The sequence below is a fragment of the Osmerus eperlanus genome, chromosome 7, assembly GCF_963692335.1.
Source record: "Osmerus eperlanus chromosome 7, fOsmEpe2.1, whole genome shotgun sequence".
Classification (NCBI taxonomy): domain Eukaryota; kingdom Metazoa; phylum Chordata; class Actinopteri; order Osmeriformes; family Osmeridae; genus Osmerus; species Osmerus eperlanus.
Window position 1 is genome coordinate 6,805,856 of NC_085024.1, and position 72,089 is coordinate 6,877,944.

The 72,089-nt window shown below is 41.4% G+C and overlaps 2 protein-coding genes across 2 annotated transcripts; both read right to left on the reverse strand.

Annotated features, from left to right (window-relative positions):
* Positions 1-11,414: 11,414 nt before the first annotated feature.
* On the reverse strand, positions 11,415-27,544 carry LOC134022963 (serum amyloid P-component-like). The gene is made up of 5 exons (XM_062464721.1): positions 27,346-27,544; positions 27,075-27,132; positions 13,335-13,437; positions 12,904-13,198; positions 11,415-12,217 (listed from the first exon to the last, which is right to left on the reverse strand). The coding sequence occupies exons 2-5, from the start codon at positions 27,130-27,132 to the stop codon at positions 11,996-11,998; spliced, it is 678 nt and encodes a 225-aa protein (XP_062320705.1). The 5' UTR covers positions 27,346-27,544; the 3' UTR covers positions 11,415-11,995.
* Positions 27,545-28,144: 600 nt separating this feature from the next.
* On the reverse strand, positions 28,145-32,627 carry LOC134022955 (metalloreductase STEAP4-like). The gene is made up of 10 exons (XM_062464713.1): positions 32,067-32,627; positions 31,709-31,816; positions 31,503-31,573; positions 31,320-31,407; positions 30,703-30,981; positions 30,526-30,620; positions 30,312-30,422; positions 30,053-30,095; positions 29,620-29,784; positions 28,145-28,899 (listed from the first exon to the last, which is right to left on the reverse strand). Exons 1-10 carry the CDS (start codon positions 32,265-32,267, stop codon positions 28,633-28,635), a joined length of 1,428 nt encoding a protein of 475 aa, XP_062320697.1. The 5' UTR covers positions 32,268-32,627; the 3' UTR covers positions 28,145-28,632.
* Between the last annotated feature and the right edge of the window lie 39,462 nt (positions 32,628-72,089).

Genomic DNA, 72,089 nt, shown 5'->3' on the forward strand with positions numbered 1-72,089 from the left:
ACTGTTCCAGCCACTCACCTCGGGCAGGAGGCTGCGGTCTACCCGGACAAGAACCTCTCGCCCAAGGAACAGTTTCTTCCAACTCTCACTGACTCATGTCTAAATGGAATTAGGCATAACTTGAATCCAGGAAAAGAATACCACATCAGGCCAAATGAAGTACGGGAGAATTGGACTGCACCTCCCTCTTCCCAGGTAGGCTATTGTTTCCCGCATATACACACTATTCCTCCTGTCTGCATGCTCACATGTTTTGTTGCCCTCCCACCCTCTGCTTCTCTCAGGCACGCCAGGGGGATCTGCTCGTGCTTCTGCTCAGTCGTGACCCTCAAGGACTCTTCCACCACACCTCCAGCCCGGTAACTATCTCATCCTTACCCACTTCATTCAGTCTTGATAATATTCTAGAGAATGACACTCTTGTCTTCACAGGACGCTAGGCTCCTAGGCTCCCCAACTTCAGGCTCGGCTTTGCCACCAGCCTCTTCATCCACCGGGTTTGGCGTGCTACCAGCCCTATAATTCTAATAAACATCTTCAATGTTCAATTGTTGTTGTGTTATTGCACTCGTAAAAGCGTTACGTTAATGCATTTCTAGTTACTATTGCACATTACAGCCATATTTCAATGTTATAGTATTTTGAATAAGACTGACATTTGTTTGTTAAATCTACCTTCGTTTATTGCATGCGCCAAACCCACCAAATCAAATTATTTTGTGTAACCTAAATTTACTTGAGAATAAACCGGATTCTGATATTGTTTCGGCACTTAAACTTGTATGGTTCACTAACAAATATCCCAGTTCCAACGCAACTGGTGTAAAAAGAGAACCAAAATAATGTTATTTTCCATCGGAAGTAATTTTCAGCATTAGTCTAATGTAGTTTTCATGGTCTGCCTACGTGTGTCTCCACTGAGTTACGCTACGATGCACTTAGCGATCTACGACTGCTCTGGAGCTCTCGTTAATCTACGAGGATTTTCAAATGCCTCTTTAGCTACGATGGTTTTGGGAAACGGCCCGTACAACTAAGATCCATCGTACGATGGACTCTACGATCAATTTAGGCTTACGACGCTTTCGGGAAACGCAGTCCAGATCTCTTACATCCCCATATTGCTGACCATTTACACCTGTCCCAGAACAATGCACCATACATGCAACCCCCACATTCCAAAACATTTACACTTGTCCCTGAACAACCATCCTCCAAAGCATTCCACAAACAGTATCTGCTTTGTTCATCAAGCAGATATTTGGTCAAACAAGTGATATGGAAAAATTCTAGTGGCACTGTGTAGATTTGAATAGTCAAGAGATGGCGGTTACAATAAATTTATTTTGCTTGTACAAATCAAGATTTAACAAAGTACTTTGTGATCAGTCATAACGAAGAAGGTGCTAGCCACAGGTCGTTCGCCAGAGTGATGAAGAACAATCACAAACGCTACCTTATATACACGTTAGATCAAATGGCATTCTATAAGGTCAATCCATCAATGTAATCAAGTCTATGATTGGCTTACTCAATTCAGTGATAGTTTGAAACAATACATCTCTGTACCATTTGTCCCACAATCCTTTGTGCGGGCCACTTTAAACAAGTTTTTGATTAACCCCACTCAATGCAACAGGAAGGGTCAGAGCAGCAGATCACAATAACAATACAGTTGAATACACATTGTCTCTAGACCAGCTGTCTCTTCCTCCCCATGTGACAAGAACCCTCTCAGATCACCCAGACTTCCCGTCTCTTAGACTTCACGTCTCCTAGTTATAAAACTGCAAATGGCATCTCTACCAAATGGAGTTGACTCTTAATCAACTTTAGACTTCCGTTAAAACACATTCCTCATATATGAAACACACACATTATAACTGTATTCCAAAATTTCCATGACAATTCCAAAATATTATTATTTTTATTTTTTTTACAATAGCATAAACCCAAACAATTAATCAAGAAAAATAAAATTCAACATTAACATAAGAAATGCTAGTCCCAAGACAAAACCCATTGTACCCCGTACACCACAAAGTCCAGGTTGTCGGAACTGATGCCATCTTCAGTTGGATGTAGGCAAACTTCTGTCAGGCGGTGTAGTCTAGTCGAATCGATTGCAAACGACGATCAAATTGCTCAGGGCAACTTTCAACGACACTGCACTTTGCGCACAGCTCGGAAATTTCCTTGGTACTACGCAGAACGCGTATCCTCTGCTTCCGTCTCCGGACAAGGTGCACGCTTGCAATGGTTAGCGTGTATCCACGTTGCTCTCCTCTCCGATCTTAACCGCCGGATTAGTCGTCAGGAGAATCTGGTATGGCCCCGTCCACCTTGGGTTTTACCAGGCGTTTCAGGTCCTTCACCACGATCCAGTCCTCTGGTATCAAATCATGCAGCGGTCCAGTCATAGGAACAGCCTCCTTCACCTGCCTGTGAATCTCACACAAAATAGACTCCAAAAAGGTTGCACAGTGATAAACAAGCACATTCTCACAGAGTTAAAGGTAACTGACTTCTTGTCGTCTGACTTCGTCTTCAAAGTTCTGTTCTCTTATTCAACTGAAGTGATTAACACAATGTTGAATCCTATCAACACCAAAATAACTTCCATAAACAAGTGTGACCCATTATCATTACATAACCTCAAAGAAAATCCCATCGAAAATAATCTAAATTAACAAAAGCTTGATCACTGAGCCCCTGAGAAGTCTAAAACTTCTTCCCATCAACAATCATTAAACAGTATCACTTCTCCAGAAATTGAAATCTACAAAATCCATCTATCAATACCCAAATGGTTTCTCTAACCTTAACTGTGAAGCTTATCGTGTTTAAATTCCTTTTCTCATAATACTTGTCCCACATATGAAATATTAACAAAAAAATGACTATGCATCCATTACAAATCCTCTTGTATGCTAAAATGATGCATTCTTGATATCACACAAACTGTAGAGGCATGATCTTTCCATGTGTTAACTTAGCAAAATCTCAAGATAAATGTTTTATGCAGACCATACAACCTCCATTTTTTTATTCTCATATCCTTCCTTTTTCCAAAACGCATTTTCTTGTGGATTTGTCCAAGTTCGAATCTCCATTCCACCATTCCTTTCTCCATCTGTCCGCTGTATTCTGTAATTCTTATCAAATATACTCAAACAAAACAAAATTCTCACTCTGGGTTAAATACAGTCCAATATTTTCAACTCAGCAATATCATATCAAACCCTCACAATCCTATCACAAATCCAAACTACTGAAACTAAATTCATAAAACCATAAAACCCCCATAGTCACTCTCTGTTTGGATCAGTCAGTCATCAGTCAGTCATAAATTCCTAAACGTCACCTCTTCCTCTCTAAGAAGCCTGCACTTCCCTTAAAGAATCTGTAACAAATGTTGTATCAAGTTCACACAACAATTTTCCTCAAAAGAGTCCTGTAAGCCCAAATGTATCAAGTTAGGCTCATCCGGACATAGCAACATCATCTCATCACTTCCTGTAAACATATCAACATCAAAAACATATTCTAGTTAGTTCATCAATGCATTCAGGCAATCCAGAAACTGCTCCAGCTAGTATCAGCACTAGCATTTTCCCTGTGGAATAATCATAATTGTTAGAGTGAATTCCACATTTGCATACAGCAAGTTGTTCTATAAGTGAAAATAAGAAACTTCCTGTTTCAATACCTTTCCCAAAATCATATGTAACACCAATGATGTATTTAACTATCAGTAAATATTTTAACTCTTTTCCCTTTTATGAATTAACAAGCTTACACTGAAGCAACCAACTTTTGAACCAATTTGTATAAAATAAAACTATTTTAGAAAACAGCCAAATTACGAATAACCTCAACTTTTAGTCTCTTATTATCTTTTCTTCAAAAAACCTTTAGGAACAGTTCAAATGAATACCTTTATATTTCAGATTCCCTTTTAATTTTTTGTATTTAAATTCACCAAATCAAATCTCTCTTTTTCCAAGACATTGTAGAAAACTAGCATCACTACCCTAAACCAGAATTTAATCTGTATGATTCCAAAATAAAACATAGACCATAAAATATTCTTAATGTAACCATTAGCCAAACTTATACCCCATCTATATTTCTATATAGGTTAGATAGGTAGAACTTCATAACTTGCTTTGGCTGCAGTCCAGAACAAGCTACTTAGCACAAACCATCACACCACAATTTATCAGACTTAATGAGTCTTCCCAAATTATTTCAAAACCAAATTATCATAACCCTCTTTATGAACCAATACCATAATGATACAACCTCATCACAGCCTAACTGTTTATCCCAAAACATTGTAATGTAACCATGCCCTTAAGACAAAAGAAAATATAAACTCTCCCTTTTTCTTTTAAACCTTTAAATTCACAATTTAACATAAACCCGTAAAACAAAACCTTATTCTTTAACTCCTTAAAAGTTTCATCAAAGCATGTAATGTATACACCTTTGAATATTCCTATATTTACCAGCTATCTCAATTACTCTTTGTTAGTACTCAGTGAATCAACTCAAATAAACAACCGCGCATTTCAAAACTCGAATCAAACAAACAGCGCCCGCTGGAACAAAGCAAAAAACTCTCAACCTTTTTTCTCTTTTTTTTTTTCTTCTTTTAAACAACACAGATGGTTGGCGTTTACCATCTATTCACTTAATTTTGCTAAAGTATAACTTTTCCAATTCAATTAGAACTAATTTATGATCCAGGGTCTAATTTCTGCATTTTTATGGATACCATCACACACCACAGATGTTCCGCTCGTAAATACAAGTCCTGGTCTGAAAGGCTCCTACCTCCCAGTTTGGCTAGGATTTAGAACAAATGTTAAATCATACATTCGTAAACCACCAAACTTCGAATTCATCTAAATGGACACATCTTTCACCATTAATACTCACATAATTATGCAGAATTACACCCTCTGGGATCACCTTTGTAAAACTCAACGTAACGGGACTTTTTTTTTGTAGCCACCACCTTTCCTCGGAATTTCTGAAACTCATTTAAAATGTCCTCAAACAAACAAAACCTTGTTAGCAAATGTCTCAAAATACTCATCACGTAACATATTTCAAAAGTAACCAAATTAATATGTAAAATTCGCTCCAAATGTATCTATTTCTCTAAATTTGCGTCTTTGTAAATTTCTCAACTTCCATCTGCGCATGCGTCATGCGGTTACTCATCCTGGATCTCAAATATCAAGCTGCAATTCCTTTACTAGCCTGTACCCGCCTGTCGGTCTGTTAGTTTGTCAGCCAATGTCGTTACCATAGTTGCAAATTCAACTTCCTGGACTCTCCTTTGTCTCAGGACAGAACAAAATGCACTTCCTCCACGTTTTCACCATTAGCCATTAACCAACAGTCACAGCCTAGATTTTCTTTACAAGTCTATCAACCATTAACAACAAAAATAATTTCAACATAAAAATTAGGCTCCGAAATCTACATATGCACCTAATATCACTCGTCAGAGAACGACAGTTTACCCATGTATTAGCATTCTGGTTGGACAAAGCTTCAACTTCAAGTCCATTTAAATAGGTAAATATGAATACCACCAAACCCAACACATTTCAACACATCATCTCAGCAGCAATAAACACACATATGTAGCACCTTTGCCCTTAACAACAAACGCAATTCGGTCACTCGAACTAGTTCCCCTTGTATACACTTCAGTCCCTCGGACTGGCTCAATCTTTCTAATCACTTCTTCATAACCCTTTACATATTTCTTTAAACAACAGTAACATCTGTGAACTCCCACAAAATTAAAAATAAAACCATCGAACATTTCCAGACATAAACAAAAATATTCCTTAAACAACATAACATTTCCGTTTGAACACATAACTTTCTATAAAAGTTTCAATAACCCCGGGATTGTAATTCTTAAAATGAATACCGCTTTTATTGCCAAAACTGGCCTTTTACCAATTATCCTACCCAAACACTAAATTTCCAGCGCGTTATTCAATAACGAATCAAGCTCATAATATAGAAAATCGGTCTGTACATAATTTCCAAATCAAGAGTATGGCAACTCACAATATTTTCTTAAGTTCGACAAAGAAACAGAAACACACATCTGTTTTCCCAACCAATATACTTCACAATTCAACGTCAAATTATCTATAAAATGAGTGATTTTTTTGTTGTTGATTTTTTGCACTCATGTGTGGGCACTGCAAGCAGAATGAGCTTCACTGAAAGAATCAACTTCCGCTAGGCTCAAGCGCATGCGCCTCTTTTCAAGTGGAGAATTCAGTCAAAGAATTAACATTAGCATTTTCAAAACAGAATGTCTCCGTCTTCAAAAACAAATGCCTTCTGGCGGTAATCAGACCGATGTAAAGTCTAACATCAAATATATAACGGTTAACACAGAGTTGTAAAACAATATAACAAGTCAATCGTCTCTCCTCTACCAACAGTGTCATAACCGATACACATTGTACGCCACCATTTCGGAACTCAACTTCCGGTCACGAACCCCTCTGATTTGAGAGTTCGCTCACAATTTCCAAAAAAACTTTCAACAGTGATGACACATCTCCGGACATTCACGTACATTTTGCTCAAATTCCCACAATTAAAGCACGCATTTTGGATTGACTTTACCTAGCAATTCGTGTTGGCCTACATGTTTTTTTTCAACAGCATGTCAACACGCTCTGCATCAGCTTTGACCATAGCCCACAACACCACTTATTCCAAACACAACAGGGACTCAAACCCTTTGTTCCAGAGAGGACTTTAACCTTTCCTTCTTCGAAACACAATGGCAATTGCAAGTCAAGGCACAAGCTTCAATCTTTGCGGGAATCCAAAGCAAATTTATAAAGATGGCAGATGTCAGAAGATATCTGACCTATCTCCTCTCCAATCAGGCTAAAATCTATTCTTTTCTCCACCTAAAAAAAAACCGTGTATCTATTTCTCTCCACGAACCCATTTCGCAGTACAATAAGGTCCTTAAAACAAAACGACTCCACACTCGAAAATCCACATTTATCAATCCATATTTGCATTTGCAATAAACTATCGTTACCATACTTTTGCTTCATGCAATCGATGTTTGGACAGGTCAATTCTGCCTCCAGACCATTCATTTTCAGAATTACAATCCATAAACGATAACCAACAACGGAAAATAAAGACACAATTACCCCTTTTCTTTTCTAAAAACAATTAAATTCCGACTTCACAACTTTCAATGAAAATAACTGCACAATCATAAATTACAAATATTCAAACCAAAAAATAATTAAAGTTTTGAAAAATAATTAAAATTTTGATTTTTGTAATTTGTATATAGGTTGAATAATAGACACCATTAGTTACTCATACTTCTTTTAACCTCAAAAAACATAACTTGCAATTAAAACAAAAAATGAACACGCGTGTTGCAAACTTAAAACCTCTACTTTGAAATTTCACAGGCCCAATACCTCCTAAGCTTTTTTTTTTCTTAAACACTCAGCTGATTACCAATTACCAATTTTAATCTTTACCAATTTAATCTTTACCAATCCTCTAAAGTATACTTTTTACCATTTTACTCTTGGGACTCAGAAATCAATACATTTCCTGACCCAATTTCCCAGGGCCTTAAAGACACACAGCACGATATCACGTGTGAATTATTACCCTTTATGCGCTCGTCAGCACATTTCCTGCATGCTTTTTTGTACGACTCTAACGTAACGCGACCAACGTTCCAACGTTCCCCCAATTTGTACGACTCTAACGTAACGGGACCAACGTTCCAACGTTCTCCCAATTTGTACGACTTGCACGCACAGGACAAAGCTCTTCTCCAGTCTCCGCCCTATTACTAACTAAACCGAATTATTGACCATAGTCTAAACAACACACATTTAGACAACTCAAATTACACAGAAGCCACAAAAGAATATTTACCGGTTCTTTCAGGATCCCGCGTCAGTCAAAGCGCAACCAGTCAAGCACCCCCTCGAATCGGCCCCGCTTTCTCTGAAAATTTTGGATAGAGGTAAAGGCGGCTATGCCGGATTGATCAGATCACCTTTTCTAAGGGAGTCCTTGTCCGTGATACGCCGAGCAGACGAGGATACCCGTACTGGCCACCAAGTGATATGGAAAAATTCTAGTGGCACTGTGTAGATTTGAATAGTCAAGAGATGGCGGTTACAATAAATTTATTTTGCTTGTACAAATCAAGATTTAACAAAGTACTTTGTGATCAGTCATAACGAAGGAGGTGCTAGCCACAGGTCGTTCGCCAGAGTGATGAAGAACAATCACAAACGCTACCTTATATACACGTTAGATCAAATGGCATTCTATAAGGTCAATCCATCAATGTAATCAAGTCTATGATTGGCTTACTCAATTCAGTGATAGTTTGAAACAATACATCTCTGTACCATTTGTCCCACAATCCTTTGTGCGGGCCACTTCAAACAAGTTTTTGATTAACCCCACTCAATGCAACAGGAAGGGTCAGAGCAGCAGATCACAATAACAATACAGTTGAATACACATTGTCTCTAGACCAGCTGTCTCTTCCTCCCCATGTGACAAGAACCCTCTCAGATCACCCAGACTTCCCGTCTCTTAGACTTCACGTCTCCTAGTTATAAAACTGCAAATGGCATCTCTACCAAATGGAGTTGACTCTTAATCAACTTTAGACTTCCGTTAAAACACATTCCTCATATATGAAACACACACATTATAACTGTATTCCAAAATTTCCATGACACAAGCAGTCCAACAAGTCCAGATTTTAAAAAACAGTTGACTATATTTCACTGCTAACATAGAAATAACATTGATTTAGAAATCTTCAAATCTGGTCTAAACTGAAAATTATAACAAATAACCCATTTGTAAAGTGTTTATCATCAAATACATTATATTTCTGTAAGTATTTATCCTGTATCTGAACATTCAAGAAGTGTTATGTCTCCATGTAGAGTGCAAGGTGCAATTGCTATTTTAGCTACCATTTTGACCCAACGTTGTAAAATTACAACAAAGACAAAACAAGCTGAAAATCAAATGTGATGCATGAATTCCACAATAACTTAGTATTTACATTAACTACATATTCTAACAATCACCCAAAAAATTATTTCATGGAATTTACATACTTCAATGTTGATATATCCAGTCAAATTAAACAAGGAGATTCGCTTCCAGGAAAGTTGGCTGGTGGATTGATTCATGGCCTTATAGCCAGATCTATATACACATTTAGTATCCAAGGGCATTGCAAGGCAATACAATAAGACCCAATGTCTATGAAAATGTGGTCTTTCAACAAAATAAATTGGGGAAAATGTGTTTTTTTGGAGAGCTAAAGGTGACGTTGTAATTTTACAACAAGGGGTCTTACAGGGATAAACACGAAATACAACTTATAGCCTATCTAAAGTGTGGTGAAGTAGGACAATGTTTTTTGTCGTCGGGTGCCATGGTGAATCCTAGTATCGGAGCTCCATAGATGTTGGCTTTTGGTAGTATTCATGCACGCGCTAAACTCTGAGTTGCCGTACTCCGAGTTGAATTAACTAATTCATATCAGCTGTTCTGGAACCAAGTTTTCTGAAAGCCTGAGTTTTCTGACAGCCCGCCACTGGGGCCAGTTGCATAAAAATAGACCTAGTCTCAGACTAAATGTAAGTTTATGCTAGAATTTCCATAGACACTATAATTTACCTGTTGCATAAAGCTTCACTATCAGTGACTAACATAAGACTGACTTAGATAGCCTGTTGCGCTTTGCATTGTGGGTAAAATAAGACAGCGAAAAAAGAAAAATGGCGGACAAAACAGCGACACTTAACAGCGAGAGATTGATACATTTAAACCAGATGAAAACCTATATCTGTTGGAGGAATACAATATTGAAACAGTTATCTCATTAGCAAATAGTGTATGTGATTTTAAGCTTCTTAATTGAACCCCAACGCTACTTCCATTTATCAACAACTCCAATGCAGATGGCTGGCGCTAGCGTCAATAAAGTGAGTCAAGTTTGATCTAAACCACAGTGAAAGCAAATACGTAATTGACATTCACTATCCCCAGTGACCAGTTAACTATAATTCAGACAGGATGGGAAATGTCTGCCAACTGTAGCTTTGTACTTTAAATGCTAAGTTATTCATTCATTAAGCAGAATTATGGTACCTGGAAAAATCAGATCATGAGACTGTTCACTCAGGTCACATGTTCCACTATTTTGAAGGTCAGTTCCACTGAGAAAAGGTCGGGAGAAGTGTGTGTGCATGTGGGTATTTGTGTCTGTGTGTGCATGTGCATGTGTGTGTGCATGCGTTTGAGTGTATGTGCATGCTTGCGTGCATGTGTGTTTGTGTGTGTGTTTGTGACATATACCTGTGTGAGTTATTTGTGAAACACACTTCTGTCTCCTCCCCTGCAGTCCAAGTTGGGGCACCTTACCTTGCTGCTCTGCACAGCCCACACCTACCTGTATGGATGGGACAAGTTCTTGCGTTCCTCCACCTACAAGTGGTGGACCCCTCCAGGCTACATGCTGTGACTGGTGCTGCCCACCGTAGTGCTGTTGCTCAAGCTGCTGCTCATCAGCCCCTGTGTGGATCGCAGCCTCAGTCGCATACAGCAGGGCTGGGAGAGGGGGCAGTCTGGGGGGGCGCCCAGGGAGGTTGCTGGAGGGCCGGGGAAGAGCATTCATCTCTAAGACACCAGCCTCCATTCCCAGTAACAGCACTGAACAGGGACATTTCCAGTGAGATTTTGTGGGTTTCAACTGGACAAGGGAGGAATGCATCATCTTTGGTGCGCTATCCTTTACCCCCCCTTCACACACACACACACATCCACACACTCACATACAACACACAACCGTATCCACTGTGTGTAAACAAGAAACATTGATCTTATCAGTTTCTGATTATTTCTTCTTATATATGGAAATACATTAAATCACGTGTCATAGCTCGATGGAATTATAAACATATTTTATACTATGAGTTTAATTATAAATAAAAGTTGTCATGGCATACCAAAGACATCTGTGTTTTTAAACTATCAAGGTGAAATGCACACAGTCAGAAATATGCCTCATTACATGGCAAAGACCCCCAGTAAGCGTACATCAACTAACTTTTGGGATCATTGGGCTCTCTCACAGACGCACACACACTAACATGCTGGTGCTAGCAGAGTTAACTATGCAGTGTCTCTTGTCTCAAGCTGAATATCAGAGACACCGTATTATCCAGCTTCTGACAAAATTTAGCACTCAGAGATTGTCTAAATATTGAGTGCATTATAAATATTATTTATTATTATTTATTATTAACATTATCTACACAGATGATCTACAGTCTCTCACTTACTCTTGCACCAAGAGTTGGTCTCATTTTTGTTACAGCAGATGATGATTTGGGCCCATTTCATGCTGCATGGTGCAGTGGGGAGTGACTGGATACCAATATAGGCACTGAGGCATCACTGAGTAGCTATGGGATAGTTTTAAGTTGCAAAATACTGTGAAACAAGCAGCCTCACAATCATGTTTCTCGTCATGTTTAATTTCACACACAAAAGGAGTTCTGACACCCATAACCAGATTATATTAGTCCTGCCTAACAGAATCCACTGGCAGCAGAGACGCACAACTGAAACAATTGGTGTTTACGCATGTAAAAATATGACAAGGTATTTGAGACTGTCGTATGACTCAGTACCAGAACAGTCGTAGTATACTGTGTTTGAAACACTGGTCCCAAGTGTTGAATGAATAACAGATTTCTAGTCTTAGTTCCAGAATTATGAAACAATTGATTTGACCACACTTCTGACTCGTGTTACTAGGTGTGTGTTGTACACAGGACAGGGTATGTAGCTAGGATGATTGTATGTTGTACACAGGACAATCCGTATTACTATGTTGATGTTTCAGGGTTCATTAATTGGAACAGCTCTGGTGTTTGTCCTCCACCAGAACTTTCCCAGACACCTGGTACTCTAGGGCTCTCCAGTTGATCACGTTCCCAGGGGTGAAGCTCATTTCGCTGGAGAATTGTTGAATCTCACAGTGCGAGAGGACATAGTCCCACATGTGAACGTTGGAAATCATGCCCACGAAAGACTGGTCGGCTGCAAAACCACTGCCATGGGAATCCTGCTCCTAAAGGAGAGGTGGTACTGGTCAGGGTAAGGGTTGGTTGACAGTAATTTAGCCATTTTATTGATGCTTTATTTAGAATATATAGATTATTTATAAATAATCTACAGATTGACAAACAATGGCACAGGACGTGGAATTACTGTCCAACTCATAAGAATGATTTTCCTGGAGAAAATCAACTGCAGACAGCAGTTGCAGACTACAGGCCGAAATATACTGCAGTTTTGTACGTGTACGTATATACAGACGCGAATGCTATACATGCTGCATTGATTGCGTACTCCACTGCGTTCTTTATGTCAACATAGAAAGCTGTGTCCACTAGGAGGCAGGTCAGCAGCAAAACATTTTGTGACTAAATACGTTGACAAATACTTCAGATTTTGTACAACAGCAATAACCATGGCGACATAGGAGGAGGTATGTCTTTATGTCTAACTGCGAAACAGCTCACATATTTGCTCTTAAAAATGTTGTGTACTACTACTTCTTCGCTGTTTCCTAATTTTATCTCGCAGCACGTCAGAGAATCTTTGGCATACTGCCCCACGATTTTTGTTGGCATTGCACCTTGCATATGCGTGCATTTAATGGCCAGAGAGACGTGCACAATGTACGCGCCAAACAAACGCAGCCCTTCAGCGTATGCCTACACGTACTACACGTGAAGTATATTTGAACCTTACCTGTCCCAAGACCACTATGGGCGTCCCTTTGAGTGGAGCTGACTCTGTGAACTTGCGGGAGCTCGGCTTGCCGTTCAACCACAGCTGAACCAGCCCGCTGTCAGAGGCCCAGGTGGAGCAGAATGGTTGCCAGATGTTGGAGAAGAAGTCAAGCCCGTCAAACCGGGCCTCTTTGTTCTGGACATAGTGAAGGATCCGGCCATCAGCTGCGCTCTTGAAGACCAGGAAGGCATTGTCGCTGGAGCGCGTGGCCATGGAGAAGAGGGCATGGTTCCTGGAGAGGTCTGTGAAGAACCTGTAGGTGTAGGAGATGGAGGGAGAGGGAGGTATTCATACCCTACACTATTCATACTACTGCAACAATATCTGGATGTTAAGTGTCTATTTGATGTTTCTTAAAGAATCCCACCTATTACTGTAAAAAAGCCCACCTGAAACACACGGTCATGGAGGTGAAAGTCTCTTTGGACGTTGTCAGTCTCACGTGTGCTGTGTTGGTCTCCAGAGGAAAAGTGAACACTTTACCTGATAGGTCTAGACAAGCCAGACGTCAATCCCAGTGAATCGTTAGAAAACATCATGTCTCACAGTTTTTATTGTTCGTTTCAAGCTCACACATTAAACCTGGTAGATGTGTCTGTTTTCAGTATACTTAATTCAAAATTTGCAGAGTAACATATCTGACTGTTCATCACAAAATAAGGTTGTTGGAAATCTCTCCAGATTCTGACAAGCAATGAGACAGACAAATGAAGCTATCTTGCTTGATATAGTGCTAGCGATAGCTATCTTTTAAGTTGGTGGTTAACCATGTTTCTATCATTAACATTCTTGTGAATATTCTACAGCTAATTGCCATTACAAATACATTCGTGAAAGATTGTTGGGGTATTAGATAGCAAACTTGCATTTCTTTCACTTTATCACGACACAGAACGCACCGCTACACTGAGGTGATTCAACAAGCTTCTGTATTGCACACTGCCTGGTCACTCGCGCGCGGTGTTTCTTGAGTTTTATTGGGCACTGGTCACTCGCGCTGAGTTTATTGAGTGAATTTTGACTATGGCAGTCAGTGTAATAGTGTGTGATATTCCCTGCCATAAAGTCAACATTTCTGTGTATCGCCAACCTGTTATTGAATGAATATGGTAATTATATTGTGATATTTACGATTACAGGTAAGAACGATATATAATGTATCGACCCCCCCGACCTGTGGTTTTTACCTCTTTTGGGGGGGTCCGAGTCTTAATCGGGGGGGTCAGACCCCCCCCAAGCCCCCCCATAATTCGCACACTGGTCGTAACAACAGAGCGGTAAATAGACACTGGAGAAGTATCAGATTCTGAAACAGAATACGAAGAGAGTAGTAAATAGGTAGTAACAGAGTAGTAAATAGGTAGTAACCAGTGTGCGAAATACGGGGGGTTCCGGGGGGCTCGACCTGTTGGAAAAATTGAAGATGGAACACATTTATCCTGTATAAGAATGATTCTGTGTTCAGTATTCCTTGGGTGCAAAGAGAGGCCTAACCCCAAATCTGAACTCTGGGTAAACATACAAGACTCTTATCTTGGGGCTGAGGACTAAGAAGAGGGGGGTTTTGGTTGTTTTAAGGAGATACTGTGTGACAAAGACTATAGGTGGAGACGCAAGGTCTGGTGACCATTTGCTCGACACCTATGTGAAGGAGCTTTTACAACCCCAGGACCGGAGATCCTGTTGTTGTGTTTCAATCAGGGTTGATGTCGTAAACACGCACACACGTAAACACGCACGCACACACGTGCGCCAGGTCTATGCAAGGAGCCAATGAAGAAGAGCCATGGCACATTTGCATGCCTTTGTCTTAACCAATGACTGTAAAGAGCGGGCCTGCTTAAATAGGTAGCTAGCGCAACATGCTAGCAGACAAACTTTGTAGCACAATGGCGTGTGATGTTTTTGTCTCCTTGTGGGCCGGCCGCAAGCAATAAAGCTTTCTTAAACTTGTTCATCGACTGACTGCAATGCTTGACAGATTAATATTCTTGACACGACCTCCTGATTAACCCATGAGCCTCAAAAGCAAAATTTGAAGGGGGTCTCAATTTTTTTTTTATTAAATAAATAAATATTGTCACTAATGGTCACTAAAATGTTCTTAAGCTCACCATGTCCAGTATTCAGAAATCAAAACATTTATTCACAATTTTTTGGCCAAGCGGAGCCAGCCAGTCCTGTGCGCCAAACAGAAACGTTGAAAAGTGCATGGCTAGCAAGCGAAAGCTAACCAGAGTGTATTGTGAGAATGCTGTTAAGCATTCTCACTATTGTTTTCCTGTTTCTCTTTATTGTTGGAATGCTGCTTCAGCATTCCAAGTATTGTTCTTTGAATCTTTATTCAACTTATTTTTATTATTATTATTTATCTTCTATTTCTTCCTTGGCACCTTTCAGCGCCTTCAAATCTTCAGCTATTAAAACCGTTAAGCTAACAAAAGATTCAGCAGTTTCAGGCCATGGGTGCTATGACTTTTCAGCTTTGTACCTCTTATGCTTGAATTAATATAAATCAATATTCATAATATTTTTAACATGGGTTTCCAATGGAGTTTTCTTTCAAATCCTCTCAAACTTCTTTAAACTTCTTCAACTTCCAAATTCTTCTTCTTCCTCAATCTTTCAGCTAGAGCCACCATTTAAACTTTAAAATGTTGACAAAACCCTAAACTATTTTTAAATAATTCAGCTTTTTGATATCTATTCAACTTTTTTCAATATCACTGATTATGTTTCATGACTTTTTCAAGCCGTTTCTGAAATTTACATGGGTGTGTACGTGAAAGCCCAGAGTGCAGACTGAAACGCTTAGAGTGGTGGCCTGAGCTTCGGATGTCGTTGAAAAAATATTTCTAGTTTGCCAGCATTGCCACAATTTTCGCTCTTCATGCTTCATTTTTGGATCAATAGATAGCTAATTTTGTGCTGGTCGTAGACAGTTGTCTGTTGAATCCAACAGACGTACACATTTGTTCAGAGCCCCACGAAAGCGAGACAAAGTTCAACTCTCGCCCCATAGAGACCAATGCAAATCTGGTGACAAAATCGTCAGAGAAAGCAAAAAGAACAAGATTTTGAAACTGCAGGTAGAGTCGTATTTCTGACTGCACAGACATATAAAGAATATCTCTGGTTTCGGCAGAGTCTTGGGTCTCGTAAAATATCCTTATATTTTGGATTGGACGTACAGTTTTGCGTCTAGGTTATCTTGTTTGAGGTGTGTATTCTAGCTACATTTCTCTTATTCTCTGCCCTCAGCGCGTTAGCAATCATAGCTGCACCATCACCGTAACGACAGACACGCACCACTCAGTCTCTCACACAGGTGATTGGTACGTTTACTTGACCATGAGAAACACGATTACTAGCAATTGTCGGTTTATGCCAATAATACGATTACTCCGTTTACATGTGTAATTAGTTATGCGATTACTCAATAAACACGTCTACATGATTCTTTTTTATTAATCGTTGTATGCTCCACGGACAAAACTTGCACCATCATCCTTCTGCAACAAAGTGTCGCCGTGTCTTCCTGTATCGGCTCTACTGCTGTATGTTTCATTCCATCAACACATTGAATCCTACTAAGAAAGCCGAGTAAACGCACTCAATGGTAGGCTACATCTGCTACTGCTATTACTATCCCAACTATAATTTCAGCTGTTAAAACGATAATATTCTTGTTCCGACTAGCTAGCCTACTTCTTCTGTTTAACAGTTCAGCTTTCAGCTTCTCCCGCATTGTAGGCTATTTTAGCTCTTAGCTTTGTTAAGATGATGCAGATGATGCAGTTCAGCTTCCACACTGCCTCTTTTGTGTCACTCACACATTTTTGAAATTCATTTCAGCTTGCGGGTATTTTCTCATTTCTCACTTTTATACTTTTTAAAATATAAAGGTTTTTGTGCAAATTATTCTCCCTTTAAAAGTAATGGTAAATCCTTTCAAATCATTGTTGGATGCTGCTCCAGCCCCTTTCAAAAATACCTTTCGGTTGCTTTGAAGCTTCAGCTTATAACTTTCTACTAAATTTTCACTATTTTCAGCTTTTTTAGCATGGTCAGCTATCCCCATTCAGGTTTTCAGCATTCTCACTGCTGTTTCGCAGGAACAGCCTTTTCTAGTTAGTTATGCGATTACTCAATAAACACGTCTACATGATTCTTTTTTATTAATCGTTGTATGCTCCACGGACAAATCTTGCACCATCATCCTTCTGCAACAAAGTGTCGCCGTGTCTTCCTGTATCGGCCCTACTGCTGTATGTTTCATTCCATCAACACATTGAATCCAACTAAGAAAGCCGAGTAAACGCATAGGCTACATCTGCTACTGCTTATACTATCTCAACTATAATTTAATCTGTTAAAACGATAATATTCTTGTTACGACTAGCTAGCCTACTTCTTCTTCTGTTTAACAGTTCAGCTTTCAGCTTCTCCCACATTGTAGGCTATTTTAGCTCTTAGCTTTGTTAAGATGATGCAGTTCAGCTTCCACACTGCCTCTTTTGTGTGACTCACACATTTTTGAAATTCATTTCAGCTTGCGGGTATTTTCTCATTTCTCACTTTTATACTTTTTAAAATATTAAGGTTTTTGTGCAAATTATTCTCCCTTTAAAAGTAATGGTAAATCCTTTCAAATCATTGTTGGAATGCTGCTCCAGCCCCTTTCAAAAATACCTTTCGGTTGCTTTGAAGCTTCAGCTTATAACTTTCTACTAAATTTTCACTATTTCAGCTTTTTTAGCATAGTCAGCTATCCCCATTCAGGTTTTCAGCATTCTCACTGCTGTTTCGCAGGAACAGCCTTTTCTAGTTGTGAGAATGCTGTTAAGCATTCTCACTATTGCTTTTCAACTTCTCAGTTCTTCCGCCGTTTTTTGGCCTTTAACTCGTTCTGCATACTTTAACCGATTCCTACAACTTTTGTATCAAAACGTTCAGCTCCTTCAGGAGATGATGGCTATGACTTTTGGTATTTCTCACTTTTATACTTTTTAAGACATTAAGGTTTTTGTGCAAATTATTCTCCCATTAAAAGTAATGGTAAATCCTTTCAAATCATTAAAAAGCTTCCTCCTCTTTCAAACGTAACTACTTCAGCTTACTTTCAGCTAGAGACACCATTCAACCTTTAAAATGTTCACAAGACATTCAGCTATTCCCAAATAATTCAGCTTTTTCAAATGTTCAGCCAATTTTGAATTATGACAGTTTGAAATACATTAAAATGTTTGCTCCTTCTTGATTTTTATGAATGAGCAGTAAGCAGAGTGGCACACTCTGCTGGCTGCTCTTTCTCTGATATTCAACTAATTTGTCAAACAAATTCCTCTAACGTTCATATAGTTTAACTTACAGAAACAAGTTATACCTTAAAATGTAGGAAAAATGGTCCTCTTTCAGCCAATGTAACTACTAAAGAGCTCACATTTACAGATTTTCAGCTATGAGCCTTGAAGCGAGAGCAGCCTTTCAAATTCTCTCACTAACTTCAATGGAGAGGTGAGTAAAATCAGTCAGAGAAAGCAAGAAGGAACAAGATTTTGAAACTGCCGATAGAGTCGTATTTCTGACCGCACAGACATATAAAGGACATCTCTGGTTTCGGCAGAGTCTTGGGTCTCGGAAAATATCCTTATATTTTGGATTGGACGTATAGTTTTGCGTCTAGGTCAACTTGTTTGAGGTGTGGATGCTAGGTAAATGTTCGTTTTTCTCTCTGCCTAGCTCGTTAGCTATCACAGCTGCGCCATCACCGTGGCAACCAAACAAACAAGCACCAGGAAAGCAAAAGGAACACGTTTTTGAAACTGCAGGTAGAGTCGTATTTCTGACTGCACAGATATATAAAGAATATCTCTGGTTTCGGCAGAGTCTTGGGTCTCGGAAAATATCCTTATATTTTGGATTGGACGTACAGTTTTGCGTCTAGGTTATCTTGTTTGAGGTGTGGATTCTAGCTACATTTCTCTTATTCTCTGCCCTCAGCGCATTAGCAATCATAGCTGCACCATCACCGTAACGACAGACACGCACCACTTGACCATGAGAAACACGATTACTAGCAATTGTCGGTTTATGCCAATAATACGATTACTCCGTTTACATGTGTAATTAGTTATGCGATTACTCAATAAACACGTCTACATGATTCTTTTTTATTAATCGTTGTATGCTCCACGGACAAAACTTGCACCATCATCCTTCTGCAACAAAGTGTCGCCGTGTCTTCCTGTATCGGCCCTACTGCTGTATGTTTCATTCCATCAACACATTGAATCCAACTAAGAAAGCCGAGTAAACGCATAGGCTACATCTGCTACTGCTAATACTATCCCAACTATAATTTAATCTGTTAAAACGATAATATTCTTGTTACGACTAGCTAGCCTACTTCTTCTGTTTAACAGTTCAGCTTTCAGCTTCTCCCACATTGTAGGCTATTTTAGCTCTTAGCTTTGTTAAGATGATGCAGTTCAGCTTCCACACTGCCTCTTTTGTGTGACTCACACATTTTTTAAATTCATTTCAGCTTGCAGGTATTTTCTCATTTCTCACTTTTATACTTTTTAAAATATTAAGGTTTTTGTGCAAATTATTCTCCCTTTAAAAGTAATGGTAAATCCTTTCAAATCATTGTTGGAATGCTTCTCCAGTCCCTTTCAAAAATACCTTTCGGTTGCTTTGAAGCTTCAGCTTATAACTTTCTACTAAATTTTCACTATTTTCAGCTTTTTTAGCATGGTCAGCTATCCCCATTCAGGTTTTCAGCATTCTCACTGCTGTTTCGCAGGAACAGCCGTTTCTAGTTATTATATCAACTTCTTAGTTCTTCCGCCGTTTTTTGGCCTTTAACTAGTTCTGCATACTTTCACCGATTCCTACAATTTATGTATCAAAACGTTCAGCTCCTTCAGGAGATGATGGCTATGACTTTTGGTATTTCTCACTTTTATACTTTTTAAGACATTAAGGTTTTTGTGCAAATTATTCTCCCATTAAAAGTAATGGTAAATCCTTTCAAATCATTAAAAAGCTTCCTCCTCTTTCAAACGTAACTACTTCAGCATACTTTCAGCTAGAGACACAATTTAACCTTTAAAATGTTCACAAGACATTCAGCTATTCCAAAATGATTCAGCTTTTTCAAATATTCAGGCAATTTTGAATTATGACAATTTGAAATACATTAAAATGTTTGCTCCTTCTTGATTTTTATGAATGAGCAGCAAGCAGAGTGGCACACTGCTGCCTGCTCTTTTCTGATATTCAACTAAATTGTCAAACAAATTCCTCTAACTTTCATATAGTTTAACTTACAGAAACAAGGTATACCTTAAAATGTAGGAAAAATTGTCCTCTTTCAGCCAATGTAACTACTAAAGAGCTCACATTTACAGATTTTCAGCTATGAGCCTTGAAGCGAGAGCAGCCTTTCAAATTCTCTCACTAACTTCAATGGAGAGGTGAGTAAAATCAGTCAGAGAAAGCAAGAAGGAACAAGATTTTGAAACTGCCGATAGAGTCGTATTTCTGACCGCACAGACATATAAAGGACATCTCTGGTTTCGGCAGAGTCTTGGGTCTCGGAAAATATCCTTATATTTTGGATTGGACGTATAGTTTTGCGTCTAGGTCAACTTGTTTGAGGTGTGGATGCTAGGTAAATGTTCGTTTTTCTCTCTGCCTAGCTCGTTAGCTATCACAGCTGCGCCATCACCGTGGCAACCAAACAAACAAGCACCAGGAAAGCAAAAGGAACACGTTTTTGAAACTGCAGGTAGAGTCGTATTTCTGACTGCACAGATATATAAAGAATATCTCTGGTTTCGGCAGAGTCTTGGGTCTCGGAAAATATCCTTATATTTTGGATTGGACGTACAGTTTTGCGTCTAGGTTATCTTGTTTGAGGTGTGGATTCTAGCTACATTTCTCTTATTCTCTGCCCTCAGCGCATTAGCAATCATAGCTGCACCATCACCGTAACGACAGACACGCACCACTTGACCATGAGAAACACGATTACTAGCAATTGTCGGTTTATGCCAATAATACGATTACTCCGTTTACATGTGTAATTAGTTATGCGATTACTCAATAAACACGTCTACATGATTCTTTTTTATTAATCGTTGTATGCTCCACGGACAAAACTTGCACCATCATCCTTCTGCAACAAAGTGTCGCCGTGTCTTCCTGTATCGGCCCTACTGCTGTATGTTTCATTCCATCAACACATTGAATCCAACTAAGAAAGCCGAGTAAACGCATAGGCTACATCTGCTACTGCTAATACTATCCCAACTATAATTTAATCTGTTAAAACGATAATATTCTTGTTACGACTAGCTAGCCTACTTCTTCTGTTTAACAGTTCAGCTTTCAGCTTCTCCCACATTGTAGGCTATTTTAGCTCTTAGCTTTGTTAAGATGATGCAGTTCAGCTTCCACACTGCCTCTTTTGTGTGACTCACACATTTTTTAAATTCATTTCAGCTTGCAGGTATTTTCTCATTTCTCACTTTTATACTTTTTAAAATATTAAGGTTTTTGTGCAAATTATTCTCCCTTTAAAAGTAATGGTAAATCCTTTCAAATCATTGTTGGAATGCTTCTCCAGTCCCTTTCAAAAATACCTTTCGGTTGCTTTGAAGCTTCAGCTTATAACTTTCTACTAAATTTTCACTATTTTCAGCTTTTTTAGCATGGTCAGCTATCCCCATTCAGGTTTTCAGCATTCTCACTGCTGTTTCGCAGGAACAGCCGTTTCTAGTTATTATATCAACTTCTTAGTTCTTCCGCCGTTTTTTGGCCTTTAACTAGTTCTGCATACTTTCACCGATTCCTACAATTTATGTATCAAAACGTTCAGCTCCTTCAGGAGATGATGGCTATGACTTTTGGTATTTCTCACTTTTATACTTTTTAAGACATTAAGGTTTTTGTGCAAATTATTCTCCCATTAAAAGTAATGGTAAATCCTTTCAAATCATTAAAAAGCTTCCTCCTCTTTCAAACGTAACTACTTCAGCATACTTTCAGCTAGAGACACAATTTAACCTTTAAAATGTTCACAAGACATTCAGCTATTCCAAAATGATTCAGCTTTTTCAAATATTCAGGCAATTTTGAATTATGACAATTTGAAATACATTAAAATGTTTGCTCCTTCTTGATTTTTATGAATGAGCAGCAAGCAGAGTGGCACACTGCTGCCTGCTCTTTTCTGATATTCAACTAAATTGTCAAACAAATTCCTCTAACTTTCATATAGTTTAACTTACAGAAACAAGGTATACCTTAAAATGTAGGAAATATTGTCCTCTTTCAGCCAATGTAACTACTAAAGAGCTCACATTTAGAGATTTTCAGCTATGAGCCTTGAAGTGAGAGCAGCCTTTCAAATTCTCTCACTAACTTCAATGGAGAGGTGGGTAAAATCCGTCAGAGAAAGCAAGAAGGAAGACGATTTCGATACTGCCGGTAGAGACATATTTCTGACCGCACAGACATATACAGGACATCTCTAGTTTCGGCAGAGTCTTGGGTCTCGGAAAATATCCTAATTTTATTGATTGGACGTGTAGTTTTGCGTCTAGGTCAACTTGTTTGAGGTGTGGATGCTAGGTAAATGTTCGTTTTTCTCTCTGCCTAGCTCGTTAGCTGTCAAAGCTGCGCCATCACCGTGGCAACCAAACAGACACGCACCATGAACGTTTTTGAAACTGCCAAAGGAGTTGTATTTCTGACCGCACAGACACATAAAGGATATCTATGGTTTCGGCAGAGTCTTGGAATGAAATATACGTAATTATGTGGCCAATGTAGAACAGCGGTCAGATTCGATATTTGATCTTTTGTTAGTTATATGGCCATTCTAGTGACGCTACTGTCATCATGGCTGCTAATAGATTCCGGCAAACCCTGGAACAAACCCTGGAACACGTACCTTATTGGGTGTGCTCAAGCCTTCGGCGAGAGCACAACCTTTGTTCTCTCACATATATATTATTATTATTATTTCTTTTTGTCCCCCTAAAACTCAGTCAATATTTGGCCTACATAGACAACGTAGGTGTCAAAAGTTTCGTCTTGGTAGCGATTGAGTTGCTTGTATTGGGATTTACGTTCCGTTGCACGGTTTAAGTAGAAATTACGTTTTTGTGTCGAAAAGTGAAGCTAACGGTGGCTAACTTGCTAACCACAGTCAATGACGCTACTTACGTCACTAACGTCACGAAAACTCGCGTGACTACCTCTAGCAGAATATTAGTTTAGCAGCTCGTTAACTTCTGGGAGATAGCTAGGCTAACTATAGCTTTACTGCAAGGCAGCTGCAGAAACCCCACAAGCAAAGAGGCCAGGTGATAACTATTTACTAATTTTACTTTGTGATATGACACACAATTGTGATGTGTAATGTACAATATAAGCTGATATTATTAAGGAAGTACATCTACTTTCGGAAACAGTAGTCTACTATTTCACTGAAGTATTAGCATCATGACATTAGCCTGTGTTGCCCGGGCAACACATACTACAGTGGTCTATGATGTAGCGTTATCTGTTTTCAATCGTTAAAATAAACATTCCTCACATATACATTTTCGTTGTAGGGTTTATTCTGACATTAGTAAACGATTTGTTGGTGAAATTACCATTACCTGTGGTTTCAAACCAGTGTAGCTCACTGCAACGCTGTAGCTTACGTGAGACACACTACAAAAACATCTAGCTTACACAACTGTAGGAAGTCAAACGGCGACAGAACATGTTCGGCACTCCCCTTACTTAAATCAAAAGTCTATCTAACTACTAACCTGAACTTCATTGCCACAGCCTAAACGTTGTCAATCTGTTCATGAAAATAATTAATTTCAGCTTAAACCGTACAACGGAACGTTAAATCCAATTCAACCAACGCAATCGCTACAGTACCAAGACGAACACAGCAGTAGTATAGTACTGTACCGTAGTAGTACAATTTACCGGGGCAGCTTCTCCACACAGGGCTATATCGCATTTTGCGTTGTTACTGACAATGATCGCTACCAGTGAGCTTTTTATAAATGAGCGATTTTCCACTAAATAAATGTCAAGCTTATTTACGTTTTGGGGGCATATTTTCAGTTAGCAGATGGTACTGTTTGAATCGCGATTCCATCTTCTACTGCCGGGTAACGTCGTAGAATAATCTTCAAAGGGGGTTCTTTATTAATGAATGAATGCAATGAGTAGGCTAAATGCCTGAAAATATCATGAGAAGGGAAAAACTTAAAATGACGTTTAAATCATAGAGATTAGGTCAATTTTTACACCGGTCTGCCAAATTTATTAGTTTTGATTCAACGATGAGGCTGCCTCTTGCAGGGGAAATGAGAAGACATCTATTTCATTCTACACTTCACTCGTATTTTCAGTTGTAAATGAGCAGCAAAAAAAATATGCTTTTAAATCTATGTAATCTTTATAAATAATAAGTATGCATTTTTATATAACATATACAGAAATATCAGTTGTAAAAATGTCATTAAAAAACGGACCCCTGTGCAACCGACGCAAGCAAGCACACCCTCACAATTTCCCCAGAAATTGTACCCTCTCTAGTTGCTCTTGTAAATGCGCCAGATTGGTGCCAATCATTGTCATGTCTGCATTGTAATGCACAACTTTGCCTCCTTGTTATGAAACAACGTGCATTCAAACAACTTTAGCCAATGCAACCTCTTATGTCAGTGTTGCTTTACGAATACTAGCCTACCATATAGAACTAGAGAGGGTACAATTTCTTGGGAAATTGTAGGGTGTCGTATTGATTGCGTCGGTTGCACAGGGGTCCGTTTTTTAATGACATTTTTACAATACATACTTATTAATTATAAAGATTACATAGATTTAAAAGCATTTTATTTTTGCTGCTCATTTACAACTCAAAATACGAGTGAAGTGTAGAATGAAATAGATGTCTTCTCATTTCCCCTGCAAGAGGCAGCCTCATAGCTGAATCAAAACGAATACATTTGGTAGACCGGTGTAAAAAATTGACCTAATCTCTATGACTTAAACGTCCTTTTAAGTTTTTCCCTTCTCGTGATACTTTCAGGCATTTAGCCTATTCATATTGCATTCATTCATGAATAAAGAACCCCCTTTGAAGATTATTCTACGACGTTACCGGCAGTAGAAGATGGAATCGCGATTCAAACAGTACCATCTGCTAACTGAAAATATGCCCCCAAAAACGTAAATAAGCTTGACATTTATTTAGTGGAAAATCGCTCATTCATAAAAAGCTCACTGGTAGCGATCATTGTCAGTAACAACGCAAAATGCGATATAGCCCTGTGTGGAGAAGCTGCCCCGGTAAATTGTACTACTACGGTACAGTATTGTACTAGACTACAGCTACTGCTGTGTTCGTTCGTCTTGGTAGCGATTGCGTTGGTTGAATTCGATTTAACGTTCCGTTGTACGGTTTAGGCTGAAATTAATTATTTTCATGAACAGATTGACAACGTTTAGGCTGTGGCAATGAAGTTCAGGTTAGTAGTTAGATAGACTTTTGATTTAAGTAAGGGGAGTGCCGAACATTTTCTGTCGCCGTTTGACTTCCTAAACAGCTGTGTACTGTAGATGTTTTTGTAGTGTGTCTCGCGTAAGCTACAGCGTTGCAGTGAGCTACACTGGTTTGAAACCACAGGTAATGGTAATTTCACCAACAAATCGTTTACTAATGTCAGAATAAATCCTACAACGAAAATGTATATGTGAGGAATGTTTTTGTTTTAACGATTGAAAACAGATACATCATAGACCACTGTAGTATGTGTTGCCCGGGCAACACAGGCTAATGTCATGATGCTAATACTTCAGTGAAATAGTAGACTACTGTTTCCGAAAGTAGATGTACTTCCTTAATAATATCAGCTTATATTGTACATTACACATCACAATTGTGTGTCATATCACAAAGTAAAATGAGTAAATAGTTATCACCCTGGCCTCTTTGCTTGTGGCGTTTCTGCAGCTGCCTTGCAGTAAAGCTATAGTTAGCCTAGCTATTCCCCAAGTTAACAGATGTGAAACGAATGTTCTGCCAAGGGTAGTCACGCGTGTTTTCGTGACGTTGGTGACGTAGTGACGTTAGTAACGTCAGTGACTGTGGCTAGCAAATTAGCCACCGTTAGCTTCACTTTTCGCCACAAAAACTTAACTTAAGCCCAAACCATGCAACGGAACGTAAATTCCAATAGAAGCAACTCAATCGCTACCAAGACGAAACTTTTGACACCTACGTTGTCTATGTAGGCCAAATATTGACTGAGTTTTAGGGGGGCAAAAAGAATAATAAGAATAATAATATATATGTGAGAGAACAAAGGTTGTGCTCTCGCTGAAGGCTTGAGCACACCCAATAATATATATGTGAGATAACAAAGGTTGTGCCCTTGCCGAAGGCAAAGCACACCCAATAATAGTAGAATACTAGAATAATAGCATATCGGATTATCAAAAATGGTTAAGTGTGTGCGTGTGTGTTGTCATGTAGGCTATAGACTGTCTTGGCTTGCATCCATAAAATAGTTACTGTAATGTTATACCTACTGCCAGTAGCGGACTGACCATCGGTAGCGCCATGTTTATTTTACATAAAGCTCCAAAACATTTTTTTCGCTCAAATCAGCCAAAATATTTTGCTCGCATTAACTGTAGAACTCCCTACTAGCATCACATCAAACCCAGAATGTGCATACATTAGCAGGGCACTTTGGTGACGTATACGGGGCCGGTTCTGGTGGGCCGGTCTGGATCAAAGTCCAAGGCCTATTTTTACTTCCAGTCCGTCCCTGCCCTCTGCATATTGAGCAAATTTAGATCGACCCCCCCCCCCCGAATATTGACGGGTATTTCGCACACTGGTAGTAACAGTAGTAAATGAGTACTAACAGAGTGGTAACATAGTAGTAAATAGGCAGTAACAGAGCAGTATCATGGTAGTAAATAGGTAGTAACAGGGAAGAGTAGTATTATAGGTAGTAAAATGGAAGTAACAGAGTAGTAAATAGGTAATAGAGTAGTAACAGAGTGGTTAATAGATAGTTACATAGTAATACCTCGAGGCTCAGAATAGCCGGATGAGAACATCAGAAGTGTAAGAATAAGCTTCTTCATCTACAGTATAGAAAAAAATAAATTTTAATCTAATATATTTCAAAAAAATATTTAAACACATTTATTTCACTTTACATTATGCAAACATTTGAAAACCGTAGACAACGGTGCCATGTTGTTCAGATTATCCAAGTTTTGTTGTATCAAGATGTTGTTTAACAGTAGTGAGACACTACTCACACTAATCACAAGAATATTATGTCTCGTTCCTACCTTGTCGACTGTGTTCTCGTCTGGAAATTATGAGATAGTGTGAGAGTGGTTCGTTCAAATTTAAACTCAAATTTATTATCTGTGTGTGAGTCTGTGTCAGCATGTGTCTGTATTGTTGAATGTCTGGTGCGTGTGAATGTGTGTTCATGTGTGTACGAAACTTCACACGTGTTGCTGATTAATCTGGTCACTTCCTCCTTTCTCTCCAGTATTGAGCAAAGCAGCCTCACATCCTTCTCCTTCCTGTCAAAGGAGTCTGTCACAACCTGTCCAGATCAGGCCCTCAGACAACAGGCTGCTAACACATGCAAAACCTCTCCCAGACCTGTTGATTAACATAAATAGATAAGATAAAACATTATTAATCCAAAAGGAAAGTCTTGTGCCATAGATTGCTCGAAGGTTACAACATTGTCCAAGAGTTATTGGTATCCTTTCTGCCAGATAGCACCACACACAGCTGAGTTTGTGGGCATTATGTGGGCGTTATGCTAAAACCTGAGTATATCTGCCTGCTTGGCCCCCCTAGCTTCCTGTCCTACCAGTAGGGTTCCATCCCCAGACAACATCTGTCTTTTGACAGAAGAGCTTTCACTTAGGAGAGGCTTTTGGCTTCAGCATCATTGAACAGCATTCACATTAGTGAGAACGAGTGAAGCTTTCTTGAAATAACAGCAACATTTCTGGCCAGCCCTGAAGATTGGTCTGACATGACAAATTAAATAGGGCTTTTTGTCTCTCTGAAGGGAAATGGTGTGATTAGGTGTGATACATGGTAAGGGTGAGGTGGGCACAGAAAACACAGCATAAATGAATTGTCTTCAATACTGTTTATTCAAGTACATTTTAAAAAGCAAATTATAAAATGAGAATGGAAAAGGTGTGATTTACTTTGATAAGTGCTGAGACAGACTGGAAGGTGGGTGGGTAATATAGGTTCCAGAAAGTTTATTTCAAGCATGCTTTCAACAAAGAAAAATAAAATAATATTTGCCGGTGCTGTGTTCTGTGTGACCCAAGGTGAAATTAGTTAGAACTGACTTGGTTGAGCAATATTTGCATTGTCAAATGATCAGTAAACTTTGCAGCTGCTTAAAGTTCAAAGTTAAAATGTGTTTCCTCTTTGAAGACAAAACAGGAAATTATTTCCCAATATACAGTACAGCACACTCAGCAGCAGATCTGAGTCTTTGACCTGACAACTCTTAGAGCTATCAGCCAAAACCACCAAGACAGGCTTGTGTGCATGCAGTCAGAGCTTTGTGACCATCTGTGCGTGGGGGTCTTCTAAAGCAACAGGGGCTTCCCTACGGCCCCTGCCGGCCCCCCAGACTGCCCCCTCTCCCAGCCCTGCCGTATGCGACTGAGGCTGCGATCCACACAGGGGCTGATGAGCAGCAGCTTGAGCAACAGCACCATGGTGGGCAGCACCAGACACAGCATGTAGCCTGGAGGGGTCCACCACCTGTAGGAGGAGGAACGCAGGAACCTGTCCCAGCCATACAGGTAGGTGTGGGCTGTGCAGAGCAGCAAGGTCAGGTGGCCCAACTTGGACTGCAGGGGAGGAGACAGAGGTGTGAGTATTGTGGGTGTCACACTTGCGTACACACACACACACACTTACACACAATGGCACAAAACGTAATTGCCATGTAACGCTTAATGATCAGATAGGAGACAGTCTGACCTTTGCAGAGACAAGAATTTGACCTAAATTAACACACACACACATACACACCCTCTCAGACGCACACTCGTTTGCAAACGCACACACAGTTCCTGGCTTTACTCAATGTATGCTTCCTAAATTACAGCTAATGAATAACTTAACATTTAAAGCACAGCTCCAATTTGGGGAAGACGATAGGGAGGGGGGCTGGTGGTGAGGAAGGAGGGAGAGTGAATGAATTAGAAAATGAGCTTGATGTGACCCAGTTACATTTATGAATGAGTGTGTTCCCTGTGGTGATGGTGATATACTCTTCTACACATCCACAGACTGTGAAAAACAAACTCTAAAAAGTAAGCAATTTCTCACACATGCACACATTTACATTACATTTACATTTAGTCATTTAGCAGACGCTCTTATCCAGAGCGACTTACAGTAAGTACAGGGACATTCCCCGAGGCAAGTAGGGTGAAGTGCCTTGCCCAAGGACACAACGTCAGTTGGCATGACCGGGAATCGAACTGGCAACCTTCGGATTACTAGCCCGACTCCCTCACCGCTCAGCCAACTGACTCCAAAAACACACATACGTATACACACACCTGTATGAAGCTGAACTCTCTCCAGCTGAGGGCGTTGCTAACTGATGGGAGGGATGTTATCCCCAACAACACGAACAGGCCAAGTCCCAGAATTCCAAGGGAGTAGTAGGAGTCAGAACGCCATGCCACAGTATTGTCAAACTCACTTGTCCTGTTCTCCTTTAACTGAGAAAGAGGAAGAGAGAGGGAGGGAGTGAATGAGAGAAATAAAGAGAGAAAGTGGGAGAGATAAAGGGGGGAGAGAGAAACCAAAAGGTTTGTTTGCCTTCCCTCCTGTCCACAATGACAGTGTTCATCAATGTTATTCACACAGTATATATGCAGTCATGCTGTTTTGTTGACAAGACACTAGTAGCAGCTGTGTACTGTACTGCTAGTGGTGTGTTTCCCTGATGACCATGCTGAGTCTCAGTTCAAGGAATGTCTGTCCTACCTGGGTGACAATATTTGCACCAATCCAGAATCTCACATAATACCTGAAAAACAATCAACAATTCTGAAACATGGACTATGCTCAAAATAACAATGTGTTAATTTAGCAGACATTTTCTACCAAAGCAATGTTGAGGAGTGGGATTTGAACCTGCAACCTCTTTATCTGCATTAAAATGCTCCACCACTGAGCTATATTATCCCCAGTATGACTAGTGTGCCAGTTTGAGTCTTGCCTGATCTGTGTGAACATCACTTACCGAATGGGTATGATCAGGGTATAAATGGCATGCAGGAAGGCAAAGCACAACGCCAGCAGACCCAGCTGCTTCCTGCACAACATCCAGTGATCCAGCCAATCAGGGAATTGCCTGCAAATACATCACAGACTTTCTAAACAATACCCTGTCTGAAAAGTGCCCCTCCCCTCTGGCCTACAGCCTATCAATACTGAGCATCCAGCAGGTGTCTGACCTGTATTTGGTCCCTCTGTAGAGCTGTAGGAACCCTGCCAAAACCCCAGGGAGGTAACACAGAGTCAGCATGATCAGAGACACGATGGGGAACACCTGCTCGCACACACACACACACATGGATTAGATCACCAAGTTGGAAAACAGTCAGCTAAATCAGAATGTAGCTGCATGGTACCTTGTTTGCCAGGGAGACCATGATTCTGAAGGAGACGTCTTTGCCCTGGGTGGCGTATGTGTAGATGACATCTCTGGTGAGCAGGTAGAAGAAGAAGGAGGCAGTGAGGCTGATGGCCAGGCGCAGGGGGAGCCTCCACTGAGGGAACAGCTGCAGGGGGATGTCTTCCAGCTCCCTGGCTGAGGAAAGGCAGCCCCGGTCCAGTGAGCTGAGGCCCAGCCTGGTGGCTAGCTCCACCACGCCCTGCTTGGCCTCCGCACTGTCCCCACACACTAACACCTGACGACACACACACAGACGCTGGGCGTCAGCTACGCAATCACTGTATACTTCTGGAAAACACACACACATGCACAGTTTCTAGAACCCCTTTAGAACTGAATTAGGGGTTCTAATTTTAGTGGGAAACCAGCAATGTGTGTATGTGTGTGATCCATGTGTGTGTGATCCACGTGTGTGTGATACATTTGCTGATGGTGCTCTAAAAACGTTCCTATGTGTTTTCACTTTCCTCTATGATTTTACTGGATCTGAAAATAAAACTAAAATATACGTCAATGTTTGTGTTCTTGCACGTGTGTGTGTTTGTGTGTGTGGGTACACCACGCATGTGCTACCTGTCTGTTGGCGTCCGTGGATCCATTCTGCAGAGACCAGGCAGACAGGGTGTTAAAGCCTTTGACCACAGAAGCTCCAGGGACCAGTCTGGTGAGATACGTCAACACATACACACACACTCTCAGTCAGCAGACTTTACTCTGCACACCGTTCTTTAGTTAAAACACTGGTGTGTTCTGCACCTCTGCAGGTACTCAGCGTTAGCCTCGGGGTATAGGTCCTTCTTCTGGTTGTTACTGACATCCACCAACACCTGCCATCCAATCAGGATATCAATCATCAGATAACCAAATCAAAAAAAGATGATCTTCATCAATATAATGAGGTATATATATAATATCAGTCAATGAATATTCATGAGGAGGACATGAGGATATTGAGGGCTGACCTTCCCCTTTAGCTGTGGTCCCAGAGACTCCAGGAAGTCATAGTGTTCTCTGTGGACAGCTATGAAGACCAGCTGGGCTGACTGGGCAGCTGCTGCATGACCCTTAACCTGTAAGTACATCAGTAACATGTCGACATAAATGCAAAGTACAAAACCAGTGAGCCGACAGACATGCAAACAGGCAGACAGGCAGAGACAGACAAACAAATAAACAGACAGTCTGGCATTCAGGACAAACATACAGACAGGTTGACAAACAGGCAGACAGAAAGACAGACACACCAACAGACAGGCAGAGACAGACCAACAGTCAGACATACAGCCAGGAAGACCGACATGCAGACAGTCAGACAGGTACCTGTGCTCCTTGGGGCAGAGGGCCGCAGTTGTGGGGTCTCCTGCTACCAAAAACCACCCTGTAGCCTGCCTGGAGAAGACGTTGGCCCAAAGAACGGCCCAGGTCCCCCGTCCCAAAGATGCACACCAGCTCACGTTCAGAGGGGGTCGGGTGGCCCAGCGGAGACAGTGACACACATTCGGTCTTCTCCTCCATGTGCATGCTGGCAGGTGTGATGTCTTCAGAGAGAGAGACAGACAGGGCAGATGTCTGCTAATGTTATTGTTGACACTCGACAGTCTGACAGGGAAATTCAGGTGGGACTGAATCTTAAAAGCAAAGCTTGGTTAGTCCCAAAATGACAAGTCCGGAGTTCCCAAATGATAGTCCTCAGAGTCCTGTCAGCTCCTGCAGGTCTCCTGTAGTTTTTCCAGAGGTCTGAAGATGTCCTGCGTCTATGGAGCTTGTGTGTGTGTGTCTCTCTCTTTTATCTCTCTCTCTTCTCACTGTCTGGCAAGTATTTGAGCCCATTAAAATGGGTGGGGGAAGTCTTTCAGGTTAAGAAGAAAAGGGAGTGTTTGTGCATGTGTGTGTGTGTGCTCCCCCTCTGTTGCTATGAGCCAGTGTCTCAGAGGACATGCAGTTCTGGGAAGGAGTGTGCTATTGTGCAACTGCGGAATGCCACGGCGACCTGCCAAATCCACTGGGAGTTTCCAGGATTAGGGGAATCTGTGCTATACCCACCAACAACTGCAACTGTCTTCATACACACACACACACACACTCACAAACACACACACATAAAATGAGAATCAAAAAGAGCCATCTGCCCACATGCTTTGTTAGATCAACAAATGGTTAGGAACTACATTTGAAAGGTTAGCTATAAAATGCTACAGCTGCTGTCCCAGTGCATGGCCATGACAACCCCCCCCCAACCCTCCATCTGGATTTCATCACCCCAGACGGAGGGAACAGGATGGTTCCTGCTGGGGACGTGATGGTGGGGTTGTGATGGGCCATGGCCATTTTTTTGTATTGCTTTGGTCAGCAAACAGGGAACTCCAAAAGGTTGAATAAATACTTTAAGAAAATGTTATAAAACGTATCAAATTGGGACGTAATTGTTCCAGTCAAGCAAAATTTTCATTCATACAATCATTCCACACTCTTGAAACCTTTAAGTTAAAGTGAAAAATCGAAACATAAAAGTTTTAACGTTAAGTCTACACTGGACAACACTGTCAATGGCTGATCATGTTTTTCTAACTTACAAGACTTTTTCTTGCCGAGTTACAGTTACAATATTTTTACTTTCCAAGATTTGCTTCAGTGTATTCTGCTGTGGAGAGCCAATTAACATTGTGTTTAAACGCTGGACCTAATGTCGTTCATGTGAAGACAAACTGGAGTGGAATGCCCTTTAATTTAAATTATCAATACATGTTTACCAAACAAACCATCTTTGCTCCTTAAAATTTAAAATGTAAACAAAAAAATATCAGCGCAGTTATGTTTAAAGTGTGTGTGCATGTCTGTGTGTGTGCATGCTCTTGCATCTGAGTGTGCATGTCTGGGTGCGCGTGTGCATGTGTGTGCATGCATGCGTGTACAGTATGTGTGGGCTATGTTTGACTAGGTGACCGCTTTTGTCTGATTCATGAGGTGCACAGGCAGACCCACCAATCAGATGCTAATCTAGGGCCTGCAGACGCTCTCCCTCAGGTCACGCTTCACCTCTTAATATAGCCAGTCTGTTTCCTGCCTGGACGCACCCCTCCCTAGCCTCCCCAGAGCACTGTCATTAAGAGTTCTGGTGGTTTGGTTTAGGTCAGTCACAATTCCACCGATGTATAATCATTTAAGGCTTGTTTTTTATCGGTGGCATGCTTTGTGTGTGTGTGTGTGTGCACTGAATCTTGAGTCTTTCTTGTATGTGACACCCTCAGGTTAAAGTCGTTAGTTGTTCCCACACATGCACACACACACACAAGTACACACAAACTCCTGAATGCAAATATTTCATTGCCAAAACACTTTTAAAATCTCTCCTGACCCTCTGCGGTAATAACTATAATCTGCTGCTTAGCAACCAGTACCTGCAACCCTCTCCTTCCCATCATGCCCTGCTGGCTACCAAGGCATGTCAACGAGGGTTCCTCTGTCCATATCAGCTGAAACCAAACTCTACACAACAACCCAAGACCTGAGAAAAAAAGTTCACAACATTGATTGGTATTTGGCAAATCTGTGAACCAAGGGTGAAGATTCAATTTTCTGTTGTTGACGTCTCCTTTGTGTTTACTGTGCAGCTGACCATGTTGTTTATGTTTCAGAGTTATCTTTCTTGCTTGTTTACTTGAGGCCTCCAGAAAGTGGGTTCAACAAACTGTGAACCTAACCCTGAACTCTGAGTTGATTTACCCTAAAATGGGAAACTACGACTTTTCGGTTCCAGAAAACCTAAATTGAATGTGTTAAATCACCTCTGAGTACGTCCACTCTGAGTTAAGCCCGGGCTTGAGAACTATTGAAAGCCAACATCAATGGAGTGCTCCGATACTAGGATTCACCATGGCACCTGTAGACGAAAAAACTTTGTCGTACTTCACAACACTTCAGATAGAAGTGTTAATACGTGTCTGAGCACATATTCCGAAAAAAAGCAATACGGCTGTAGCAGCGTAGAGACAATTGGCGTGGGAGGCAATTGCTGGCCGAGTCGATGCATTCATTTGAATGCAGTAGCCCATACATTGAACATTTAACCGCACTGTTATATTAAATATAAAAACATACTATGAACAGGTGAGGCATATTTTGCTTAGGCCTATAAGTTTGTGATTGTAGCCTGTACGTCACCTTGGTTTTAATCATATTCGACATGATACAAATTACATATCAGTTGGTGCCTATTGTAGTAGCAGCAACCCCCAAGATAATGCTTTTCATCACAGGATGATGATGATGATTAAGATGATAAAGGGACGTTGACTGATGCCATAGAAATGGTTGCAGAGAAGCCTATGTATGGGAGCTACTGGTAGTTCTCTCCCCATGTACTTTTATTTATAGACTTTTGTGGAATTGTCAGTTACACTGACATTAAGAGAATAATGAATAGAAAAACGATTTGCACATTCTGATCCTGTTGAACAGAGCATGGATGCTGTACCAGTGAGATGTTCATTTACGTAATTGCAGGTTAATTCTGCATGTGGAACTTAATGTAATCTCATGTATTCCCAGTTACCAGTAAATGAGTTGTACAAAATACATCTCATGAAGCAAGTGCCAAAAACTGACCAAAAGATTGTGTAGGCCTACTTTGGGCAGAAGAATAAAGGCTAATCTTGAAATAGATTTGCTGGAACACCAGTTCAGTCAAGACACTCACGTGATTGATATCACCATTTACTCATATAGCCTACATGAAAAATAGGTTTAACACTGGCGGAATGGATGTACATGGGGAATCTCTCCCTGCCTTCACTGCAGCATACATGCATGACATGAGGCAGGGAGCAACGACTTAAATCCCCCACGGGGAGTACAGACAGACAACATGGGGAGAAGGGGATGGTGGTGGGTGGCAGCAGCTCAGAACACTAAAGGCCGAATTATACTAATCCGACTCCGTTACGGACAGATGGACAAATGGAGTTGGACGAATTCGTTGAATTTTAGTACTCCAAAGGCTGTGAGTGCTGAAAACAATTCACCGCCAGAAAAGTAGGTGGAGCAACGTATTAGAACCTTAGAGAAGCCTGCACATGACGTATTTTTTGTGTGGAACCAATTGCGGACCAATCACAGCCATGGGTATCCGTAAAATTACGGACTAGCGGACGGATAGTCAGGAAAATCAGGAGGTGCATGTAGAGCTCTCCGAGGGGCTCGGAGAGGGCGTTCCATATCGGACAGGGTGTTCCCTGTGTCCGTCTCCGTGAAAACGGAGTAGTATAATTTGGCCTTTAACGGTGCGTGTCCACTACAGCGGAGTGGGCGGCACGTCGGCTTCCAAATAATTTTCAATGAAACCGGGGTTTGACGCTTGCGTAGAGCATTGGCAATTGGAGCGTCAACCCCCGGTTTCATTGAAAATTAATTGGAAGCCGACGTCAATGCGCCGCCCGCTCCACTGTAGTGGACACGCATCTCGAGGTAATCAAGGGTGTGTGTGTGCATGTGTGCGACTTTATAGCGTCGCCTATCGAGCTAAGTCTATGGGCTAAGAACACGGCGATGGGTGATATGAAGCGCGCTGCCCGAGTGCCATGACTGAACTTGCTTCGCTCATTTACAGGAGGGTGCATGGTCACAGGTGAATAATGTTAATTGTAGGCCTATATAAATACAGAAGGGCCAGTGAACCTTTTGCTATTGCTACGAATGTGAGAGTCCGGAAAAGAGGGTTACGACTAGGTCAAGAGTGATACTGCTTGACCACACTAGAATAGTACTGGACTAAGAAGGTTTCCGCTATTTCAAGTGTGCTATATCAATATCAACATGATTGTTGCTGTATCTCGTGTATCATGTCCCTGTGCAACTGGATCATTGTCTCGGCTGTGGAGAACCCAAAGACGGGGTTCCAAATGCCGTTGCTGGGGCTGGCTGACCAGGACGAGGAGGTGGTGGTTGGTCCGGGCTATGTTGATTGATCTCTGGTGTTTTCAGAGATCAAAAGAGGGATTAAAGAATATATTGTGCTTAGTAAAGTTATGCATTGTGCTTATTAAAGTTCTGTCTTATGAACTTAGTGTGCTCAGGCTTAAACATTGGGTCTCACACTGGGTGTGGGAAGCAGGCTGTTCTTTGTGTCTCTATCTCTTCATTTTCAGAAACAACCTTGAAACCGGGTGGAGACGGCACCCGAGCAGGTGGGACGCGTAGGCAAGAACAACTCCCTGATGCACGAGAGAACAAGCTCAACCCTCTTTTCATCTTTCTGTTTTAATTGCACTGTATAAATATATGCTGGGGAGGGACAGATAGCCAGTTGGACTTCGTGAACCAGCCCAAACTCTGTAGGGAAACGTAGACAACCCCAGAGCTCTGTACTTGTTGATTTCCAACTGCTGCATTAAAGCTGATATTATCGGACCTCTGCGACTCCAGACCACTCTTTCTAGAACACAGATTTGTGTCATTGAATACTATCATTACATATTGGAATAGACACACAATATTTCAGTCCTTCAATACTCGTTGTTGAATTTATATTTGTAGAAGAAGACCAAATTAAATTTCAATAATTTGTCTTTATTTCAGTGCCAAAAAGCATTTGGTCGGTTCTGAGTGCACGTGTGTAACATTAGCGATGTAAGGGCTGAGAATGTTGCTAAAATAAATAACGGAGTGTGACGGGAAACGTTAACTTAGGTATTCATCTGGGAATAAAAGCACATCGAATCGCGGTTTTATAATCCTCTCCTGACGTATAACTAAGCTAACTAGAGAGGGTACAATTTCTGGGGAAATTGTAGGGTGTGCTTGCTTGCGTCGGTTGCAGGTGGGTCCGTCCTCTAAGTTTTTCCCTTCTAGTGATATTTTCAAGCATTTAGCCTACTCATATTGCATATTTCATTAAGAACACCCTTTGAAACAGCTGTGAACCACCTTTGAAACAAGCTACTGTAACAACGTTGTCCCTGGCAGTGTGGAATCGCGATTCAAACAGTACCGTCTGCTAACTGAAAATATGCGCCCCAAAACGTAAATAAGTTTGACATTATTTTAGGGGGAAATGGCTAATTCAAAATAAGTTTGCTAGAGGCAAGCTAGCTGCTGTTGCTCCACATTTCACTGATTGTTTGAAAGCACCGGAAATGAGAATGTTTCTTTTGACAAAGTTTAGCTGTGGCTTTGAAGACAGTACGACACACTGCCAGTGGGCGAGCCGAGTCTGACTGAGGCTAACGTCAAAACAGGCCGTGGTGTCACTCAAATTCCAAGTTTTACACAAATCACAAAAATATGCTGACCTGCTGGCTATCTTCGCAATCGCCATATCTTTAAAACACTGCCCTCCTTCTGATTTTTGATGTAGAATTGACCCTGGTACAAAATTAAGAAAATACTCAGAGATCGACAACAGCTGACGCAATCGTCAACGGAGGCTGACAGGGCTCTCACGAAGCAAACCAAAGTTTTTACAGCAACCTACATTAAAATCTCACCACCTGGCTGTCTTCACAATAGTCATATCGTCATAACATTGCCTTCCTTCTGTTTTTTTGGTGTAGAATTGACCGAACTATAAAATTACGAAAATACTTAACTACTATGACGCTTGCATGGCTGCCGCCTAGGCAGTCTCACCGGCGACGCGCACTCGCTCAAATTACAAAGACTTTCACGACCTAAATAAAAAATCCGAGATGGCCGTTCCACTCGAAATTGCTTTCTCAACAAAACCCAATGGTTGGTAATTTTGGTGGTTGGCATTTTTCACTCATAATCCAAGCTCCAATTTGCGTGCTAGAACGTCTCTATCACGTTGTATCCATGCGTCGTTGCTAACGTGTGCTGACGTAGTGACGTAGGCTAGCACTGGTACCCTTCGTTGACAGAAGAAACTTTTTGCCACAAAAACGTTGTAACCTCCTAAACTGTGCAACGGAGTGTAAATAAAAATACAAGCAACTCAATCGCTACCAAGACGAAACTTTTGACACCTAGGTTGTCTATGTAGTCCAAATATTGACTGAGGCTTAGGGGGGCAAAAATAAATAATAACTAGAAAAGGCTGTTCCTGCGAAACAGCAGTGAGAATGCTGAAAACCTGAATGGGGATAGCTGACCATGCTAAAAAAGCTAAAAATAGTGAAAATTTAGTAGAAAGTTATAAGCTGAAGCTTCAAAGCAACCGAAAGGTATTTTTGAAAGGGGCTGGAGCAGCATTCCAACAATGATTTGAAAGGATTTACCATTACTTTTAAAGGGAGAATAATTTGCACAAAAACCTTAATATTTTAAAAAGTATAAAAGTGAGAAATTAGAAAATACCCGCAAGCTGAAATGATTTTCAAAAATGTGTGAGTCACACAAAAGAGGCAGTGTGGAAGCTGAACTGCATCATCTTAACAAAGCTAAGAGCTAAAATAGCCTACAATGTGGGAGAAGCTGAAAGCTGAACTGTTAAACAGAAGAAGAAGTAGGCTAGCTAGTCGTAACAAGAATATTATCGTTTTAACAGATTAAATTATAGTTGGGATAGTAGTAGCAGTAGCAGATGTAGACTATGCGTTTACTCGGCTTTCTTAGTTGGATTCAATGTGTTGATGGAATGAAACATACAGCAGTAGGGCCGATACAGGAAGACACGGCGACACTTTGTTGCAGAAGGATGATGGTGCAAGTTTTGTCCGTGGAGCATACAACGATTAATAAAAAAGAATCATGTAGACGTGTTTATTGAGTAATCGCATAACTAATTACACATGTAAACGGAGTAATCGTATTATTGGCATAAACCGACAATTGCTAGTAATCGTGTTTCTCATGGTCAAGTAAACGTACCAATCACCTGTGTGAGAGACTGAGTGGTGCGTGTCTGTCGTTACGGTGATGGTGCAGCTATGATTGCTAACGCGCTGAGGGCAGAGAATAAGAGAAATGTAGCTAGAATCCACACCTCAAACAAGATAACCTAGACGCAAAACTGTACGTCCAATCCAAAATATAAGGATATTTTCCGAGACCCAAGACTCTGCCGAAACCAGAGATATTCTTTATATGTCTGTGCAGTCAGAAAAACGACTCTACCTGCAGTTTCAAAAACGTGTTCCTTTTGCTTTCCTGGTGCTTGTTTGTTTGGTTGCCACGGTGATGGCGCAGCTGTGATAGCTAACGAGCTAGGCAGAGAGAAAAACGAACATTTACCTAGCATCCACACCTCAAACAAGTTGACCTAGACGCAAAACTATACGTCCAATCCAAAATATAAGGATATTTTCCGAGACCCAAGACTCTGCCGAAACCAGATATGTCCTTTATATGTCTGTGCGGTCAGAAATACGACTCTATCGGCAGTTTCAAAATCTTGTTCCTTCTTGCTTTCTCTGACTGATTTTACTCACCTCTCCATTGAAGTTAGTGAGAGAATTTGAAAGGCTGCTCTCGCTTCAAGGCTCATAGCTGAAAATCTGTAAATGTGAGCTCTTTAGTAGTTACATTGGCTGAAAGAGGACAATTTTTCCTACATTTTAAGGTATAACTTGTTTATGTAAGTTAAACTATATGAACGTTAGAGGAATTTGTTTGACAAATTAGTTGAATATCAGAAAAAGAGCAGCAAGCCACTCTGCTTGCTGCTCATTCATAAAAATCAAGAAGGAGCAAACATTTTAATGTATTTCAAACTGTCATAATTCAAAATTGGCTGAACATTTGAAAAAGCTGAATCATTTGGGAATAGCTGAATGTCTTGTGAACATTTTAAAGGTTGAATGGTGTCTCTATCTGAAAGTAAGCTGAAGTAGTTACGTTTGAAAGAGGAGGAAGCTTTTTAATGATTTGAAAGGATTTACCATTACTTTTAATGGGAGAATAATTTGCACAAAAACCTTAATGTCTTAAAAAGTATAAAAGTGAGAAATACCAAAAGTCATAGCCATCATCTCCTGAAGGAGCTGAACGTTTTGATACAAAAGTTGTAGGAATCGGTTAAAGTATGCAGAACGAGTTAAAGGCCAAAAAACGGCGGAAGAACTAAGAAGTTGAAAAACAATAGTGAGAATGCTGAACAGCAATCTCACAATAAAGAGAAACAGGAAAACAATAGTGAGAATGCTTAACCTTTTCATGTTCCTGTTAAATTTGCCTGAAAACGCCTAAACAGCATACCCAAAGTAAATTGGAAGCTGTTCTTGAACCATTTGGAGTACATGCATGTAAATGATCTCTTTTGAAAGCTGACACTCTGAAGTTATGTCCCCTGTTGTCAGGACCCCTGTCAGTCCTTCTAGTGTTGAGTAATAGAAGCTTGAACACAAGGAAAGTGAAAATTTCTATTTCCGCCTAGATTTTGTTTTGAAAACAGAGGCCTGAAGAGGCCTAGAGGTGGTAGGTATTATCTGGAAGACTAAATTGGACCACAGGTTGAAGCCTTACCCAATTCAAATCAAAAGTCAAACATAATACCACAATATATTCATATTTGACACATGTTTTTATAAGAGTACATCCAGGAATTTTCTAAAAGGGTCTTTTGGAGACTCCAAAATGACCCTTTGTAACCAAGGTCAAGGTCAAATAAAAAGGTATTATTTTTCATAATTGTTATCTCTGGCCCATCTCTGGTACTTAGAAATATCATATATAATAGCTAAATCCCTAATTAGTAATACTGAAACACAAAAACTGAAGCATGAACACATTGGAGTGCTTTATCTGATTCCAAGGATTGGCGCACAAAGAACACTGATTCTGTCAACCATATTGCGCAATCGACTGTTATTTTGAAGGCTCCACAGACGCATACAAATGAGGTATTGGCATTTTCAGCTAGCTGTCAGCTACAAGGCTAACGAGCTAATTTCAGAGCCAGTCGAAGCCAGTTCGAGAAATTTGTTTAGAACGAGTGTGGGGGGGGGGGGGCGGGGGGGGGCAGGACGCACAGACCTAGTTGGCTTTAGAGGGCTGTCAACGGGGCATGGAAGCTCCTATTGGGTCGAACAAGGTGTCAATCAAAAGGGGAGGGTTCAACGGACATTTTGAGACCTTCATTTTGTAAATACTCCGTTGATAAATCGGAGAAAATAACACTTTTATGTGAACAAGTTGTTTCTTCCGTCGGCTAACTTGCATAATGAAACAAAGGATAATGGCTATTCATGAACGTAAAACATTGTATTTGGACGAATTACTTTACATGGTTAGATACTTTGAACCCTTGGGACTTAGCAGATCAAGTTTTGATGGCATGATTTGCACACCTGGACCTATTTGAACAACTTAGGGTGAGTACAACTTTTTTCTTTGGCATTGTTGAAGGAATGTTCACCGGAAAAAGACGTTGACTTTGCTTGCTATTGCGACTTGATCTTGAATTGGTTTATTTCAATGGAAGCACAAGAATCGTAGCTTTCCAACGATGTATAACATGTGTAGCGTCTAAAAAATATATTTTTTAGAATTTAGTGCGTCGTAACTAAGGAAGGGGGAGGCAGCATTTTTGTCTCGCGGGCGAAACAGGAGCGTAAACAGGTTAACAGCATTCTCACAATAATAAAGAGAAACAGGAAAACAATAGTGAGAATGCTTAACAGCATTCTCACAACTAGAGAGGGTACAATTTCTGGGGAAATTGTAGGGTGTGCTTGCTTGCGTCGGTTGGACAGGGGTCCGTTTTTTAATGACATTTTTACAACTGATATTTCTGTATTTTATATAAAAATGCATACTTATTATTTATAAAGATTACATAGATTTAAAAGCATTTTTTTTGCTGCTCATTTACAACTGAAAATACGAGTGAAGTGTAGAATGAAATAGATGTCTTCTCATTTCCCCTGCAAGAGGCAGCCTCATCGTTGAATCAAAACGAATAAATTTGGCAGACCGGTGTACAAATTGACCTAATCTCTAAGACTTAAACGTCCTTTTAAGTTTTCCCTTCTCGTGATATTTTCAGGCATTTGCCTACTCATATTGCATTCATTCATGAATAAAGAACCCCCTTTGAAGATTATTCTACGACGTTACCGGCAGTAGAAGATGGAATCGCAATTCAAACAGTACCATCTGCTAACTGAAAATATGCCCCCAAAAACGTAAATAAGCTTGACATTTATTCAGTGGAAAATCGCTCATTCATAAAAAGCTCACTGGTAGCGATCATTGTCAGTAACAACGCAAAATGCGATATAGCCCTGTGTGGAGAAGCTGCCCCGGTAAATTGTACTACTACGGTACAGTACTAGACTACTGCTGTGTTCGTCTCGGTAGCGATTGCGTTGGTTGAATTGGATTTAACGTTCCGTTGTACGGTTTAGGCTGAAATTAATTATTTTCATGAACAGATTGACAAAGTTTAGGCTGTGGCAATGAAGTTCAGGTTAGTAGTTAGATAGACTTTTGATTTAAGTAAGGGGAGTGCCGAACATGTTCTGTCGCCGTTTGACTTCCTACAGCTGTGTAGATGTTTTTGTAGTGTCTCGCGTAGGCTACAGCGTTGCAGTGATACACTGGATTGAAACCACAGGTAATGATAATTTCACTCACAAATCGTTTACTTGTAATCTAATGTCATAATAAATCCTACAACGAAAATGTATATGTGAGGAATGTTTATTTTAACGATTGAAAACAGATAACGCTACATCATAGACCACTGTAGTATGTGTTGCCCGGGCAACACAGGCTAATGTCATGATGCTAATACTTCAGTGAAATAGTAGACTACTGTTTCCGAAAGTAGATGTACTTCCTTAATAATATCATCTTATACTGTACATTACACATCACAATTGTGTGTCATATCACAAAGTAAAATGAGTAAATAGTTATCACCCTGGCCTCTTTGCTTGTGGCGTTTCTGCAGCTGCCTTGCAGTAAAGCTATAGTTAGCCTAGCTATCCCCCAAGTTAACAGATGCGAAACGAATGTTCTGCCAAAGGTAGTCACGCGTGTTTTCGTGACGTTAGTGACGTTAGTAACGTCAGTGACTGTGGCTAGCAAATTAGCCACCGTTAGCTTCACTTTTCGCCACAAAAACTTAACTTCAGCCTAAACCATGCAACGGAACGTAAATTCCAATACAAGCAACTCAATCGCTACCAAGACGAAACTTTTGACACCTACGCTGTCTATGTAGGCCAAATATTGACTGAGTTTTAGGGGGGCGAAAATAAACAATAAATAATAATAAATAAATATATATGTGAGAGAACAAAGGTTGTGCTCTTGCCGAAGGCTTGAGCACACCCAATAATAATAATAAAGAGAAACAGGAAAACAATAGTGAGAATGCTTAACAGCATTCTCACAATAAAGAGAAACAGGAAAACAATAGTGAGAATGCTTAACAGCATTCTCACAATAAATATATATGTGAGAGAACAAAGGTTGTGCTCTCGCCGAAGGCTTGAGCACACCCAACTAGAACTAGAAAAGGCTGTTCCTGCAAAACAGCAGTGAGAATGCTGAAAACCTGAATGGGGATAGCTGACCATGCAAAAAAAGCTGAAAATAATGAAAATTTAGTAGAAAGTTATAAGCTGAAGCTTCAAAGCGCCCAAAGGTATTTTTGAAAGGGGCAGGAGCTGGACGAAGGCATAAAACTACAGAAAAGAGAACAATGCAAAAAGAGAAATAATTCAGAAGAATTTGAAAATTTAGTAGAAAGTCATTTGCTCAGGTTTCAAAAGGTCTGAAATGTATTTTAGAGAGGACCTGGAGCTAACTGATTAAAATGCTGCTGCAAAAAAAAGTTGAACTATTGTGGGTAGTAAATAAGATCATGCTACATCTAACCAGCGGATCATCTTGCAAGTGTGTCAAAGTGGTATTTTTACAGACTGTATTAACACCGTAGTACGGTGTTCATTTTAGGACATCCTCAGATCTCAGACTCAAGTGTCAGACTCAAACGAAAAGTCGTCATTCTCAGACAAAACGCTCTCAAACTAAACGGCGTCATTCTCAGTTAAAACGCTCTCATACTAAACGGCGTCATTCTCAGTTAAAACGCTCTCAAACTAAACGGCGTCATTCTCAGACAAAACGCTCTCAAACTAAACGGCGTCATTCTCAGTTAAAACGCTCTCAAACTAAACGGCGTCATTCTCTCAGTTTTAACTGAGAATGATGCCGTTTAGTTTGAGAGCGTTTTGTCTGAGAATGACACAGGTTTTTCTGAGACTGAAGCCGTTTCGCCTGAGTCTGACGACTTTTGGTCTGAGACTTGACGCCTTTTTGTTTGAGTCTGACACTTGAGTCTGAGATCTGAGGATGTCCTAAAATGAACACCGTACCGTAGGCGTGAATAATGCATGCATCGTGATTGTCGTCCATCTGTAGCCGAAGCTAAGCTAGAGAGAGGATGCAATGGGAGACTTTCTACAGTAAGCCATATCTACTGCTTCAAATTGAAAACGGAGACCATCTTTTGATTAAAGACAAGTTCCTTAACCTCTGTTGTCAATATCGCCAATAAAAAGTAAATACTCTTCAGTTATGAAGCATTTGTTTGTAGCTAGGTAACGAATATTATGTCTGGAAAAACGTAGCTAGCTATGTGACCTGGTTTCGCCGTATGATGACAGTCGTGATGTCACTAGAATGGCCATAACAAAAGATCATATTTCAAATATGTCTGCTGTTCTACATTTCCCACACACATATACTCTAACGTGGCCTGTATCTTGTATCGAAAGTGCTCGAAAATTAGCTCGTCTAATGTATGGTGGACTGAGAACATATGTTAGTCAAAACAGAGCGAGCGGATGTCGTGGGAGAATTCCTACTGTGTTAGATTTACTGCTTCAAATTGAAAACGGAGAAGATATTTAGAGTAAAGACAATTTACTTAACATCTGTGTTCAATATCGTCAATTAAAAGTAAAAACGTTCCAGTTACGAAGCGTTTGTTCGTAGGATTAACGCCAGCTGCAGCAAACACTTACCCCAGCCCCGGTTTGGCTGTTCGTGACGGTCAGCTATGACAGTCTTGAGCCTCGATTTTTGCAGATTTCTGTGAAACTTGCTAAAATAAAAATCAAATCAAATTTATTTGTATAGCCCTTTTTACACGCAAGCATGTCACAGAGGGCTTCACATACGCCCATAGAACTGCCCCTCATCCAACCTAAACCCTCAAGGAAGACAAGGAAAAACTCCCCAAAAACTCTCAACAGGAGAAAAAAATGGAAGAAACCTTGGGAGGAGCAATTCAGAGAGGGATCCCCTCCTCCAGAGACGGTTGGTGAGAGAGAGGAGCAGAACACAGGCTAAACATAGTCATACAGTGTCGATGGGTTTTGAAACACCAAAATCCATTGTTCAACTTTATACATGTAGGACAGGACCGGGAGACTCGCGACCAGGTCCAGCGTTGGCTGACAGACGACCAGGCAGGTGCTGACAACTCAAACCCCCCACACCACAAGGGATGTGTGTGGGGGGGGACAGAGAGAGGAGAGCAGGGATTAGAGAATGCCAGGAGCAGCTAACAGTTACAGTCATAATGGAATGAGATCCCCACCGGTCAAGTGTGGACTGGTGCAGCAATTTAACAGAGCAAAAAAGGGGAATTTGATGCAACCCCACACACCAAGACAGCGACAGCCCCCCTCGTTTGGAACATGAAATCTGTTCCAGGGGAAGAGAACTCTAAAATAAGTTATACTTATAGAATAAGGATGGAAACAACCCGTCCCCCGTTGCCTCCAACTAGTAACATACTTACCTTTAACAGTCGTAGAATTGACTAAACAATAACGTTTTTAACCTAATTTTAAATGTCGAAACAGTATCAGACTCCTTAATTGATACGGGTAATTTGTTCCAGAGAAGAGGTGCTCTATATGAGAACGCCCTACCTCCAGCTGTTTTTTTCTTAATTTTGGGAACCACCAGATAGCCGGCATCTTGAGATCTAAGTGTCCTTGCGGGGCAATAGAGTGCAAGGAGACCGGAGAGGTACAGTGGTGCCAATCCATGCAGAGATTTGTAGGTTAGTAGTAGAACTTTGAAGTCAGCTCTGGCTTGGATAGGGAGCCAGTGTAGAGAGACAAGAGTAGATGTTATGTGATCAAACTTTCTTGTTCTGGTCAATAGTCTAGCAGCAGCATTTTGCACCCGCTGTAAATTTTTTAGGTGGGTAATTGGGAGGCCAGAGAACAACACATTGCAATAGTCCAATCGGGACGTAACAAATGCATGTATTAGTTTTTCGGCATCATCCTTTGAGAGAAATTTTCGTATTTTGGCAATATTACGTAGATGGAAAAATGCAGTTCTGGTAATTTGCTTAATATGGTACTCAAACGAAAGGTCTGGGTCCATTGTGACTCCTAAATTTTTTACTAGCTGGCTTTGAGAGACTTTGACGCCGTCTAGGTCTAAGGTCAGATTGGAAAAATTATTTCTATATTTTTTAGGACCGAAAATTTGAACCTCGGTTTTATCCGAATTTAGAAGAAGGAAATTTGCAGTCATCCAAGCTCTCAACCTAGAAACACATTTTTCCATAGCATGTGGAAATTCTCCAGACTTTATAGACATATATAGCTGAGTATCATCTGCATAACAGTGAAAATTTACCCCAGAGCTTCTAATTATGTTTCCTAAAGGCAGCATATAGAGTGAAAATAACAGAGGGCCTAGAACTGAACCCTGTGAAAAAAACGATCTAGCTAGATTATGTACACTTTAAGATCAATGTACATACCTTGTTTGGCCAATTTGGTCGATTGTGGAAAAGAAGTCGAAACGTTTTTAGTTATGGAGAGCCATCGCGCTAGCTCGATTATAATATATAATGTTTTCTGAATTTTTTGATAGCTGAACGGTTTTAATAGCTGAAGATTTGAAGGCGCTGAAAGGTGTCGCGGAAGAAATAGAATAAGAAGTTGAATAAAGATTCAAAGAACAATACTTGGAATGCTGAAGCAGCATTCCAAAAATAAGTTGAATAAAGATTCAAAGAACAATACTTGGAATGCTGAAGCAGCATTCCAACAACTAGAAAATGCATTTCCTGCTGAAAATGCGTTGGAATGCTGAAAGCATTAATTTTTGAAAATTGCTGAAAATACAGAAATAATAGTCTGAAAAGATTTTTTTTAAATGCTAAAAAATACAGAAATGAAAAGCCGAAAATTATTTTAAAAATTTCTGAAAATACAGAAATCCGAAAATGTACCAGCAAGCCGAAAAACTGAAATGAATTTTAAAAATGCTCATAATACAGGAATGACAAAGTACCAGCAAGCTCAAAGATGAAATTAAGTCAAATTGCTGAAAAAATTGAATATTCCAATGGCTTTGCTGAAAAAGTGTTAATGCCAAAAAGTCAAGACCAGCACAGCAGGAAAACATAAAAGTGGCAGTGTGGAAGATAACCTGCAGCATTTAACAAAGCTAAGAGCTTAAATACAATGCAAAAGAAGCAAAAATCTGCACTGTTAAACTGTAGAAGTATTTGAAGAAGCAGTAATATATAAGAACGCTCTTAGAACGCTCCTAAGAAGCTCTTGGCGTTAAGAGCTTCTGGGAAACCCGGCCATTGTCATTTAGACTATCCCATTGTTAAGCTTAGTTTCCTTAGTTTTCCTGTTAAATCTGGGAGTCAGGTGGCTGAGCGGTGAGGGAATCGGGCTAGTAATCTGAAGGTTGCCAGTTCGATTCCCGGTTGCCAACTGACGTTGTGTCCTTGGGCAAGGCACTTCACCCTACTTGCCTCGGGGGAATGTCCCTGTACTTACTGTAAGTCGCTCTGGATAAGAGCGTCTGCTAAATGACTAAATGTAAATCTTTTGACAAGTCATGCTTTGGCCAATCTGAAGATGACACACTTAGATGGATTTCACAGCTATACAATTTAACACTGGCCTTAAATATTCATCTTCTCAGTAGAGTTTAGGTTACCCTAAGGATCGGTGTACACGTGTGAAAAACCTTGAATATACCTACCAGCTGAAACCCCATACTAATGACTCATTGTGATACAAATATGCTATTTCTTCAAGGTTAATTTGTTTGTATGCACGAGGCAATCAAACAAACATTTTCATCCTTAATTTTCTCATATATCTGTTAGAAAACTGACTGAAAAGGGGACGGATGACATGAATAAATAAATAAATACAGTCAACTAAAAAAAAGAAATGTGATGAATCACAAAGAAAACATACATTGTTAGATCAAATAGGGTAGAGATGAAACAAACAAAATAGACCTGCAGTTTTTAGAGACATTCATACTGTTCATGAGTTAGTAGTGTATGCTTTAAAGACCTGTAACATTAGGACCTTTGATCTGTGCAGTGGCTGTAGAACCACTGCTCCAGTCATCACTTCAGGGCCTGGTGTAAGGATAGTGTTACTATAGCTACATAGAGGAGGAGAGGCCTTAAAGACAGAAACAGAAGAAAATGTATTCATGTAGTTAAAAATGTAAATAGCACATGCTAGTAGTAAGACCACCACGGGATGTTTTTTTGTGGTCAGAGATATATTTTTAAAAAGACCTCATAACAATTGTTACCTTTACAGCTGGTTTAGGGAGGAGCTTGATTCTGCATAAAGGTGGGGCTGTCACTGGGACAGTGATGACTGACTGATGACTCTTCTGCAGCAGTTTGCTTCCTTGCAGTCGCACACCTGATCCTGACAAAAGAAAACAGGAAGTTATTGTTATAAACTAAAGACAAACTAAACTTTCTAAAAAGGTTTATAATTCACAGTAATGAAATACCTTGAACTCTGCTGCAGGGCAGATCAACATGTACGTCCAGTGCACTTGAATACGCTTCATGATGTTCATCTTCTTTCATGTGCTTTGCCCTCTCTGCCCTGAGTGTCTTCACTGTGAGGTGGAGGAATCACAAAGAAGGAAGACCTGAAGGAAGAAATTGATATAAATTACAATGTTATATTGGATGTACAACTACTGTTATTAAGAATATTGCATTTATACAAAATGAATACATGAATGATAACAGAATTAGAACAAAACATTAGAAATCACATATGAAATAAGAAGACAATACCTTATTATCTGTTGTGAAGAAACCTCAACACTGGCAGGGAGAACACGTGTCTCAGTGATGTGTCCACTGATGATGAACAGTTGAGATGGTGCTTCAACATCTGCTCTGTGGTGGCATGATGTCTTGGTCGGTATGAGCTGATCCAGAATCTCAGAGTCAGACAGGAAGTGAGGCAAGGACAGGCAGGTGTTTTCTTGTCCTTTGCTTTGAAGAATGACGGGGACAAGCAGGAAGTCAAATGTGTCCCTATGAGGTCTAACAGTGATGGGTCCTCAGTTGATTGACAGTTCAGTTGGTGCTGTAGTCGTAGATGCTGTGAGCTGATCCTCACAGTGTGGAAGGAGGTGAGGCCAAAACTGGAAAGTGTCTTTACAGAGGACACATAGAACTGTGTCCAACTCCACCACCACCTCTGTTGGCTATTTGTTGAACATTTGTGTAGGAAAGGTGTCTGTTGCGTTTGAACATGTTGTAGCCCTCTAAATTGAGACTCTGCAACAAAGGAACCTTGAAGGTGAGTTTCTGTGAGACACAAAACATCTGCAAGACACAGTTCATAATGATGTCATTGATGTGTGAAGGCAAACCTTCCGTGTTATGGTGAACAATGGTCAGAGTGTCACGTCTGCTCGATGTCTGTGTAATACGAAGAAGAGGCATCATGTCGTCCAAGTTGACTTGTCTCATGGTCTCGAGGGCTCCAGTGATTTCTGGGTTGGCATAGATTTTACTCTCATCCACATCCAGCATGTTCAGTCCACTGAGAGAGGTCACTCTACTGATAGCTACGTAAGCCATGCCAGGTTCAAAAATGTGATTCAGTGACACTACAGCTGATCAGGGTAGGAAATTTACGTATTTTTGGGGGGGCAATTTTTGCCCCCACTGACTGAAATCCAGGGGCATTAAAAAAAAATTGGGGGCACTTTTTGAAAATTGTGAAATAACATTTAACCTTTGTTCAAGATAATACATATGCTTATTTAGGCTAACAGTATATGAGCAATTGTCACCAAATGGCAAAAATAAGACTATTAAGCAGTAGTCTACAGATTCAAAGTGTTTTCTTTGATTCTTTTTACTTTTTTTTTTTTTGCTTGGCAACGATTGACGCTTTCGCATTTTCAACAAGGACGTGCATCTTAAAACCATGCGTATCTACGACCGTGGTCTGTCAAGCTTGGTGCACTTGTTGTAAATTCAAATCACAAAGTCGGACGTATGACCGACGTAGGAGTTAAGACCAACTTTTTTACGCCCAGCTGGTGCACTCGGTTTATCTGCCTGAGCTGTCCTCTGCTGAGTCCCTTGCTTTGTGACGCGTTTGACGTCAAATGCGTCACAAAGCGAGCAGCGAGTGCTGCTGCCTGTGGCAATGAGCGCTTCTGCCTCCGGAGCAAACATCGCATTTAAGTTGTTTTTGAAGCAAATACTGGATCGATTAAAACAATTTCAAAACGTTTGTTTTGGGGGCAATTTTTGCCCCTCTCCTAGTGATATCAGGGGCAAAATGATATTTCTTAGGGGCATTTTTGCCCTTTGCCCTTGTGTATTTCCGACGCTGCAGCTGATGTCCTTGTCATACCCTGAACCTTGTGTATCGTACAGGCAAATGCAAGTCTAACAGGAAACTGGCTGCGTACCACTCCTTTCTGTTTCAGATTATCCTCCGCTCTCTCTATGTACACCACGTCATCAGGGCCGCCTGGTGCTCTATTACGGTAATTCCTTCCAGCCGTTTGATCATCCATCTTAAGCCCGAGCATAGTGACATGTGCAACACCACTCTGTTCTGAGGTTATCACCCTGACAAGTGTAGCAAACGATCCATTAACCAATCCTTGAGACACGTCTATGTTTCTGGTGAGCATGACTCGAGCACCTTCAGCTAGGTTTAGTGTATCGGGTAACTCATTTCTGTTTCCTTTGTATGGTTGGGCTTGTCGAGCCATTCTTCCAGTTCGTGGGTCCTTCTTGTAGTCATCTGCATCGATCTTGGTGATATTAGAATGGAGCAGAGCTAAAGTTACTGAGTTGTGTGAATCAACCAGTTTATTAGTTGCAAAGATGTGAAGGACATCAGGTGGCCAAAGTGATGGTTCAGTGATAGTCTGTGACAACAAGGCTCTGTCTGCTTGAGACAACAGGCAGCTGAGCTGTGATGTATTTGGACACAAAATCTGACACAGTCTGATCATCATCCTCCTCAAACACAGGTGCACCTTCTACCCATATGAGACAGTGAATGTGTGGGCTTGCTCTGTGCTGAAACTCAACTCGGTAAAAGTAGTCAACAACTTTGCCAAGAGGCTGTGCAGGAGATAAGAGCAGATCTCTGAATAAGGCCTCAACACGCTTATCAAACATGCGCATTGTTGTTACAGGATTGCTTCTCAGAATGTCACACTTTGCTGACCAGTCAAGCCCTTCAAAATGTACCTCTTTACCTTGTTGTCTTTTTATTGCTTCAATCACTTCAGGCCAACGCATCTCAGCTGCTGAAAATGTACAAAAGAATGTGGAAGTTCCCAACTGTCTGATCATGGCAAAAAGATCTCTTGTGGTTTTCTCCCAATAGGCTGGTGTCCCTCTTAGTGGCTGCATGAATCTGACTGCATCTTTGTTCCTCACCAGTTTTTCAACCTCTCGTTTATTTTGCAGCATGCCAGAAGTTATTTTTCGTCCATCTCGAGTCATTGGCTTTCCTTTCCTCAACTGTATTGTCATGCTGGACACAGTTCAGGTGGAATGTCAGCGAGCTCCAAGTTGTTAGCTACAGCAAGTGTTGGTATGACTCCATCTTTAAGATGATTATGGCAGGTGTGACAAATCCACTCTTCCCTTCTCTCATCGGGCACATTGCACTGTTGTTCATCTCTGCACTCATTATCAGAAACATGGACGTACTTTCCTGTCAGGCATGCTGCAACCATGTGTGGATTTTTTACATAGTTTAACCTTTTACAAGTTTTCACTTGGTTTGGAAATGATGCTTTATGACAGACGGTGCACACATAAGTGGGGCCGGCTTTTATTTGAGATCTGAAAACAGATATGGCCTCTTTGATCAAACTGTTGTCACTTTCTTCTGTTTGTCTATTTATCCCTCTGTATTTCCTTTTCATTTTCATGGCACATCTCATGTTCTGCATACTCCGATATGTAGTATTGCTTTTATATCTGTCTTCCATTTGTTGTCTCATTAGTTGTTTGTGTCTTACCCTGAATGCTTGGTCATGAGCATATTGCTGAATAATATGATATCTCTTCCTTTGTCTGAAATCGATTCTGTCATTATAAAAAGCAGTGAAGGACAGTTTTTTTTCCTTTCTAAACTCAGCATTGTCTCTGCATTGTCTCTGTTGCCATTTCTCTCCAAAATTTTTGAAAAGGCTGTGGCACAACAGCTCACTGAGCACCTCTCCTCAAATCAGCTTTATGAACCTCTCCAGTCTGGATTTCGTCTCCACCACAGCACTGAAACTGCATTAGCCAAGGTAGTCAATGATGTTAGCCTCTGACGCGGGTTCTATCTCTGTCCTGGTTCTTCTACCTAAGTGCAGCTTTTGACACGGTGGATCATGAGATTCTCTTAGAACTTATGGAGAACTATGTTGGGATTTCGGGTACGTCACTTCAGTGGTTTAGATCGTATCTATCTGATAGATCACAATATGTCCACTATGATGGCTGCTCATCCAGGAGCTCCACTGTAAAATACGGAGTACCACAGGGTTCAGTTCTAGGCCCTATGTTATTTTCACTCTATATGCTGCCTTTAGGAAACATAATTAGAAGCTCTGGGGTAAATTTTCACTGTTATGCAGATGATACTCAGCTATATATGTCTATAAAGTCTGGAGAATTTCCACATGCTATGGAAAAATGTGTTTCTAGGTTGAGAGCTTGGATGACTGCAAATTTCCTTCTTCTAAATTCGGATAAAACCGAGGTTCAAATTTTCGGTCCTAAAAAATATAGAATTTTTTTTTCCAATCTGACCTTAGACCTAGACGGCGTCAAAGTCTCAAAAAGCCAGCTGGTAAAAAATTTAGGAGTCACAATGGACCCAGACCTTTCGTTTGAGTACCATATTAACCCGTTAAGGAGTAGCGTCACACATATGTGATCGTTCGAAAGCGGGCCCCACAGAGTACCGTCACACGTGTGATTCTGAACATCCCAACCGACTATTTTCCGATACACAAAAACTATATGACAAACGCTATAGTATGGCTTCAAAATTTACAATTAGGAGGCTAACAAGTAACACTAGCAGGTAGTAGCATTGCTACGAGTATTATGCTAGGTTGCTAGGTAACGGAAGCTAACTAAAGCTAGCTAGCTTCCGTTTTGGAAAAATAACTCACTCTGGTGGAAGCGTCGGTAATATTTAGAACTCACTCCTTAACCCTTGTGTTATCTTCAGGTCATTCTGACCCATCAGTCATTGTGACCCACCGTCGTATTGCGACAAATTTACCGCATACAAAGACAAAGTGAAGCATTTTCTTTTAACAGCTAGGCTGTCTCAGACCCCCCACATTGCAAAGGTTAAAAGAAAATTATTTTAATTTGTTTTTGTATTGGGTAAAATTGGGTAAACACAACGATGGTTCGTTATGAACCTTTGGGTCATGTGACCCGAAGGCAGCACGAGGGTTAAAAGGTTAAGCAAATTACCAGAACTGCATTTTTCCATCTACGTAATATTGCCAAAATACGAAAATTTCTCTCAAAGGATGATGCTGAAAAACGAATACATGCATTTGTTACGTCCCGATTGGACTATTGCAATGTGTTGTTCTCTGGCCTCCCAATTACCCACCTAAAAAATTTACAGCGGGTGCAAAATGCTGCTGCTAGACTATTGACCAGAACAAGAAAGTTTGATCACATAACATCTACTCTTGTCTCTCTACACTGGCTCCCTATCCAAGCCAGAGCTGACTTCAAAGTTCTACTACTAACCTACAAATCTCTGCATGGATTGGCACCACTGTACCTCTCCGATCTCCTTGCACCCTATTTCCCCGCAAGGACACTTAGATCTCAAGATACCGGCTATCTGGTGGTTCCCAAAATAAGAAAAAAACAGCTGTAAGGTAAGTATGTTACTAGTTGGAGGCAACGGGGGACGGGTTGTTTCCATCCTTATTCTATAAGTATAACTTATTTTAGAGTTCTCTTCCCCTGGAACAGATTTCATGTTCCAACCGAGGGGGGCTGTCGCTGTCTTGGTGTGTGGGGCTGCATCAAATACCCCTTTTTTGCTCTGTTAAATTGCTGCACCAGTCCACACTTGACCGGTGGGGATCTCATTCTATTATGACTAACTGTTAGCTGCTCCTGGCATTCTCTAATCCCTGCTCTCCTCTCTCTTTCCCCCCCACACACATCCCTTGTGGTGTGGGGGGTTTGAGTTGTCAGCACCTGCCTGGTCGTCGGTCGGCCAACGCTGGACCTGGTCGCGAGTCTCCCGGTCCTGTCCTACATGTATAAAGTTGAACAATGGATTTTGGTGTTTCAAAACCCATCGACACTGTATGACTATGTTTAGCCTGTGTTCTGCTCCTCTCTCTCACCAACCGTCTCTGGAGGAGGGGATCCCTCTCTGAATTGCTCCTCCCAAGGGTTCTTCCATTTTTTCTCCTGTTGAGTTTTTCTGGGAGTTTTTCCTTGTCTTCCTTGAGGGTTTAGGTTGGTTGAGGGGCAGTTCTATGGGCGTATGTGAAGCCCTCTGTGACATGTTTGCGTGTAAAAAGGGCTATACAAATAAATTTGATTTGAAATTTGATTGGATCTATGGTTCATGAGGAGAAGGGTTTTGAAGGTTGTACCAAATTTGGACAGTACAAGAAAATTCATAAGTCTGACAATATGGGTCCTTGAGGCTTTTCTGTTCCCCATGAGAAATAAAGCATGTCTACCAATTTACAGGCATTTTGGGCTAATGGGGCGCTGGAGAAATCACGTAGACTTTGGGCGTGTTTTATAGCGCCACCTATGGGCGTACATGGGCCATTAGCGGTCTGGGAGTAGTGAGTGACCTGTTGTATCATTGGGCCAAATTGGAAAAAATCGGGTCAAGGACTTTTTGAGCTATTGAGCCATTTAGCGGAGAAGAAGAAAAATAATAATAATAAATATAGCTGCAAGCAGCGATGCGGGTTCCTCCGCAAAATGGCAAAATATTATAAACATGTACACTGTAGAAGATTGAGACTTGGACAACAAGAGAGCAAAACTACTTCATGTTTGGCCAACAACAATAGGCTGAATGGGGATTTGAACTCATGAGCATAAGGTTACAAGTCAGTCTGTCTATCCTATCTGCTACACACCAACTGTTGAGATTTGATGAATAGAAATGGCAGAGTATTACCTTTGGTCAGCTTTGGGACAAAGGTCAACCGTTTCTTAACCTTTCAATGTCAAATTGCATGAATTTTTAGGTTTAGAGATAGTCCAAAAACATGCCTCCCACAATTGTCACATTTTAACCACAGTACTCTTTTCAAACTTTCCCCAAGATGGCTGAATAACCACAGATATTGTAACTCTTCTTGAGTTGATCTCTTTCAGTCAATGCACAATTAACAATAGTCATGTGGGCAACTGGGCTAAGGCAGAGCTCATGTTCAGCTCCTTGCGAGAATAGCCTATGGCAGTACAGCAGCCGACTCTCTGGTCCCATTAAAATACACAACATGCACAATCAGGGTGACCAACAAGATTATATTAACTGAGAAACAATAACATTACAAACATCTAACTGAACAAACACAACAACTGAAATCCCTCGCACGGCTCTTGTAACCGCACTATTTTCCACAAGTCTTTGCCTATTTGACATACCGCACTGCATGCTGGGTACCTAAGGGGCGCTGACGCTGATTATCTAGCTGTGCTCCGACTGTGTGATTTGAGTATTAGCTTTGGGACAAAGGTTAAGAAACGGTTGACATTACAAGGTGAAATTGCACATGGTATTTCAGAACGATGTCATCCTGTTTAACTAAACAGATAATCAAAACTAGAAAGTGCATTTCCTCCAGAAAATGCGTTGGAATGCTGAAAGATGAATTATTTGTTTTTAAATTCTGACTGAAATCGTGACATTTCAGTCACGATCTAAAGGTCTAAAAGTGCTAAAAAACCTTCACCATAATTCAAGAGTAATGTACTTTCACAAACCCAATCATTAATTCTAGCTTAAAGTGTGTAAAAATAGGACTTACCGAAAGTGGCTGCCTCCAACACGGCTATCACCCGATTCCAGTTGAAAACAACAATGGCCGCCGAAAAATAATTGGGTGTGCTTTGCCTTCGGCAAGGGCACAACCTTTGTTATCTCACATATATATTATTATTATTCTTTTTATTCTTTTTGCCCCCCTAAAACTCAGTCAATATTTGGCCTACATAGACAACCTATGTGTCAAAAGTTTCGTCTTGGTAGCGATTGAGTTGCTTCTATTGGGATTTACGTTCCGTTGTATGGTTTAAGTGGAAATTAAGTTTTTGTGGCGAAAAGTGAAGCTAACGGTGGCTAACTTGCTAGCCACAGTCAATGACGCTACTTACGTCACTAACGTCACGAAAACTCGCGTGACTACCTCTAGCAGAACATTAGTTTAGCAGCTCGTTAACTTCTGGGAGATAGCTAAGCTAACTGCTTTACTGCAAGGCAGCTGCAGAAACGCCACAAGCAAAGAGGCCAGGGTGATAACTATTTACTAATTTTACTTTGTGATATGACACACAATTGTGACGTGTAATGTACAATATAAGCTGATTTTATTAAGGAAGTACATCTACTTTCGGAAGTATTAGCATCATGACATTAGCCTCTGTTGCCCGGGCAACACATACTACAGTGGTCTATGATGCATCTGTTTTCAATCGTTAAAATAAACATTCCTCACAAATACATTTTCGTTGTAGGATTTATTATGACATTACATTACAAGTAAACGATTTGTGGGTGAAATTATCATTACCTGTGGTTTCAAACCAGTGTTGCTCACGACACAGCTGTAGGAAGTCAAACGGCGACAGAACATGTTCGGCACTCCCCTTACTTAAACCAAAAGTCTATGTAACTACTAACCTTAACTTCATTGCCACAGCCTAAACTTTGATCTGTTCATGAAAATAATTAATTTCAGCCTAAACCGTACAACGGAACGTTGAATCCAATTCAACCAACGCAATCGCTACCAAGACGAACGAACACAGCAGTAGCTGTAGTCTAGTACAGTACTGTACCGTAGTAGTACAATTTACCGGGGAAGCTTCTCCACACAGGGCTATATCGCACTTGGCGTTGTTACTGACAATGATCGCTACCAGTGAGCTTTTTATGAAAGCGATTTTCCACTAAATAAATGTCAAGCTTATTTACGTTTTTGGGGGCATATTTTCAGTTAGCAGATGGTACTGTTTGAATCACGATTCCATCTTCTACTGCCGGTAACGTCGTAGAATAATCTTCAAAGGGGGTTCTTTATTCATGAATGAATGCAATATGAATAGGCTAAATGCCTGAAAATATCACGAGAAGGGAAAAACTTAAAAGGACGTTAAGTCATAGAGATTAGGTCAATTTTTTACACCGGTCTACCAAATGTATTCGTTTTGATTCAGCTATGAGGCTGCCTCTTGCAGGGGAAATGAGAAGACATCTATTTCATTCTACACTTCACTCGTATTTTGAGTTGTAAATGAGCAGCAAAATAAAAATGCTTTTAAATCTATGTAATATTTATAATTAATAAGTATGTATTTTTATATAAAATATACAGAAATATCAGTTGTAAAAATGTCATTAAAAAACGGACCCCTGTGCAACCGACGCAAGCAAGCACAACCTACAATTTCCCACGAAATTGTACCCTTTCTAGTTTATATTCGTAACGGCGAGCTGCGATTGGAAGCGAAATGAAACAGGAGCTAAAAACAGTGGGTGGGGGCTTGGTCAGCACACATTTTCCAGAAAGGATGTGTGTGCATCACGCCAAGCTCGCGTGTGTCAAATAGGGTGACCACCTGTCCCGCTTTGCGCTGTATCGCACAACATTTTCAATATGGGACGTGCGGGACAACGCAAAGCGCGACAGGTGGTCACCCTAGAGTCTGAGAATTTGGAGCACGCGCGCTGTGGAGCAATTCAATTGAATTCAATCATATATCGACATATCAAGGTGAAATTGTGTATGGTACTTCAGAATGATGTCATCTTGAAGGCACAAAGGTTTGAAAAACCATCAGTCAAAATGTTATTTGATGTATTAACACAAAGATATTGTGGCAATGTGGACATTTACATAAATACACTTCTTTCAGCCATTTTGTATTGCATTCCTTATTCAATTTCACCCTATAGAAAGACCCCAGATAGCACACATACGTCGGGCCGACGTTGGGCCGACGTATACAATATACGTCGGGCCGACGTCGTATGGACATCGTTTGCACATTGGCAAGACGTCGCCGAGACGTCGGCAATTGATCGAAACCGACCTCCAGACGATGTCTGGACGATGAATCAAAACTGTACCAACTGGCCGTTCTACAGATATTTCCTCTTAACTCTACATAGCAAATGAACGGGCTATTAGCAGTAGCTAGCTACTTGATTCAACCTGGATTTTCTGTGTGTGGGTATTATAATGAAGAGACACAATTCAAGATAATGATATTTTATTATCAGACTGGATGTTGATACCATCAAGCTCTTAAAAGAACTCCAACACAGAAAAGAGAGATCAACGGAACAGAGAAACATAAATATACAGCTTTGCCTACAGTTCTGCGTCTTCCATTGGTCTCCGCCGCCCAGTCTGAATGTCTTGACTGGTTACAGTAGCTAACTGCCGAAATTAGAAGAAAAAAATCGGACTTATCTCTGTTAAACCAGAATGTATTAGCCTATGTGTATGTAGGCCTAGGTTACCTATTACAATACAACACTTTGAGATAACATGTAGTCTATGTTTATTTTGCTCTATTAGCTACATTTTTGTAAAATGTCTGACCAGTGTGTCGAACTAGCCTAGCCGTTTGGGGTCCCTTTGCGCTAGCTCTGTAGCATAAAGTTCACTCAAACCTAGCTCATTACAGTAACTTTAGCGTCACTGTGTCCAATCCTGACCGGTTTTTAGCTAACATTCTGATAAAATGCCACTTCAAATATTGAAAAAAAGAGTTAGCTTAGCCTTTACTAGAGCCGGTCAAAAGACGCTGGCGCCGGTAAATTAGCCGTGCGCTACCCTTGTCCAAACCCGACCGCACTTCTAAACACTGGCCGCTGCTGTTTTTCTGGGGATATTAACTTGATCCAGGGTCACCAAACTGACCATCAATGCTGTCAACATATCCGGGGACGTAGTTATGTCCTCCACAATAAGATATCACGCTTCAACATCTCCAAACTATGCGATAAAATCTCAATTTGACTGTATACCACCACCTGCTGGATGTTTTGTTGAACTCTTCTCAAAGTTTGCTAGCCCCCATCCCTTCCTCCCCTCGACTACAGATCACGTCACACATGATCGTGTATTTTCATTGGCAAGACAAAGTAGTGTTAAGCTAGCATTGAAATACACTCATATGCTAACCCATAGTAGCAGTACGATGACAACACAGACACACTTGTCAGAGTAAAGATCGTCGCCCAAGCGTCGCCCGAGTGTCGCCGAGTGGTCTTTCGGCCAAAGTAACTTTCCTATATTATTTAGACATGTAAACGTCCATATATGTTCATGAAATTTTACACGTAGATTGTTTGGTATGCCTAAAATAATACTACTTACACTTTGCTGGCGATAGCAAAAGAAAATGCTGGCAAAAAGACCGGAAACTGTGTGTCCAAACCCCGTTCGGGTTTGGACAATAGTAGTTTACAGCGGTCGGGATTGGACACAGTGACGTTACACATTGTTGTAGGCATAGGCTACTTATAGCAAAACTTTTTGATATTTTTCTACTTTAATTTACTTACCTACGACGACTGCTCCTTCTTTGTGAAGATAAATTACGGTTTAAAAAGTGAACGCCTCTGACTCGCGAGTCTCTGACTGGCTCTATATGCTTGCAATACAAAATGGAACGTTCTTCCTGAAACAGTCAGTGATGAGCCGACGATGAGCCGACGTATCTGCGACGTTTGAGATGGAGCACAGATATGAGATGAAATCCGACCATTTGCCGATGCTTATACGACGTTATGAATAGAACACGACGTTTCGATCTTAAAACGACGTCGGCCCGACGTATGTGTGCTATCTGGGACATGTATTCTACAAATCTGTAACAAATTTCAAGTCGATTCGATCTATGGTTCATGAAGAGAAGGGTTTTGAAGGTTGTACCAAATTTGAACAGTACAGCAAAATCTATCATGGCGGACCTTATGGGTTCTTGAGGCTTTTTTGTTCCCCATGAGAAATAAGGCATGTATACCAATTTTCTGGCATTTTGGAATAATGGGGCGCTGGGGAAATCACGTAGACTTTGGGCGTGGCTTATAGCGCCACCTATGGGCGTACATTAGCGGTCTGGGAGTAGTGAGTGACCTGGTGTATCATTGGGCCAAATTTGAAAAAATCGGGTCAAGGGCTTTTTGAGCTATTGAGCCATTTAGCGGCGAAGAGGAAAAATAATAATAATAATAGGAATACTAACAAAAACAATAGGTTCCCTCCTACCGGAGGAACCCTAATAAGAATACTAACAAAAACAATAGGTTCCCTCCTACCGGAGGAACCCTAATAATATATATGTGAGAGAACAAAGGTTGTGCCCTTGCCAAAGGCAAAGCACACCCAATAAATATATATGTGAGAGAACAAAGGTTGTGCTCTCGCCGAAGGCTTGAGCACACCCAATTACATTTTGTTCGAGATCGGTCGGCTGAACCAGGAAAGGACACCCCTTGTCTGCCAACTGTATCAGGCTCAGAAAGTGGGAGGGGATAAGTAGAAATGCTGAGCTTGTTATGGAAAACCTGCTAGCGAGCAGGTTCACAGAGTCAGTTACCATGGACACTGATCAAAAGTTTTCGTTACCTCTCTTTTTGGAAACGGAGTTAGCCTAATTTCAGGGTTACCCCCTCAGGATTTTCACTGAACCCGCTTTCTGGAACCCTGGTTGATTGTTGCAGCGCTGACCATGATTTTTCCCCAAACGCCCTAGGACACTATCCTGACACTGTTCAACCATAATGTAGACAGTTCTGAACGTTCACACAGACTTTGACGGTCACAAAGACTTTGACAGTAACTGTAATGAAGCATCAACAGCCACTAAGTTGGATCGACCCAACATGTAGGACATTTATGAACACGGCCGGGTTCACAGATGTTTTCTCCAAACCACGCTGGCACACACAGATACACAAATGTCAGGTTAAACTGGAGATTGGAGGGCGGAGATTAGGTGGGGGTGGAGAGGAGGGATAAGGCTGGAGATGAAGGTGGGGGTGGAGTGGAGGGATGAGGGTGGACATGAGGGTAGGGGTGGAGAAGAGTGGAGGGTGGTGGAAATGAAGGTGGGGTGGAGAGGAGGAATGAGTGTGGAGGTGAGGGTGGGGGGACGGATTGGAGTGTGCTGAAAAGTTCTAGAAGTTGATGGTGTGGTGATGATTATCATAGTCTGATAATATTGATGAGATGGATGTGGGCATGTGGGACCCCAGGAAGGGGGACATGCCAGGAAGCCTACCTCTGGTAAACTAACTTGACTACTACTCTACTCAGCTACTAAGTGTTTTTCCCTCATACTACCATCTTAATGAGGGCTTTTCACACCAGAAGGTCTTCACTTCTGTGTTAAGTGCTTCAAGGTATTACAATGTCACATGTATGTATCCTTGGAGTTGTTTTTCTATATCCTTTGCTTGGTGAATGGCATGGCTTCCAAAAAGCCCCATTATGTCAGGCAGGAAAATCCAGCTGGCCCTGCTTTAAGATTATCTGTACTGAAACCTCTTGGCTCCAGGGAGAATGAGACACAATGTTGCAAGCTGTGTACAGCATGTCTGCTAAATATGCAGCTCTCCCTCTCTCTCTTTTCTCTCGTCATCTTCTCTGCCCTCCTTCCTCTTCTTTTATCTCTCTCTTTCTCCTCTGTCTTTCTCTTCTCTCTTTACAAATCTCTCTTTTAATCTCTTCCTTTTCTGTACCTTTCTTTGTTTTTTTTCTTCACCTATCTCTCTATTCACCTATCTCATCTCTCTTCTCTTTCTTTTCCGTGTGTAAGTGTGTTTGTCTGTGAGGGTGTGTGTGAGTGTGAGCGTTTGTGTGTAAGTGTGTGTGTGTGCCGTGATCCCAAGATCGTTTTGGAGATTTACTATGGAGTCTCCATCCTGACCCCTGCTCCAGTGATGCTCAATGAGCAGCCTGTAAAGTTAATGGGTCAGATCCAATATCTATCCCTGTAACAGTCTCTCTCTTCTCTTTCTCTCTCTTTATCTATCTTTCTCTCTCTCTCCCACACACACACACAGCAGGACATCATCTCAGCTTTATCGGCGGCTTAATCAAAGCTGTCATAAAAGCCGGGTGAGGGACTCACCCATGAGACCCAGTATGCAGCTGGAGTGTTAGACAGTGTTAGCCAGGAGACTCCAGACTCTCCAGCCTCCATCCTCTCCCAGATGTCCCAGTCTGTCTCCCTGCAGCTCCACATTCAGGAGTCTTATTTCTTCGTTTCTCCTTTTTCTCTTACCTGTACCCCTACTCCGTCTCGCTCCTTTTATTTTCTCTCTATTATTTCTAATCCTTTCATCTCCATCTCCACTACTCTTTCCTCTCTCCCCGTCCCTTTGACATCAAACGCCACTCCGGAACAAAGGCCTTCATGTACTAAATCTATAATTCACGTCAATGATCACATACTCCTGAATTATGAAGTCTGATGTCGCCTAATAACGGTCAGGCCGACACTCGGGCACGGCCTCCCTGCTTCCTGTTGCTTGGTGCCACACCCACGCCCCCTAAAGGGCAGCTGTTGTCCTTCGCCTTTCACCGAGATGGGTGTCCTCAGACAGACTGTGATTGGCTGAGAGAGACAAAACACTCCTGGCTCCCGCGGACACTAATCAGAGGTACTAATTTAAAAATCGCGTCCTGTGGAGACTTGTTTGAGTCAACAAGCTCAAGGACAAAGTAGGTGTTGAGAAGGGCTGGGGTGATCAGACTGCAGATACTAACGATCCACATGAGGAACTGACTGGGACTTAATGAGAGCTAATGAGAGCTAATTTGAGATAATTGCATAATTGAGATCGTGAGAGAAGAAAGGAACTAACAGGACAAGGGTGGAGAGACGGAGAAGAGAAAAGAAGCGAGAGAAAGAGAGCTGCCTCCACTCCTCCGTTAGAGTATCCGATCATGAGAAAATTCTCCCGTTTCAGAATTAAACATGAGCCTCCTGCAAATGATTCCTGTCTTTGATTTTTATGTCCTGAGCTTGGCTCAAATGGTCTCTCTGCTCCATAGGTGTGTGTGTGTGTGTGTGCACAGGCAGGAGTGTGTGTGCCAGCAGGATTGTGGGTGTGTGTGTGCGTGTTCTTTCGGCAGTCGACTGTGCTTAGCAGCAGTTAATGAGATCAGGGTTAGAGTTACCTGGGAGGAGGCCTTTGATGAAATATGTTCAGAAGGAGACTGGAGGGGTGTTGGGGAGGTGGTGGTGTTGTGTGTGTGGGTGTGTGTGTGTGGGGGGGGATGGCATAAGGTGGCTGTGGGGAAATAGAGAGAGACAGGCAGAAGAAAATAGAGAAAAAGACTGTCAGAAAAGGAAATGGAAGGGGAGAGGAGAGGGGAAGAAGAGAAAGGCAAAAATCAAAAAAGAGAGGGACAGAGAGCAACAGAGAGGACATACATTTGTTAATGAGAGGAAAAGTCAACTTTCCTGTAAAAAGATGGTCAGGTGAAGCTGTTTCACTACCACACAAACACACTTAACACCCACAGAGCCCTCAATTACAGTACTAACCATAACACAGGCCCAGAACAGCGAAGACATGTGCACGCACACACACAAACGGATGCACACGCACTTGCATGCACATACATAAACAGACATACACTCACATGAATGCACATGCACATTAATGCACACACATATAAAGACACACACGCCACTCACACACAAGCAAACAAAAAGACTCCAGCTCCTTGTGTGGTCTGTTGACATGCAAGTCTGAAGGAGTGGATGGTGTTGGGTCTCAGTACGCCCCTTTCAATCTCAGCATCTATTCCATCTCTCACTCCACTGCTCTCTCCATTTCTCTCCATCTTTATCACTATCTCTTTTTCTCACACAGATGTACAGTATATGATGCCCACAAAAGGTGAAACACACACACTGTCAAAGAATCCAAACACACACCTACACACACAAACACACAGAAGCCTATTTCAGGCTGCTGTCAGCAGGGGGACAGGACCGAGAGGAAACACAGGATGGATTCTCTTCTCTCTCATTCCATCACACTGCCATGACACCCCTATTTATCTCCTCTATCCATCTCCTCTACACTCTATCTTCCCATCCTGTGTGTGTGTAGGTGTGTTTGTAGGTCGGTGTATTTGTGTGTGTTTAACAGCATTGGCAGAGATATTAGTAAATGACCACAGGGGTTTGGGAAACAACATGAAAAATGCTTCTCTACTGACAATACAAGTTCACAACAATGTTTTGTCTTTTGTGGATTGTTGAAATGTGCTATATGTGCTTGTCTGGCTCCATATACCTTGTAAAAGTTCCAACTGAACTGAATATATGAGAAGTGTTTCACTCAGACTAGCCCACTGCTCTCCAGGAAAGTTTCTCTGAGAAAGTTTTCAGGAAGTGCCAGCCCCTTGGCTCTAGAAGCAATATGTCTGCCTTCCACCTCCTCTTGTTTTTTGTTTTTCTTGTCATCTCTCCAGGGTTATGAGCATCCTTCTCTCCCTCCACATCTCCGATAGGCTTTCTTCACACCCCATCAGTCCTTCGGCGAATATGAGAGCCATTTTCATTTGAAGGAAAGAAAGCGCTCTATCCAATTCGCCAACCTCATTTTCTCTACGAGAGAAAAAGTCCCTCTCCTCTTGTCATACGTACACACATACACACACACGCACATCTCTACCCCCAAGGCTGTGGTCATGCATTCTTTCTCTATATTAGATTTTTTCTCTCTCTGGCCTCACATGAGCAGTGGCTACAGAAAGGAAAAAGCAAGGATGAGAGAAGAAAAGAGGATAGGTGAGAGTAAAGGAGAGAAGAAATAGCAGAGAAGAGAGGACAGAAGAGAGGTGACAGGTTTAAGCTTTTCCTGTAGCCTAATCTTTTACTAGAACATTTGCTGCTATTTTCTCAAGGCAAAAACGAATTCTCTAATCTCTCACCAGTACACAAATCTCTCCAAATCCATTTACAGAGCGCTTACTGTTCATAACCTCAATGTTGACCAGCATAATATTTTCAAGGATGTTTTAGGGTTGATTTGCTATCTTGAGGGAGCTTTAAACAAGTGTGACTATGACAGTACTCTGGTCTCTCTCAAGGTCCTATCGAAGCCGGTTTGCCATCAATTAACAAAAGTCATGGCACTTTGTTCAAACTACAATTTTTACACACTCACATATAGACCAGGGATGAATGATGAGGTAGAGAAACGAGGTAGAGGAGCCAGGTGGAGGAGCCAGGTAGAGGACATCAGTTTTCAATGCAGGTCCAGCTCTAGTTTAGATACTTTGTGATGACTGTTTGCACCCCTTATAGCATAAGAGAATCAACACACACAAAGACTTGCACACCAACACACAAATGCATACACACACACACAGAGTAAGTGTGTGTCTTGCTCATCTGAAAAGAGAGACCTTATCTGGCCTTGTCTCTCTATTTGTCAGCACTTGACAGTTGTAACCTGTGTGTGTGAGCATGTGTGTGTGTGAGTATGTTTGTGTGAGAGTGTGAGTGTATTTATGTGTTAGTATGTGTGTTTGTGTCTGTGCTTGTGTGTGACAGGCTACTGATGGGCTAACAGCTCATCCCAGACAGACCACCCCCCCCCCCCCCCCCCCCCGTGTCTAGCCACAGCAGTAGAGATCTTCTCAGCATGGCAAATAAAACAAACACACATACACTCCTTGAAAACATACACACACACCTTCAGTTTATCTCCGACTGAATGGTCAGTTTTGTCTTGAAGTAACTCCTAGATGGAGTTAAGCACACACACACGACACACACAAGTCTGTCTGTCTCACACCAAGTAAGATAACCTGCAAAGCTCTTGATACAAGCAGCAAGAAAGAGATTGGCTGCCCAACAGGACAGGTTATTTAAACATAACACATACTTTCACATGAATCCACCAAGGCCACAGAATCCAGATACAGATCCTTGCTGTCATCATCAGTCCTGATTCCATTCCTCCAGTCTCTGCTTGTGTCTGTGTGTGTGTTGGGGGGAGGGGGGGAGTCTGAGCGGATGTGAGGGTAATTTAATTAGGGCCCAGATAGGGCAGGTTATTGGGGTTAATATCCTACATGCACTCTGCTCCTCTCTGAAAGCTTTAATTGCTTTAAGCACATTAAGAACTTAACTGACTGCAATGGCCTTTTAAGACGTTACATTTCTGCAGGAGTGTCAGACAGGAGTCAGCCAGCTCTCCTGAGACAATTTTTTTGTTGATGCCTCTGTCTCTTTCTCCACCTTTGTCTCTGTTTCTGTTTCTCTCTCTCTGCTTCTGTCTCTTTCTCTACTTTTGCCTCTGCCTCTTTGTCTCGATCTCTGCCTCTTGTCTTTCCATCTCTGCCTCTGTCTCTATCTCCTCCCCTGTCTCTCTGCCTCTACCTGTCTCTCAGTATCTGTCTATCTCTGTCTATATGTCTGTCTCTGAATCTACTGTACATCTCTTCCTCGGTCTATCTGTACCTCAGTGTCTCTGCTTCTACCTCTGTCTGTCTTGGCCTCTGCCTCCATCTCTCTGTCTCTGTCTGAGTATATTTGTCTCTGCCTTTGTCTATATTTACCTCAAGCTCTCTGCCTCTGTCTTAATCTCTGCCTCTATCTCTCTTGTGGTGGAAAATTCTGACGGTGCTGTGTAGTTTGAATAGTCAAGATGGCGGTTTCAATACCATTTATTTAGTTTGTACAAACAGAAAACAGAGTACTCTGTGACCCGTCATAACGAAGGACATGTAAGCTACAGGTCGTTCGGAAGAGAGGTGATGAACATTACACACACGCTGCCTTATATAAACTTATAACAAATGGTCATTCTGTATGGTCAATCAATCAATGTAGCGGTCTCTGTGATTGGTTAACTCTATTTAATGACAGTTTGAGACAATATAACCTCAGTGCCTAGTGTCCCAAAGTTCTTTTATGTTTGCATCTCTCTCTAAATGAGGAGATAGTAAAGATAACTTTAACACAAACAGGACACAGGACACAATCTCCTTGGCCAAAAGGTCAGAGCAGCTGCTTCAATAGCCCCTTACTCAAAATCAGAATCAGAATGGGTTTTATTCGTCATGAAAGTTTGCACAGACAAGGAATTTGCTTTGGCAGGAAGGTGCAAACATTAAACATATAGGAATCTAAAATTTTAATATGAGGACTAACTATACTAAGGGTACATAACTAGCAGTACTAAGTGGAATTAGAATTAAAATAAACTATACAATTAAATATAAGTTGCAGTAATTTACAATATAAAAATACAAAAAATACAAATATTACAAAAAATACAAATGGTACAAGATTGTGTAGTGCAGTGCAAAAAGCTGTGTGTTTTAAGGACATTGAGTCATGAAGTCAGTGTGAACCCTTGGCCTTGTTGAAGAGGCCAACAGCGGAAGGGAAGAAACTGTTTTTGTGGCGTGTGGTATTGGTCCTGATGGACCGCAGCCTTCTGCCAGAGGGGAGTGACTGAAACGGAGTGACCAGGGTGGGAGGAGTCGGCCACAATCTTCCTCGCTCGCCTCAGGGTCCTCGAGGTGTGCAGGTCCTCGAGGGCAGGCAGATTGCAGCCAATCACCTTCTCAGCAGTGCGGATGATACGCTGCAGCCTGCTCTTGTCCTTGGCAGTGACAGCAGCGTACCAGATGGTGATGGAGGATGGACTCAATGATGGCTGTGTAGAAGTGCACCATCATTGTCTTTGGCAGGTTGAATTTCTTCAGCTGCCGTAGAAAGTACATCCTCTTTCTTGGTGAGGGAGCTGATGAGCTGGGAGAGGATAGTTCCCAGGAAGCGGAAGGACTCCACAGTGTTGACTGGGGAGTCACACAGGGTGATGGGGTTGAGTGGGGCTGTATTCTTCCTGAAGTCCACAACCATCTCCACTGTCTTAAGAGCATTGAGCTCTAGGTTGTTCTGGCTGCACCAGGTCGGCCGCTTCCCACCTATAATCAGACTCGTCTCCACCAGAGATGAGCCCAATGAGGGTGGTGTGTCCGCAAACTTCAGGAGTTTGACGGACGGATGACTAGAGGGGCAGATGTTGGTGTACAGGGAGAAGAGCAGAGGAGAAAGGACGCAGCCCTGAGGAGATCCAGTGCTGATGGACCGGGAGTCAGAGACTTGTGTTCCCAGCTTAACGCACTGCTTCCTGTCAGACAGGAAGTCTGTGATCCACCTGCAGGTGGAATCAGGCACATTCAGCTGGGAGAGCTTGTCCTGAAGCAGGGTGGGGATGATGGTATTGAAGGCAGAGCTGAAGTCCACAAACAGGATCCTGGCATAGGATGCTGGGGAGTCCAGGTGCTGTAGGGTGAAGTTGAGGGCTATGCTAACTGCATCGTCCACAGACCTGTTGGCTCTGTAGGCAAACTGCAGGGGGTCCAGTAGAGGGTCTATGACTATAGAGGACAGAATAGTCTATGACTATAGAAGACAGAAGGCCATATAAGATGCTTCACCCATCCTCCAGGTTAAACCGTCCCACAGAGCCGTCAGCACCTTGCATTCCTTTGAACTCAACTTAATTATCTCCCCTTCCTGTCTCTTACCAATGAACATAGAAGCTTATATTCAAACCTTATTTAAAACACATTACTTTTCATACATAAGCCCAACATTTCCTCCACACTCTGTCTCTTTATTTGCCTCTCTGCCATATCCTCCATCTCTGTTCTCTATCACTGTCTATCAATCTCTTATTTTTGCCTCACTCTCAGTCCTTGTTTCACTCTTTCCTTCTAGGTCTTTCCATCCTTTTACTCTTTCCAGCATGTGTATCAAGATGTTCCTTACAGTAATAGGCAGGTGATTAATTCTTCTTAAACCATCAAATCTTTCTCTGTCTGCAGTACAGTTTAACTAATGACATTATAAAGGGATTGCTGAACCATGGCAGAGACAGCCTATTCATACGAGCTGTTAAAGTGGGCCTCTAAAAGAAGATTGTAACTTGCCACCTTGTCTGCGAGCCTGCAGAGTTAAACCCTTCAGTTACCCAGTCTCAGCATCGGTCTCCACACGCCAAACCTTTTAATGAGGAGTGAACTAGAATAGTTATTAAAAAGTTCTCAGCCTCCCTCTTGGGACTGGTTTAGAGGAGTAATGTGCACTTTACTGTAACTAAGTGCACTTACGGTCTCTGTCAAAGTTATTTGACATTTATGCACTGTTTTATACACTTAAAGCACATGATTTCATAAAGCCTAGATGGGGGGGAGGCGGGGCATGGTGGGGGTTGAGGTTGGGAGTGGAATCCTCACAGTTGGGCTCCAAAAATGTGTTTTCACTGATCATTACAGTAAGATGTGCAAAAGAGAGTGGTGAAAAAGGCAAAACAGAGAGTGAAAGAGAGGAGAGAGATAAAGGGAGAAAGTAATAGGTAGACAGACTGACAAACAGACACATAGATAAGAAAAAAAGAAAGAAAGAAATCTTATTAAATCACAACTTGAATCACAACAATCAACCCTCTCTCTTCATTGCACACACACACTCTGCACTCCCACACTAACTAACACACTCTCCACTTCTAAACTAGCTCACACACGAATTCTCCACTTCCAAACTAACACACACACTCTCCCTCCGCCACACATACAGATGGCCAGAGCATCTATCAAACACCACTCTTGGCATTGTAACCCACTCTTCCGTCTCCTTAAAGAGGTAAGAAGTACCTAACACTCGAAATTTCTCTTCTCAATCAGTCCTCACTCTGATCTAGAGATATGCTGTTGATGTTGTTCTCAGCGGTCTAGTTCTGTCCTATCACATGGGGAGGAAGCCACTTTGGGGTTGAAGTGAAATCGAGTTGCCAATTTTTTCCCTTAAACACACACACTATAATTTCCGCCGTCTACGTTACATTACATCAATGTTTTACATCCTCTTCCTTGGTTTGTTTACATGTTTGGGTTTTTATGTGTTTGGTAACAGTTCCACCCAGTGGTGGATGAGTGAACTACTGCTTTGCTCGAATTGTTCAATAATTCATGTCGGCCAGAGGGGTATTCCATCAACGAATATTAAGGAAAAGCCAGGCTTATTTTGATAAGTCTCGCTTATTTCAGCGAGAGTTCCAATCCATTAAGCTGGCTTATTCTAGTGCTAGCTAAGTAACCAAGGAAACGTATACCTCTGAACTAGCCTGCTCCTTGTCAGGCTAAAAGTCGAGCTGAATTTAGCTGTGTCGCAAAAAATTTCAGAACCTTTTCGCAGCCGTTCGGAAGTCATTCTCCATGGCCTCGCCGAACTCCTCCCATGCCCGGGTTTTTGCCTCTGCGACCGCCAAAGCCGCGTTCTGCTTGGCCTGCCGGTACACATCAGCTGCCTCTGGAGTCCTACAAGCCAATAAAGTCCGATAGGCCTCCTTCTTCAGCTTGACGGCATCCCTCACCTCCGGAGTCCACCACCAGGTTCGAGGGTTACCGCCGCGACATGCACCGAGGAGTAGAAGGAGCTGACCGGAGCTGCGGCCGCAAGCCGCTTCAACAATGGAGGCCCGGAACATGGCCCATTCGGACTCAATGTCCCCGGCCCCCCCGAGACATGATCGAAGCTCTCCCTGAGGTGGGAGTTGAAGCTCCTTCTGACAGGGGGTTCTGCCAGCCGTTCCCAGGAGACCCTCACGGAGACCCTCACATTACGTTTGGGCCTGCCAGGCCTGACCGGCGTCCTCCCCCACCATCGTAGCCAACTCACTACCAGGTGGTGATCAGTTGACAGCTCCGCCCCTATCCTCACCCGAGTGTCCAAGACATTCGGCCCCAAGTCCGAACGACACAACTACAAAATCGATCATCGAACTGAGACCTCGGGTGTCCTGGTGCCAGGTGCACATATGGACACCCTTA

Coding starts and splice junctions, on each gene's coding strand:
- LOC134022955 (XM_062464713.1), bottom strand. CDS start 32,267: ATGCACATGGAGGAGAAGACCGAATGTGTGTCACTGTCTCCGCTGGGC. Junction 30,096..30,311: donor ACCCTGATCATACCCATTCG/GTAAGTGATGTT, acceptor ATTGTTTTTCAG/GTATTATGTGAGATTCTGGA. Junction 29,785..30,052: donor GTGCAAATATTGTCACCCAG/GTAGGACAGACA, acceptor CCTCTTTCTCAG/TTAAAGGAGAACAGGACAAG.
- LOC134022963 (XM_062464721.1), bottom strand. CDS start 27,132: ATGAAGAAGCTTATTCTTACACTTCTGATGTTCTCATCCGGCTATTCT. Junction 13,199..13,334: donor TCCATGACCGTGTGTTTCAG/GTGGGCTTTTTT, acceptor CTACACCTACAG/GTTCTTCACAGACCTCTCCA. Junction 12,218..12,903: donor CCATAGTGGTCTTGGGACAG/GTAAGGTTCAAA, acceptor CCTCTCCTTTAG/GAGCAGGATTCCCATGGCAG.